A 72,089-nucleotide genomic window follows, 5' to 3' on the forward strand; every position below is an offset into this window, starting at 1 on the left:
CGGAACGAGTAAAGAGACTTGCCGGTAACGAGATTGAACAAGGTATCGGGATACCGACGATCGAATCTCGGGCAAGTAACATACCGATAGACAAAGGGAATTGAATACGGGATTGATTGAATCCCCGACATCGTGGTTCATCCGATGAGATCATCGTGGAACATGTGGGAGCCAACATGGGTATCCAGATCCCGCTGTTGGTTATTGGCCGGAGAACGTCTCGGTCATGTCTGCATGGTTCCCGAACCCGTAGGGTCTACACACTTAAGGTTCGATGATGCTAGGGTTATAGGGAATAGATATACGTGGTTACCGAATGTTGTTCGGAGTCCCGGATGAGATCCCGGACGTCACGAGGAGTTCCGGAATGGTCCAGAGGTAAAGATTTATATATGGGAAGTCCTGTTTTGGTCACCGGAAAAGTTTCGGGTGCTATCGGTAACGTACCGGGACCACCGGGAGGGTCTCGGGGGTCCACCAGGTGGGGCCACCGGCCCTAGAGGGCTGCATGGGCCAAGTGTGGGAGGGGACCAGCCCCAGGTGGGCTGGTGCACCCCCCCACAAGAGGCCTAGGGCGCAGGAAAGGGGGGAAGGGGGAAACCCTATGCTTAGATGGGCCTAAGGCCCATCTAGTGGGGCGCCCCCCTCTCTTCCCCCCTTGGCCGCCCCCAAGCCCCATCTAGGGCTGGCTGCACCCCTTTGGGGGGGGGGAACCCTAGATGGGGGCGCAGCCCCTCCCCCTCCCCTATATATACTTGAGGTTTTGGGCTGCCATACACGTGAGACAATCTCCCTCATAGCGCAGCCCTACCCCTCTCCCTCCTCGTCTCCCGCAGTGCTTGGCGAAGCCCTGCTGGAGTGCCACAATCCTCCATCACCATCACGTCGTCGTGCTGCTGCTGGACGGAGTCTTCCCAACCTCTCCCTCTCTCCTTGCTGGATCAAGGCGTGGGAGACGTCACCGGGCTGCACGTGTGTTGAACGCGGAGGCGCCGTGGTTCGGCGCTTAGATTGGAACCAACCGCGATCTGAATCGCTACGAGTACGACTCCCTCATCCACGTTCTTGCAACGCTTCCGCATCGCGATCTACAAGGGTATATAGATGCACTCCCCTTCCCCTCGTTGCTAGATTACTCCATAGATCGATCTTGGTGTTGCGTAGAAAATTTTGAATTTCCACTACGTTCCCCAACGATACCTTCCTATATGCGGTATCTACCTGCCGTTCCAAGTAAATTTGTATGTGCCAAACTCTAAACCTTCAAATGAAATTCTGTTTTATGCTCGAATAGCTCATGTATCAACTAGGGTTGTCCGTATCTTCCATGTTAGGCGGGTTATTCTCAAGAGGAGTGGACTCCGCTCCTCACTCACGAGAAAATGGCTGGTCACCGGGATGCCCAGTCCCATGCTTTATGCAAATCAAATTAAAATAATTGCAAACAAAACTCCCCCGGGACTGTTGTTAGTTGGAGGCACTCGTTGTTTCGAGCAAGCCATGGATTGATGCTTGTTGGTGGAGGGGGAGTATAAACTTTACCATTCTGTTTGGAAACCGCCTATAATGTGTGTAGCATGGAAGATATCGCCATCTCTCGCTTGTTATGTTGACAATGAAAGTATGCCGCTCAAAATATTATTTACCTCTATTTCAAAACCGAGCTCTGGCACCTCTACAAATCCCTGCTTCCCTCTGCGAAGGGCCTATCTATTTACTTTTATGTTGAGTCACCACCCTCTTATTAAAAAGCACCAGCTGGAGAGCACCGCTGTCATTTGCATCCATTACTATTAGTTTATATTGGGTATGACTATGACTGGATCTCTTTTACCATGAATTACAACGTTTAGTCAGTCCTTGATCTTTAAAGGTGCTCTGCATTTATGTTTTGCGGTCTCAGAAAGGGCTAGGGAGATACCATCTTGTTATATCATATCATGATTGTTTTGAGAAAATGTTGTCATCCGAGATTTATTATTATTGCTCGCTAGTTGATTATGCCATTGATATGAGTAAACATGAGACCTAAATGTTATTGTGAATATGGTTAGTTCATAATCTTTGCTGAAAACTTGAATGCTGGCTTTACATATTTACAACAACAAGAGCAAACAGAGTTTGTAAAAGTTTTTGTTTATCACTTTCAGTTTATCAACTGAATTGCTTGAGGACAAGCAAAGGTTTAAGCTTGGGGGAGTTGATACGTCTCCGTCGTATCTACTTTTCCAAACACTTTTGCCCTTGTTTTGGACTCTAACTTGCATGATTTGAATGGAACTAACCCGGACAGACGCTGTTTTCAGCAGAATTGCCATGGTGTTATTTTTTTGCAGAAACAAAAGTTCTCGGAATGACCTGAAACTTCACGGAGATTATTTTTGGAAAATATAAAAAATACTAGCGAAAGAATCAAGGCCAGGGGGCCACACCCTCTCCACGAGGGTGGGGGGCGCGCCTGCCCTCCTGGGCGCGTCCCCCTGCCTCATGGGCCCCCTGGAGCTCCACCGACCTCAACTCCAACTCCATATATTCACGTTCGGGGAGAAAAAAATCAGAGAGAAAGATTCATCACGTTTTACGATACGGAGCCGCCGCCAAGCCCTAAACTCTCTCGGGAGGGCTGATCTGGAGTTCGTTCGGGGCTCCGGAGAGGGGAATTCATCGCCAATTTCATGATGCTCACCGCCGTGCGTGAGTAATTCCATCGTAGGCTTGCTGGACAGTGATGGGTTGGATGAGATTTATCATGTAATCGAGTTAGTTTTGTTAGGGTTTGACCCCTAGTATCCACTATGTTCTGAGATTGATGTTGCTATGACTTTGCTATGCTTAATGCTTGTCACTAGGGCCCGAGTGCCATGATTTCAGATCTGAACCTATTATGTTTTCATGAATATATGTGAGTTCTTGATCCTATCTTGCAAGTATATAGTCACCTACTATCTGTTATGATCCGGCAACCCCGAAGTGACAATAATCGGGACCACTCCCGGTGATGACCGTAGTTTGAGGAGTTCATGTATTCACTATGTGTTAATGCTTTGGTCCGGTACTCTATTAAAAGGAGGCCTTAATATCCCTTAGTTTCCATTAGGACCCCGCTGCCACGGGAGGGTAGGACAAAAGATGTCATGCAAGTTCTTTTCCATAAGCACGTATGACTATATTCGGAATACATGCCTACATGACATTGATGAATTGGAGCTAGTTCTGTGTCACCCTATGTTATGATTGTTACATGATGAACCGCATCCGGCATAATTCTCCATCACCGATCCAATGCCTACGAGCTTTTCACATATTGTTCTCCGCTTATTTACTTTTCCGTTGCTACTGTTACAATCACTACAAAACTCAAAAATATTACTTGTGCTACTGTTACCGTTACTTCCATACTACTTTGCTACTAAATACTTTGCTGCAGATATTAAGTTATCCAGGTGTGGTTGAATTGACAACTCAACTGCTAATACTTGAGAATATTCTTTGGCTCCCCTTGTGTCGAATCAATAAATTTGGGTTGAATACTCTACCCTCGAAAACTGTTGCGATCCCCTATACTTGTGGGTTATCAGTCTTCTTTCTCATATATTTGCTTGCGATCTACTTTTCCTTTGCATTTTTATTCAGATCTATTAAACCAAAAATACAAAAATACTTTACTGCACTTTATTTTATTTGCGATCTATTATTTTAATCTATTACAAATTTCTGGCATCGTTACCCGAAAGGGATTGACAACTCCTTTAACACGTCGGGTTGCGAGGTGTTGTTATTTGTGTGCAGGTGCTGTTTACGTTGCGTTGCTTGGTTCTCCTACTGGTTCGATAACCTTGGTTTCATCACTGAGGGAAATACCTACCTTCGCTGTGCTTGGGGGCTACAGGTAATATGGAGATAAAAAATAGTGAGGGAGCAATCAGCCGCAAGCAAGACAACCCGACACCTGGGGGCAACACATTCAAGATATCATTTTTCTGCAAAGCACAAAGTCATCATGAACCGATAAACTCAGAGCTTGGGGGCTACAGGTAATATGGAGATAAAAAATAGAAGAACACCTTCAAGTTGTCAATTTTGAGCGAGACGGTTTTCATTTTCTTGGTGGAGGTTTGCAAAGTTCATCTCCTCCAAGTTATTCATATAAGGCCCAGAAGAATTGAAAGCCGACTCAACATCAGACGGATTTGTTTTTCCCAATAATTTTATCAAGCCGAAACACTGGAAGCCGACTCAAAATGCCAGATGAGTTATTTTTCCAATATTTTTCTGCGTGGAGCGTAAGCAATTTAATTCTGAAGCTGACATGTTGATATGACAAAGAGGCCTAGACTTTCCAGGAGTTGGTTCATTGAGTAAGCCGGTCATTTGAGCGAGTCGGTCCCTTAACATATTAATTTTTTTTATTTCAGGAGCTTAGCATGAATAAATTCAAGATAAACTGGGGGCTAATGTCGGGGGAGTTACCTGCAGCTAGATCCAACAACCCAAGGCATGACCCGCCAAATACCAGAAGGCCAAAACTGAGTTATCATGGAAACACCTTGTGCCGGCTCACTGCGAGCTGGGTGTCTGCACGGAACCCGACAAGGGAAGTAAAACCCGGCAAGGGAAGCAAGACCCGGCGGAGGAAGCATGACCCGACGGAGGACAAACCCGACCTGGGTTGATTTGTGCGAAAGAGAATACAGGTGCCCTCACGGAATTAGAACGTGGCCCAACATGGGGGTGGCCCAACAGTCTGGTTTTGGACCGTTCAAATAAGACCCGGACTAATATCCTGCTTGTAATAGAAAAGAGACTAGTTGTAGTCCTACTAGGACTCTACATGCAAGCCACCCCAAGAGGGACAAATCAAGATAAACAGACAAGTTTTAGACAAGATCAAAGTAGAAGCTCTCGAGATAGAGGTAGCGAAAGAGCACCCTTGTAATCGAGATCATCATCATCATCAAATAGCAATCAAGCAGGATGTAGGCTTTTACCTCCACTGTGAGGGGCCGGACCTGGGTAAAATTTGAGTCTCTCGATTCCGACCAACCCCATTCAAGCTACCACCTAGTTGCGATGACCTCACAACTTAGTCCTTTCATGAGGACATCTGGCGTGACAAAACCACGAGATAGAGTGTTTGAGTGTCGAGGAGACTATCTTTTGAAGCGCAAGAGCAGGGAGTTCATCATCAACAACAACATCTATTACCTTTTGAAGAGTGGTGTCTCCTAAATTGGTAAGGTGTCACTTGGGAGCCTCCAAGCTCGTGGAGTTGAACGGAAGAGTTTGTAAGGGCAAGTAGATCACCTACTTCATGAAGATCTACCCCGAGCGAGGCTAGTCCTTTGTGGGAGTAAGACCGTGATGACATAGACAAGGTTTCTTTTTCATGGACCCTTCATGGGTGGAGCCCTTTGTGGGTTCATGCAATATGTCAGATAATACTTGGCGTATAGGGTCTGCGATAACATACTTCAGGTGGAAGGATACCGATGATGTGGATGTTGTACCTATGATGGATGACGTTGGAAACCGTCCAACGGACGGCGAGGTGTGCCTACTGACTCCGACCACCGGTGAGTGCTTGCTTCCTGATGGTTTGTACATTCGACCAATTATGCAGTGCACATGCAATTTGTGCTTGTTCAGTAATGTTGCCTAGAAACATTTGAACTTTCAATTGTCCAGTCGTGTGTTGGAGCATTTGTCATCTTCCATATTTTAAGATGATTAAAAACTTAATGTTGACTTCTAAACCAAGAGGTTCATAATTTTGGAGCTTGAGTCATCTTCCATATTTTAACATGCTTAGAAACTTAATGTTGACTTCTAAACCAAAAGGCTTATATTTTGAGTATCTAAGTTATAGGTTTAATGAGAGCTTTTGGCATTGGTCATAGGCTTACTTAGTTAATCATTCTGCATGAATTGGATAAAGCGAACACATTCTCCTTCAGATTTCTTTTTTGTGTTCTTAGTTGCTTAAAGGGAGTGGGTGATGCTTAGCATTGGCCCCTGGTTGTCTTATCATTATCATTTTCAGTTTCAAACAAAGTAAAGATCTATATTTAGTTTGTTAAATGTAATGTACTTTTGACTAATTGCACGAACATTCCAAGTTTTCAACAGAGATAATGGTGTGTTACTAATTAGCTTTACATGCATGCTCACAACACAAAGTACCATTGAGATATTTCTTTATTCCTGTTGCAACGCACGATCATGTTTGCTAGTCACCCCTAACATGGAAATTCCGCTTTTTCCCCGCCTCACTCAAGTGAAACGGTTCCAAGAGCATTCCACCACCCACCACCGTCCCTTTCTTACCTGACCTCCAGAAGAAGTAAGCATCGGCGGTGAGGCGCCAACTGGGGGATGGGGATCTCTTGACGGCAGGATGTGGTTGAGGCATCGACATGTGGATCCGGGAGCAGATTGGCCCATCTATCAATGACCCAACTGCACCTTGCAACACGTTAGGGGAGTTGAGTCAATGATTCTGTTATTGGTGCATCAACTAACTTGCTGACCCTAGTGATGTCGCCGACTACTACAAATGGGAAAAAGTTGAGGAAGTATAGATTTGCAAGCCATATGAGACGTTTCAGTGGTCGAATATCACACCAACACAATGCTCGCCGCCACACCCATGGATGACGAGGTTCAGTATGTCGTGCACACACATTTTTCTTGTTACTATTATTGAAAAAATAGCTAGGGTTTCTCTAACTTATAAATCACGTGACTTTATGGTGTCTGACCCATGTGTCCCACAAACAAATTGGTCCACCCAAAATTATATTTATAGGCAACTTATAAGTAGAGAATCTCGGTCCCAATATATAGGAAGATTTCACAGTAAATTTCTGTTTTTATTATACGAAGAGTTGCTACATCCTAGTAATATTTTAACGATTATGTCTAATAAGGTAAAAGAATATTGCGCTAACGAATGTTGCCTTAAAAGCGAAACATGAGATTTTTCCCAAGACCCAAAGCCAAGGCAATAGAGAAGAAAAATAATAACCCTAGGCGCTGTACAGCTGGGCCGCCGCAAGCTACGCCCCCTTCCCCTCCGCCCGTCTGAACCCTTGCCGAAAATATCTCCCCGCTGCTCGCCTGTACCCTCCCTGCCCTCTTTACCTCTTTCTTTCTTGTGTCCCAAGCCAAAGACCTCTCCACCAAACGCGAACATCGGGCCGTCCACGTACGTGGTTCGGCACCGCCGCGCCGTCCGATCGCAAGCCCCGCGGCGTGCGAACGTGCCAACTGCGACCGAGCAGAAAGGAAAGCAAGCGCGGCGCGAGCTGTACCGCGGCCCTCTCGCAGATCCGCACCCGTGGTATCCAGTATTTCAAACCGTGCCCCTGAGGCCCCCCCGCAACATTCGCCGCTGACCGTGTGAGGCGCGACTCATTTCCTGCGCGGAGGGCCGGGGCGCAAAATCGCCGGCCACGAACCATCGGTTGGTTACTTGGCTCCGCTGCTATAATTAGGCAAGCGAGAGAGGAGGCACGTCCCGTCTCGTCTCCCTCGTCCGCCGCCGCGTGTTCGGAAGCGAGCGAACCCCGCTCCCCTCCTCGCCTTGGTATCCCGCCCCCCACCGCACCGCCGCCCCGCTCCCACGCAGATCGACGCCCACGACGCAGCGCCAATGTCGACGGGGGGAGCTTCGCTGGTGCGCCGCGCCCTCGAGGCCGTGCGCCGGACGCCGCGCTGGCAGGAGAGGCTCGTCGTCCTCACCGTAGGGTGCGTGCGCCGTCTCCTCTCCCTCTCCCACCGCCTCCTCATGTTTTAATACATTGCTCGTGTTCGCTTGTTCGATCGATCCGTACGCGCGGCGCGTCGTCGCCGTGCATTGTGCGCGCTAGCTGTGCGGCCCGCCCTTTTGCTGGTTCGGCGAAATTTGCCACCTTTTGGTGCTTGCTGAGATTTTCTTAATCTGTAGTTCCGCGGAAAGGCTCCGAACCGCAGATTTAAGCGGGCTGATTGATTTGTCTAATTGACGAATTGCTCCGGTGATGACCAGCAACTTCGTTACTGCACTATAGATGATGTTTCGCTTTTGCCCTCGTCAGTTGATAATATTACTTGTAGATCCATCTATACTTTGTAGAGCCAGTAAATAAATGGATCTAATTGTCTGTCGCGTGCGTTGTGTTCGTGACGGATTAATTATGTCGTCACTTGCAAGATCCTTCCATTTCCGTCTCCTGCCTGGAATTTCAAGCTGGGTTCGTTAAGTCGTTCTTGGCATTCGGAAATTCTGTGATTTTCAAGTAGAAACCTACTACATCATCACAATATTTATTTAGTGCTGAAGATACTGAGGCCAACACACACAATATGCCTTGCATGGTGTATAAGGCGATCATGTCTTTACATTTGTTCGTAACAAGTGGAGTTGGGTATTAGCTATAACTATACAATCCTAACTACTGTTGCCCATGTGGATACAGTGAGGTAGCAGAATACTAAGATTTACCTGAAAACGTGATTTCAGTAATGTTGGAGTACAGTATGGTTAGTCTATTAATACTGCAGTAAAAATAAAGTAAGGTTTTAAACCAATTTGATGTTGTAGTGCTGTGTTGCACAATCTAGTTCGTCCGTCCATTTTTACCTGCAAACCAGGGTCACCACTGGAACCTATTACTCAAATAAGGGATATCTTTACCATAGTAAATTACTTCTTTTATAGTTATATAAGTTACTAATTGGTAAATGAACTAAAACTTTAGCTTATAAGCCACATAAATGTTAAAAGTAGCTCTTATTTGTTTATGAACATTATTTATATCAGAACCCTTGACACTTTATTTCTTCAACCTCATTGCAGAGCTGGCACTTTAAGCTATGCTTGCCAGGATAACCGTGTTCTTCAAATCAGTGATGGAACGGGGGGCAAGAAAAAAGTGGTTATACTTGGAACTGGTTGGGCAGGTGCAAGTTTCTTGAGAAATATCGACACTTCTTTGTATGATGTCCATGTGGTATCACCTCGCAACTATTTTATGTTCACTCCTCTGTTGCCGAGTGTGACATGTGGCACGGTTGAAGCACGCAGTATTGTGGAGCCAATTCGCAATATTGTGAGAAAGGTACTGTTTTGATAGTATAGCACATATGTGGGTCTTACTTATCTATTCTGCATCATTTTGTATCTTCCTAGTATGTTCTACCCTATAGGCAAGTAAAATCGCACCATTTTGACCAATACCATTGATATATCTGAAGAGTTAGTTACGGTAAATTTGTGTATTATTTTGCAGAGGGGTGGTGCATTCAGATTCTGGGAAGCAGAGTGCTACAAGATTGATCCAACAAGCAAGAAGGTCCACTGCAAATCAGGTGATGGGACCAATGCTGACGCCAATGGCGAGTTTGTTGTGGATTATGATTACCTTATTGTAACTGTTGGAGCGAAACCAAATACTTTCAACACCCCAGGAGTTGCTGAAAATTGCCATTTCCTGAAGGTCAGTACCTACCTGTGTTATCCGTCATTAGATAGATACAAAATTGCACTTCTATTTTTTGATTTATCCCAAACTAAACCTTGATCAAATAACTGTGCGTGCTGCTCTGTTTAACATACCTTTATTCATCAACTGAATGCAATACACTCCAGTTGACAATTTTTTCCCAAATCGTACTGACAAACTATGCCCTTGTCCCCTTTAGTAGGATAGCAGCTTGCATCTATTTGCTGTGTCCTTTCATCATCTTAACTGTGTTTTGTGTGCTGCTGTGCATTACTTGTGAGTGCGTACCCTCGAGCGCAAGTGTTTTATAGGTTACATTCTATCGCAAAGCAGCTATATATACATTTTGTACAATTTGTTGTAATTTGGTATATCTGTTATTGTGTAGGAAGTAGAAGATGCTCAAAAGATTAGGAAGAGTGTCATGAAATGTTTTGAAAGAGCTGCACTTCCTAATCTTACTGATGAAGAGCGGAAGAAGAACGTTCATTTTGTTGTTATTGGTGGTGGCCCAACAGGGGTAGAATTTGCTGCAGAGTTGCATGACTTTGTCAATGAGGACTTGGCAAAATTGTATCCTGATGTAAAGAAGTATGTGAATATTTCAGTAATTGAAGCTGGAGAGCATATCCTTACAATGTAAGACCCTTGAGACATCTTCAGTATTTTTCTGTAGCATTTGTAAAATATTCACTTTTGATTTTGTCATTTCTTTTATATTGAACCGAGTAGAAATTTCCTGGCAGCACTAGCACATATATTACAGATACCTTAGATCTGGTGATAATTTCTTTATTCATGTTTCATGCAGGTTTGACAAAAGAATCACCCATTTTGCCGAGGATAAGTTCAAGAGGACAGGCATAGATTTGAAGACAAATTTTAAGGTCGTGAAGGTGTCTGATAAGACGATAACCATGAGTAATCCTACAACTGGAGAGATTGCTGTTCCTTACGGCCTCGCTGTTTGGTCCACTGGAATTGGAACCCGTCCCATAATTATGGATTTCATGAAGCAAGTTGGTCAGGTATATCTCGGTCTGCATCCATAACAAATCATATTTCACTATTCACATTTAAGATGTTCAATACATTTTTTGTAGGGAAACAGGCGTGTGCTAGCAACTGATGAGTGGCTTAGGGTTCTTGGATGTGACAATGTATATGCACTTGGTGACTGTGCAACTATAAGTCAAAGAAAAGTGATGGTACGTGCATTGATCAATTTCGAAGTATCATTTTAGTTTGCCATGTCAGATATTTCAACATTTAAGTTGGAACTTGGAAGTTTTATATAGGAGTAACACTTTTAAGTTTTAGGGAATACTTTCTGTTGGTATGATGCTTTAATCGACATGAGTATCCTTTCTTTCTCTCTTGAGGTGGAAAAGTTTAGCTTGTTAGCTGATAACCGTTCTTCTGTCCCCCTAAAGAAGAATGCTCTACATTTGTTTTAGCAAAAAAAATACCGTGCTATGCCAACTAGTATACATGTTTATACTTCATGATTTTCTGGCATCTCAGTGGTTTCTGACATCTGTGTTTGATTGTTATTCATTACAGGAAGATGTTGATTCAATCTTCCGGGTAGCAGACAAGGATAATTCTGGCACTTTGTCTGTAAAGAACATAAAAAATGTTCTTGGCGACATCTATCAAAGGTACCCGCAGGTGGAGTTGTATCTTAAAACCAACCAAATGAAGGGCTTCCATGACCTACTGAAAGACAAGGAGACAGAAGAACTGAACATTGAAGAATTCAAGAAAGCCCTTGCTCAAGTGGACTCGCAAGTCAAGATGCTCCCAGCAACAGCTCAGGTAATTCCTGTGTATGACTTAGGAACTCAATATTGCCTACCATGCAGAGTGGCAAATCAACTTCAGCGTTGATGATATGCTAAGCATGTAATAATGATTATTCCATGCATCAGGTTGCTGCACAAGAGGGAGCTTACCTGGCAGATTGCTTCAATAGGATGAATACTTGTGAAGAAAATCCTGAAGGCCCTCTGAGGATTAGGGGCGCAGGGCGTCATCGGTTCAAACCTTTCAGGTAATATATTGGACTGGTGAAAAGTAAACCTTGCATTTTTGCTGTGCAAGGTTAATAAAATGTAAATATGATTTATATTATCATCAAGTGCCAGTAAAGGTCTGTAGATATATGTTTGGCAGTTTAGCTATGTCACTGATCGTCCCAAATCAAAGAGTCATTGATTTGTTGTCATAGAAATAGAAGAGTTCCATTTTCATAGCTATAATTGATCATCCCAAATTGCGCATGTACAGGTACAGGCATCTCGGCCAATTTGCTCCGCTGGGTGGAGAGCAAACTGCTGCGCAGCTGCCTGGTGATTGGGTACATGTTGGCCACAGCACTCAATGGCTGTGGTATTCTGTCTATGCAAGGTAAGTCTCTGGCTCTCCAGTATGCTTTGTTCCTTCTCCGATTCAAGCACTGATTGGATGCTGGTTCTAATGGTCATTTGCTCTTTACCAAATACAGCAAACAATTCAGCTGGCGCACAAGGATGCTAGTTGTGACTGACTGGGGAAGGCGTTTCTTCTTTGGAAGGGACTCCAGCAGCCTATAAACTAAACTACGGATTGCGTAGTTCGTCTTGTTTTGCCATCTGAGGATCTGCTAGACTCTGATGCTACCTTCATCACACCGCACCATTCGTTTCGTTCCACAATTTTGAGAGCTCAGTTCGCTAATAGCTTAGCAAGGTTTTGTTCGCAAATTTTGTTCTACCAGATACGCTATTGGTTCGATATGCCGAACAACGGTTTATATCCTTTTTATGTCTTGTCTTAATACACCTGCATCGTTCAGGTGTCCCTAGTAGAGATGGTCAGAGGACGACTTATTTGCATCTCATTCATTACGAATATTTGCTCTTCTTTCATGAGAATACAGTCTGGATTCCTCTTTGTTAGAACGATACATTGTCATTGTGAAATGAAACTTAGGGCACGGCCGGTGAATAGGGAGCAATCGCCCTGGTTCTGCTTCGATTTGATGAAGTGATTCTCGCAGAGCATAATCAATCATCGGCTGATTCTTCTTGATCACAATACGACAACTAAATTAGCATTCTACTGATCAACTTCCTGTACGGATGAATGCATGCAGTTCTTTTTCGTGGAGTGTGCATGCTCGTGCTCAGTGCCGATGGAGGCAACTCTTCTCGCGTGGCCTCCTTGCTCGTCATGCCGCTGCAGTCGCGTACAGCCGCCGTTGCTGCGCAGCTGGCTGTGCCATCGCGTGTGCCCACGCCTCGCGCCACCGCGATCGACGCCGTCTCGGTGTGTCTGGATGCCAATTTGTTGATGGCATGTTCGCAGCATTCTTTGTGGTTGTGGAGGCCGCCGTCGAGAGGCATCTGCTCTTTCTTCCATGTCTTCGTTCCATGCCGGCGACGCCGTGCACGCTGAAAGTATCCTTGATCCCACTGATAACGAGTAGGCCCAAATAATGCTGTCGTTCTTGGGACGGCCTATCATTTTATCGTTTTGTGGCCTAATCTCTCGGTGGAGAAAAGTGCCGATAACGTGTTTAGATACAAAAGTAACGGACAGCGATCTCATTATTGAATGATACGTGCAACTATTTATACAACCCAAAAGGGCACGATCGAATAGGCAACATAGATTAGTATCTTATAAATGACCTTTAGTACAGTATTTATTGTGATATGATATTTCCCTTTTTCATTTAATTCTAGTCAAGGGTGCATACATGCGAAAGTACCTTTCTGCTCCCGAGCTCAAATGAGCTCGGTGAACAGTAATATCGAAAAAAATTCATTTTTTAAAAAAATATTCCAATTTTTTTTGGAGAAACATTGACAAAAGTTCTAAGTGCGTGCAAAAAATCATCATGATATCACATTCATGTAAGGTGTGGCAAAAAAAAATCAGTGCTCCAAGATGCTTTTGAAAATAGCATTTTCAGAGTACCGATTTTGTTTTTTTTTTGCCACGTTTTATAGGAATGTGATTTTATGACGAATTTTTGCAAGCACTTAAAACTTTTGTCAATGTTTCTTTAAAAAAATTGGAATTTTTTGAATTTTTTTCGATTTTGTTTTGATTTTACTGTTCACCCGAGCTTGTTTGAGCTCGAGTGCAGAAACTCTGCGTCCGCATACATGATACTACTAGGTACGATATGATACTCCCATTACGAGCACCAAAAGCAACGGGTGACGGCTGATGATTAGGTAGGGATTAAATTTTAATTAATTAATATAATTAATTCTCAACACTTCTGACCCTACACCACGTGACCTGCATGTTAATCATGATAACATACAAATAAGCGCTCAAATGATGATAACATACAACGAGCGCTCAAAGTGAAAAAAATTATTCAACAAATCATACACCAAAACGATTCTGGTAAAGGAGATACATTGCACAATAACTCGTAACCAAAGCCACCTAATTATTTCTACTCCGTATTTCTTTAAGGATGATGGAATATATAGAGTTCACCATCATTGATGTCTTATAATTTATACTTCTTCATGTATTCCCGGAATATGACTCGGTCAAAGATGGGCCTATTATCATCTGATAAAAGCTCCTTTATTGGTCCATATGGCCTATCAAGATCATCAGTGCTCAAAAAGCATGCGATTGAGATACGTGGTTGTACGGTTGGTCTGAGCAGAACTCGGTGCTCCACGCTCTTGAACTCCCCATTTGTAATAATCTACACAATTGTGAAAAGAACGAATAAGAAATTTGATTTCAAACAATCCATTAGAGTGATCAATGAACATCGATGATCAATTTATTAAAAAATGTTATGTCAAATTTGTCTTGAAATTATTTAAAATAAAACTATTCTTTATAAAAAAATCTTAAAATTTAAAATTCTTTCAAAACCGTCCATAAATCATTAATAACAAATAAAAATCAATTTTGAAAAAAGTAATATCAACAATAAGAATAAAAATATGCATGTGATTGGTCCAATATCAATTGGTAACATCATTTCATATAGTTTTTTCCCTATTTACTAATAGTTAAGAGTTTATGCACTATTTAAATATAATTTTAAAATTAAAGATTAGAACTTGAGATAATGAAAGATTTGGAAATATATTGTATTCAGTCTTATATCACTACTATTAGAAAGACAAAAACCCAAGTTTCACAAAAGAAGGTACTCAGAAAATATATAATTTATATATTAGCTTAAATTAGGATATAATTGTAGGCTAAGAATAAGAGTAAATTATTTTTAAATATAATTTATAGTAGAATATTGTAAGTAAAAATTATTCCGAACAGAGGGAGTAGAAGATAAGATAATTGACTTATGATCAGAAGTAAATAAACAATTAAATATGTTTTTCATATGAATTAATGTATGAATATAACTAATGCATAGCATAGCAATTTGGTTAGGTGAAAGTGTGACGGTACCTGCATCATGTCACCCATATTTGCCAGCAACGCACCCTTGACTGGAGGAACATCAATCCAAACATCTTGATGAAGAACTTGAAGGCCACCAACACTGTCTTGGAGGAGCAAGGTCAGAAACCCAAGGTCGGTATGCTTGGTCCCACCCATGGTCAAATGTGGCTCTGGACATATCGGGAAATAATGACATGCCATTGACCTTGCGTTAAAGCATCTTGTGGTCGCTAGATAATCACTTCCAAGACCTAAAGCTTCTGATAATAACTCAGACAACTTCCTCATAACTCCATCGATGCCTTTCATGTACCTCCTCACTTCTTCTCTGTACACTTTCACAATGTTATAAAAAAGATCGCTTTATCTTTATTATAAACAAAAGCACCTTTCACTTTAGTTTAAAATAATTTTATAGATTGATCTCTATTATATTAGAAAGAAATTACATTTTTTTCTCTAGAATGGAGTGATATATTAATACTAAAGTAACCAAATTTAAAGTCATTTACATCTTCATCAAAAATAGAAGTCAAAGAATCATCCCCAACAGGAAGACCAACTAGAATCATATCCGAAGATAAAAGTGACATGAGTCGAAGAGGTCCAAACTCTACTCATACGCGAATCATCATGACTGGTCTTATGCACAATCGTGTGAGCCCTCTTAAAATTTACTAAAAACAGATTAAAAACTCTTTAAATATAAATATTTTATTTATGAATAGAGCATAAAATCATAAATTAACCAAAAATATAGTTTTTGATAATGGCTGAACCAGAAAAATATTATTATTATATAGGCTAATGAGAAATAAAAAATCTGACCTCTTACACAAAGGATGATATGGTTAACCAAGTGCACTAATATTTCATATTTACTACTCCCTCCGTCCCATAATGTAAGACATTTTTTGACACTACGCTAGTGTCAAAAAATGTCTTACATTACGAGACGGAGGGAGTAACATTTAGTACAATTTTACTAGTTGTATGTGCACCTGCATATATCAAAGACTAGTTATTCTATATTTTTAAAGGACAAGTTATTCTAATAGAAAACGCTTTTTGAAAATGCTGAACTTAGAATGAAATAGCTAACCAAGTTGATTAATGACTTGTAATTATGTTCTACCAAAAATAAATGAGGTTCACTTTCACGAACTATTTTTTTTATTTTTCTAGCATGGGAAAACTAATTTAAAAGTTAAAAAAATAGTGTGTTAACTTAAACATAACAGATCACCTGCAGATTTGTGGTATTGCTTCAAAGCTTGCAGGGTCTTCAAGAACCTTGCAAGACAAGGTATCTCTCCAGTCGGCCGGGGTCGTCACCTTGAAATCTCCATGAAAGCTGAAGAAGTTAACCTTCTGAGCAAAGTCACGCGAGTACCACTTTGCCTTCTCCTCCTGAGGAAGCTCATGGAAAGCTCGGATACCTCTCTGGACTCCCTCGATGACGCCAAGAGGAATCCCATGATCCACCAGCTGAAAGAATCCCCATGACCCGGCCGATTTCTTTATCTCCTCCACGATCTCCTTCCGGCTCTCTGAGCAATCAAACCCGCTGAGATCAATCACGGGGAATCGAAGGCTGCGAACCTTGTGAAGACGCTCGTCGTCTTCGGGGAGTGAGGAGCCGAGGAGGTTCTCTGGAGGGTGTATGAACATGGTGGGAAGCTTGGTGACGCCGGCGTCGACGAGCCCTTTGACGCCGGCTTTGCTTTGGTCGAAGGCTTTGATCTCCATCTCACGCTGGCTGTAATCCACAACTGGCGCCATGGTTAAATGTTTGAGCAAGAGCAAGTTTGCAGGTGCTCGCTGTGTTCTGCCCGTTTATATGTAGGTGGAATCGGGAGCAGGTTTTGAAGATACGTTGGTCTCATCGACGGCCTGTGCTACTGATCAAGCTTTGGTTTGCACGCCTTTTGGCAGCGGAGCACGCTCACGCGCTCGTGCAGTGCGAGGTAGCTATGCTTAGTTTGGCGCGAACTTAAACTTGTGCGAGCCGAGCTGGAGCGTTTGCCGTTTGATGTGTAGAAGAGGCATCGTAGCTGGTGGGACTCATCTCCAGAGAAGAGGAACTTGAGTTTCCAAACGCTCCGTTCCACTACAACGAGCCGGCCTTTGGTGGCTAGAGATACAACTGTTGTACACTGAATAGCATGATTTTTTTTGAAACCGAGGCAAGAGATTTGCCCCATTCATTAATTAAGAGAGAAAGAGTTCATAGTACATGACACCGGCTCCACAACACAGACCATCAGAGAAGAAACAACACCAACAACAAAGAAGGATTACTCTCGCGGCAATGATGATGCTCAACTGGTGCCATGGTTTGTTTAAGCAAGAACAAGTTTGCGGGTGCTCTAGCTGTTCTGCCCATTTATAGGTGGAACTAGAATAGGAAGCAGGTCTCACCGCAACACCGCCGGATTCCGCTGCTAATCAAACTTTGGTTTGCACGCCTTTTGGCTTTTGACAGTAGAGCACGCTCACGCGTACGTGCAGTGCGAGGTAGCTTGCTTAATTTGGCGCCAAATTAACTTGTGCGAGCCAAGCTGGAAGGCTTGCCATTTCACGTGTAGAAGAGGGCATCATAGCATAAGTTAAGTTGTTTCTATGGAAGGAACCTTTGTCAAATTTCAAATCTCTTGTTTGGAAGAAATAAAAAAGAGAAATTTCTATATAAGGATATCACGAATCTTGATGTAAATTGAATGGTCTAAATAGAGGGTACACTGGCATGGGGATACAAAAACTCCATACTGGTTATAGACTTTGAATAATTTTTCTTCATTCTGTTTGCAGGTCCACCTAGCATATGAAGAGATATGCATTGATAAATCTTAGGTCATCCACCTGAGAGAAATTTCCTGCTGTCCTACAAAATTTTGCGCTCCAACAGAGTCTATAAGAATAAAGTTGCATAGTAGACATCAATATCTACCACTAAGCATCGCCTCTGTGGAATCCTTGATGTTCTTCGTTTATCTTTTCAGTTGGTGATTTGTTGTTGTTATGTGCTTGGGCAAGGGAAGGAGCTCTTATACTAGTGGTCAAAAGTTGCAAAACACTGACCGCATGTTTTTTGATGTATCTTATATTTCGAAACAGATATGCTTTTTCTAATGCATGTACACATTGTATATAGTTACATAATTGGAATATTCATATGTACTCTAGATCTATGAAATTTCTCAATTATGGTTGTATTTGTCGCTCTCTCATCTCCCTCACTTCTTTCCAAAATAAATTTTGACTCGATTTTTGTTCGTCGCTCTATTAGGCTCCTTCTACACAATTATTACTACGATAAACTCAACGACCATACATACTTGGGATATTCATAATTCTTTCTTGATTTGTGTGACCCAAAATATATTGTATACATGAATATATAAATTTTCCAATTCACAATATCAGCTACGGTTTTAATAGTAAAATGGCATAAATGAATAAATATATATATATTTTGCAATCAATACGATGTAGTTATTCTTACATTCCCAAACCATATAGTGTTGCTTATATTACTGGTCAAAGGTTTAAACTTGGACTGTATGTTTATTTATATGCCTTATGAAATGGATGGGTATTTTTCTTACACATACACCGTATATACTTTCATGTGACCCTTCTATGACTATTTTCTGGAATTGTTTGAAGAATAATAAAAATTTAAAATTGTTGGCACTAAGATATTCACATATGTATTTTGTGTCTCACATAGATGTTCACATATTTATTTTGGATCTTGGTTGTATGCACCTATTCCCCACTCTCTTTGCTATGTACGAACACATAGAGTAATCTAACATGATCCGGGTTCATCATATTGGTCCCTCGCATCGCCTTCCCCAGGGAGACCGGCGGAGAAACCCTAGCCGCCACCCGTCACCACCTCCTTCATCCTCTTTCTCCCCTCGTAGTCCCTAGAGAAGGCCGTCCGGAAATCCCGTGCGCCACCAGTGAAGGGGATGGCGGGGCCTTGGTGCGGTTGGGAGGGCCAGTGCATGGAGGCGGATCGGATCGGCTGCTCATCCTCGTTCCTCGGGTGCTTCTCCTGGCGGCGCGGCGTGGAGGGCGGCTTCGGTAGGGGGCGTCGTCCGATACCGGAGCGGCGGCTCCGAGGACATGGCCGTGATGGCGTCCCCTCCGTCGGGGATGATAGGTCTGGAGGCGGCTCCTTGTGGCGGTGCCTAGGAGCGGTGGATCACGAAGTCCCGAGCCCAGGTTCGTCGCAGGAGGTTCCCCCGTGTCGCACTCCAGGGCGTCACCGGGGGTGAAACCCTAGCGCCACCAAGTGTGGCGACCAGGGCGTCGCCTTGGGTGACGTCGGTGATTCCCCGTGGCGGCGAAGGTGCGTGGATTTGGGGGATCTTTGAAGGCATTATTTTTGAGAGCACGACTTTTCTCCAGGGCGAAAACCTAAGATCTAAGATTGGATGACGATTGTGCACTGTTTCCTTCCCGAAGGCGTTGTTTTTGGAGAATTTGGATTTCAGGTGTTGTTTTGGTGGTGGTTCGTGCTGCAGTTGCAAGGAATTGATCACTGTAGTGGGACCTTTTGTTTTTTTGTTCTTCTTTTTGTTTTTTGGCCGTGTGTATCTGTAATGTCTTTATGACATTTCGTTATAGCAGAGACTAGATGTAATGGTATCTTCGTGATATTAGTACATTTTCTTTGTCAAAGAGGTCCGAACACATCTATTTCTTTTAGTAGAGTGTTTGTTATATCAAAACATTGAAGCACTAAAGCCAGAAAGAGTCTCGAAACACACTTTCGTCCCGCTTTATATATAAAGCAACATCATAACAAAGTGCACGGCCAAGCGATATAAATGATGAGGAGCCTCTTTACAAAGCATATCCCTAATAATAAAGCAAATAGTGTTTCTGATCGTCCATCAGGAAAATTGTCCCCAAAGTTCGCACTAATTACCCACTATGCCACCGGTAAGTGAGAAAAACGTTTCGCTGCGGCTGCATCCGCATTCGCCTTGTGTTTGGTTCATATAAAGTAACACTCTCATATATTGCAAGCATATGTGCCTACCCAGTTGGTTGGAGCTTTTGTCCTGCATGATGTAGACCCAGGTTTGATCCCTGCTCCCTCTTCTTTTTGTTTCTTTTTTTGTGGCTGCATCACATGACCGCTGCTCGACCTAACATGCTTTTTCTCTTTGTTTAATTTCTTTTTTCATATTCAAATGTTTTAAAAATAATGATATCTGTCAAATCCTAACTTCAAATCTAACATGTTATATATGATTTGTTTCTTTTTTTGTGGCTGCACCACATGACCGCTGCTCGACCTAACATGCTTTTTCTCTTTGTTTAATTTCTTTTTTCATATTCAAATATTTTAAAAATAATGATATCTGTCAAATCCTAACTTCAAATCTAACATGTTATATATGAAATTTTTTCAGAAAAATGAGTAGATTTTAAATATGCTATAATTTTCCATGTTAATCATTTTTAAAATTATGTTTAGGATGCATCATAGTTTGATGATCTCACAAAAGCTATTACAAATGAAATATAATACTTCAAATGTTAGTCACCATAAAAATGATTCCATTTAAAAAATATTCTAACAAATTAGAAAAAAAATACCTTCTCAAATTAAATATATATTCATGTTTTTCTGAACAACAAAAATAAAAATGATTGAAAGACTCTTTCATCGAAAAGAAATACTTAATGTAACTTTATTTCTGACGTTTGCAAAAATTGAATTAAATAAGTGTTACATAATTACATTGAAGATTGTGATATGTTTTTTTCTTCCGTTGCAACGCACGAGCCCTTTTGCTAGTCAGAAGATAAACAAGAAACCAGAGCAAGCCTAACACCTAACACCTAGAGGAGGTTCAGCAAGCGAGAAATAGTCTGGACTGATTAATTTGATTAAATCATCAATGACATCAGCATGTGTATTATAGTCGGACTCTTCTTTTTATTCTGGGGTGATTGGACTTGTTTTTTTATTCGAGGGAAGCAAAGAGGGGTGTTCGGACTGTTCATAGGCTGCTGCAGTTTTTTTTTAGGGAAAGCCTTCATGACTAATTTTATTAACTTAAATCATATCATCTACTGTACTAACAAAGGAAAAAAACGGTAGGAGGTATTTTTTTTAGACATTGGGCGGCTGCAGTTAATAAGAATACAAAAAGTTGAACGGTTCTCTGATTGTTTTGGACTGACTTTTTTTAATGAAAAGGCATATGAGTTGGCCCAAACTATAAAAATATAAGATGTTGTACCTTCTCTCACTGTTTCGGACATGCTTTTTTCTAATATAAACAGGCATATGTGGTTTGTATGTAACGTGTTAAACATGTTTAGCAATATTTATACTCAAATGATAAGTGTCACGTGAGTGGCACGAAGCAATTCTGATCTGATATTTTTTAAACTAAAGTTATCATAAAAAAAACTGAAACTTGCCATCGAAAAAAAAATCATGCTTGGCAACTAAACTTGTCATTCTCGCGTCATTAAATTTGCCATAAAAAATGTTCAAAATTGCCATATATTCGTACCACACTTTTGGCACTTATCAAGATCTATTTATATGAAACGTATTTTTTTTAAGTTTCACCCATTAATACCTAAAACTAATGATCAAGATAATTTAATATATGTGAACAAACATAATGACATGTTTGTCTTCTACTCCCTCCGTTCCAAAATATAAGCACTACTAGGAAAAGGGCTATAAATGGAATGGCCACTAATGGCGCACCAGATATGTGGTGCGCCATTGCTATGTAGCAGTGGCGCACCATGTGCTGGTGCGCCATTAGTGTGAAATACACTAATGGCGCATCAGAACACGGTGCGCCATTAGTAACAATTTTTTTTATTTTGCCAGACATACTAATGGCGCACCAGGACATAGTGCGCCATTACTAGTTGTAACTAGTAATGGCGCACCAGGAACATAGTGCGCCACTACAATATTTTTTTTATTCTTTTACTTTTTTGCAAAACTACTAATGGCGCACCTGGGGCAGTTGGTTGATACGTGGGACGCCGCAGAGAAAGACTATTTCCCTATGAGAGCCGCACTGCTCACGACGGTGCACGACTATCTCGGTTTCGGATATCTCGCGGGGCAGGTGGTTTCGGAGAGAAAGAATATTTCCCTCCCCCGCTCCACCGGCTGCCGCCGCCGACCCCCGGGGAGCCTGGAATCGAACCCAAGACCTCCTAGTGTATGTGCTGCGTGCTAACCAATCGGGCTAGTGGGCGTGTTCTGATGGAGATAGGGTTAGGTGGAATATAACCTGACCAGTCGGGCTAGTAAGTAAAACAAAATTCTAATGGCGCACCAGGGGGAGGTGCGCCATTAGAATCGACGTACTTATGGCGCACCAGGGGGAGGTGCGCCATTAGAATCGACGTACTTGTTCCCCTCGCACTGTGGCCTCCCTCCCTCCCTCGCCAGATCCCCCACTCGACCCCAACCGTACGCCGCCGCCCCCTTGCTCCGCCCCCTCCGTCCGCCGCGCCTGCACGTCGTCCGCCGCTGTGGTCTTGCGCTGCCTCGACGCCGCCGCCCCGACCCCCGCCGGACTCCACCCCCGCCGCCCCCACCACTGCAGCTCCCTCGCGCCGCCGCCCCGCGCCCGCCGCTCCTTCGCCGCCCCGCCCCAGCACGTACGTCCCCTCCCTCCCTTCCCCCATCCCCCTAGCTTCTCCTCCTCCTCCTCTCACCACCCGTGCCTTCTTCTGCTCGGAAGGTCAAGAAGGCGGCCAAGGACGCCGACGACATCACGGGCTCCTTCCTCCGGATCGCCGCCCGCAGCCTCCTCGACGCCGGCGTCCTCTAGGTGATTCCTCCTCTCTCCTCCCCTCCTTCCCCCTAGGTTTCTCTCCCCGCCGGCGTCCTCTAGGTGATTCGAGGTGATGCCCCTCACCCCCAACATGTTGTACTGAATTTCTAGGAAAATATGTGATGATGCAGTGTGTGTCAGGTTCAAAACGGAAAGAGAAAAGAACAGGGTTTCTTCAAGTACATGATAGTATTAGTTTTTATCTCAGTCCTTGTGGTGATGTTTTTGTGTTTGGGGTTAAACATATGGGGTACAAGTACAATGTGGCATCAACAATTTGCAAGGGGCACCAGAGACTCATCATTTGCCAAGAACAGATGTCAGTCATTAGCTTGGCATCATGTAAGAAAATGGCCATAATGTGCCCTGATAATGATGTATTTTGTCATAAAAATATATAGTGGACTGCCATGATAATGACATGGTCCTCGTTAGTTACATGTATAGGCTTAATTGAGCTGTGGAGTTCTTGTTACCTTGTCTGTCTGTCCTCGTTAGTTACATGTATCTCTCTGTTTGTGTTTCTGCGTAACAGGTTCGATCGCGGTTGGAGAAAAATTGAGGCGTTTGTTGGCTCCAAGACAGTGATACAGGTATCATCAAGTCTACTTCCATGTTGCTGCTAGTAGTAACCTGACAGCACAGCCATACTTAGACCTTCAGAAGGTCAATCTTCAGTTTACTTGACTTTTGAGCCTGCTAGTAGTAACTTGGCAGCCATTCAAGGATGTCTTGGTTGTTCACGAGGCCATCCAATTGTTGTTATGTGATGACCTGATTTCTTGTCTTCCAATGGCATTTGACATTGTGATGACCAACTCATTGATTTGTCATACCCATACTAAACAAAGGTTAGGTTCAGAGATAGTGCTGCATTGTTGAGTTTTACTCCTTTTGAAGTAGTAAATTTATTGACTGGTGTTTATCTTACCCTGTTCCATTGAGTAGTAAATCATTATTGGCTTGTATAGATGTCAGCATGCTCCCTTTCTACTCATTTTGGAGAACCTGTAGATGCCAACTCTTGATATGCATGCATGCATTCTTTGCTTGTTTATATTCATTCTTGTAAACTGAACATGCTCATCTATCTATATATGCATTGTATTTTTTTTCCTTTGGAAAGTAAAGTTTATTTCCTGGCTGGCTGGCATGATGGCTCATGGATACCTCAGCTGCAGCTGCAGCTGGAGCTCAATGGATGCAACCTTTGTATCTTCCTGTAGTATGGAGTATTAAATTGCCCCCTAGGGTATAAGGTTTCATTTGGATGTTCTCCCAGAACAAAATCATGACTTGTGACAATCTAAGGAAAAGGGGGATGGCAAAACCCCTAGAGTGTGTTCATTGCAAAGAGATACAAACTGTATATCATTTATTTTTTGAATGTATTGTAGCTAGTAAAATCTGTGAAGATGTTGAAATGCTTTTCTAGGTGCCAATCGTTAACTTTGAATCTATTGCTAAGTTGTGGCTTTGCAATAAAAGATACATTCATTTGAATGCAGTGTGCTTTTTTCTTTTCCAAAGGAAAAGAAAATGTGGTGTATAACAAATGTATTATTTGGTGGAAATTGAGATATCATATTAATCATTGACAAATTGGCTTTGAACAAATAATCTTAAATCCATGCATACCTACACAATTCATCTATTTGCAATGTGATGTTGTAAGGGTACCAATTGGTCTCTTCTGCTGCTTATCAGAGATGGGGGAAGCAGCCACCGCCGCTCTGCCTCACCGGAGTACGAGTTGGATGCTTTCGAGTTCTTCAGTGTCATACTTGGGACTTCAGTATCAGCCACGAGGCAGGTATATAAAACGAGAGATCTCCCCTTCACCCATCTCATTATGATAACTCTGTTGTTTGCTACATCACTCCTTGTCCCAAATTGCAGAGGCTGCCTGACACTTTTATGAACATGCTGGGTGAAGATCCGCCACATAATGTGAAGCTCCGACAGGCCGGCGGCGGGGTTCGCAGGCTGTGGGACGTGGAGTTGGTGATCGAGGAGGGCCACATGTACCTGTGCCGTGGCTGGGACAAGTTCTACAGTGCCTACGACCTGCGGACCGGGTACTTTCTTCTCTTCAGGTACGACGATGACGCCACAATGCTCATCGTGAAGGTTTTCAACACGACTATGTGTCGCATGCGCTACGCTGACGACGAAGATGCCAGTGCGTTCTGCCTCTTCTTATTCCTCTACATTTGGCTTTGTCTCACATCGATTGTTAACGGCCATTGTTGCATTTGGACAGGCAATGGGAGCAGCAGCAGCGACACTGGCTACAGCCAAAGCAGCAGCGATTCTGGCTTTAGCGAAAGCAGCAGCGATTCTGGCAGCAGCAAAGACAGCAAGAAGGATGATCCGGACTGGAGTGGGGGAGAAGAGGAGCAGAGTGGGGATGAGGAGCTGCAGGATGACGATGGGCATCAGGCTGAGGATGACCTAGCGCTGGTGGTGGCTGACCAAGGGCAAGAGATGGTGGTGGCTGACCATGGGCAAGAGATGGTGGTGGCTGAGGATGACCTAGCGATGGTCGTGCCCGTCCTGCCTGAAGGTGGCCTCGCGATGGTGGCGGTGCCTGACAATGACCACGCACCGGTGGTGGCGCCGGCGATCCCACAGCTGGGCGACATGACCACGCTAATTGTGGTAGAAGACTACATCCCACAGCTGCCTCCACCGCCTCGCCGCTCTTGGCGCATCAGGCTGAGGAAGGAGAATGAGAAGAACAATGAGAACTGAACTATGTGAAACTTTTGTAATATGGTGTTGGATGGATAACGGTGTGGGATGAACAATGTGAAACTTTTGTAATATGTAACGATGGAACTATGTGTTGGCTATGTATGTATATATGATGAAACTTGTGTGTTGGATATGATTGTTATATGGATGCTTGTTGTATATATATGTGTTGGATATCTCATATGTGAAATAGTGACCTGAGATTAAGAAAAAACGATTTAAAAAAAATGTTACTAATGGCGCACTTCCATCTGGTGCGCCATTAGTATACCAGTTACTAATGGCGCACCCGTGGTGCGCCATTACTAAAATATTCTAGTGGCATGGTGCTAGTGGCGCACCAGTAGTGCGCCATTAGTAGGCAAAACTGGTGCGCCACTAGTAAGCCTTTTTTCTAGTAGTGAAGTCTTTTAAGAGATTCCAATAAGGGACTACATACGGAGCAAAATGGGTGAATCTACATACTAAAATATGTCTATATACATCCGTATGTAGTCTCTTAGTGAAATCCCTAGAAAGATTTATATTTAGGAACGGAGGGAGTATTTTATTAATATGACAATAGAAGATATATGGATGGCAACAACTCATATTAATGCTCAATTAAAGTTTATTCATTTAAAAAGGTTTAGTTTAATAATAATACTAGTAGTTTAGGAGTAATATTAATGCTTAACTACTGTTTAATTTAATTCATTTAATTATTGTTTTAACCAGATTAGCGTTAGGGGTTATCTAACAATAGGGATTTACTAATAGGAAAACACTAGGCATCAGACTACTGATGCCCATCGCTGCATCAGACAAGTACATCACCGTTGGATTAGGAAGCCTTGGCCGGTTGGATATGCCTTCAGAACGTGGTCTTATCTTTGGATAGCTTGCACGTAACAAGCGGATGTGATTCCATTTGTTTCCTAAAACGGCCCAGCGAAAATTACGTATCCCCCAAACTCATGCGTGCATAAATTTTGATTCTATTTATTCCTCCTTTTTATTTTAGTTTATTTTTGAGAAATCACTTTCAACTAAATTCTGATTTCCATGCATGCTAAAATCCAACGCATATTAAATTTGCTTCAATGTAGCATCTGTTTCCAAGGTAATGAAAATGTGCTTCTATCAGTTAAACAATTTGCATCAAACTAGAATATGTTCAGGTTTAACCAAAAGTTGTGTGTTGTCGAATAAAATTGTTTATCTTTCCATCACAGCTCGAACGGGGAATTTTCATGCTTCGGATGCATTTGAATTTTCAAAACGATGAAGTCGTGTTTTCATCAATATGAGGTTTTGCTTCTGGTGCAACTAAAATATGCTTTTGCTTTTGTGTAAAACTAAAATATGCATCGACTTAACAGAAAATGGTATCCAAAATAATTTTTTTATCTATCATATTTCGATTAAAGATTTGTTTCGATGAGAGAGATATATTTGTCCAATGTAACAAAATATTTATTTCCAATCACAGTAAAAATTGTGCCCGTCAATTGTACAGAGTGCTTCCATTATGGCTGGATTTTTTTTCATATATATAGATATTTCTTTCATCCACGTGGCAAAGGCCCACTGTTTCCATCAAATGCTTCTCTCAGGCTACAAATTTGCTTCACTCTACTTGCCAATATGCTTCCTACATGCTTGATATACTGAAAAACAAATACTATACTACATGAAATCAATCCCTTTGTGTTCCAACTTCCAAGCAGGCACAAAGCTAATGACGCAGAACTATGAATCTCGTGGAGTGTATGCAAGCGCAAGATGGGTTGGGCATGCATCAGACCGTGGCTACTAACATCCATGATTCCCTGGACATATGTGAGAAGCAAAGAAGCCTTGCTGGCCATGTATAGATCAGACCTCTGTACATAATAAGCATAAACAAGAGTCAAGGGAAGTATGCATGTTAGTATATGGATCAGATCTAAACAATGTAAACGAAACTAGCACCTTGACATGATGACTCACACCATGCAATGAAGTGGCACCTCCATCTGGTCAGCACCCGCCGCCAACCAGCGGCAGGGCACCCGTAGGTCAAAGCGAGTCCGCATCAAATGTGACTTGTATTACCGACGTCTACTAACTTGATGCGCTACTGATTATTTGTATGCCGGTGGCGTTGGCCACCAGCGCCACCAGCACCACCGATGATGCAACTATGAGTGACGTTTTGGCTTGACCCGGTAGTACGAGCTTATCACACGCGCCGTACTATTTTTTTTTGCAGGCAATGTAGAGAGCTTTATTCAAACGAAGGCATTCTCCCGACAATCAGCCAATAAGCTGGTCAGGAGGAAGCCGGGGTTGTCTTCGAGCCAGCTTTCTGTCACATTCAATGTGCAAGCACGCTTGGCACATAGATGCGCTGGAAAGTTTGCTGACTTATTACATGTTCGATTAAAAAAGAGAAAAATCACTAATAAGCTCTTCAATTTCAACTAAGATAGGAGCCATAATCAAACCAGAGTTGTGGCGAGTATTCGAGAGAATAACCATCTCCAGGCGCCGGTAACTACATTTTTGAAAGGCCTCTACTGGGTTTTTCTACACTGGTGTCGAGGCGGGCCAGCTCATCTGCGAACACCTTGCTGAACGCAGGCATGCTCTCGGGCTCCAGCGACAGCACGAGCGCAAGGGCGCCGTCCTTGCCCGGCGCGTTCATCACGTACACGAAGCCGCTGTAGTACATGAGCGCCGGTCCCATGAACGCCGGCGCGCCCCACCCGAAGTCGGCGTCCGAGAGCGACATGCCCATCCAGCTGATGGCGCGGAGGTGCGCGCGCGAGATGCCCCTGCGGGGCAGGTTCATCGTGTCCACCCCTTCCAGGTAGTCCACCAGTGACCTCGCGTGGTCGTCGCTCTGGCTCGTCGCCGCGCGTACCAGCCTCGCGGCATGGACCAACGGGCTCGACACCACCTCCTCCACCGTGGCCGACACCGACGTGCGGATCACGGCGTTGCCGAAGTACCCCGCCGGGAGCGGCGGGTCCAGGCGCGCCCGCATGTCCACCATGGAGTAGAGCCACGTCTCGGCCGCCGGCGGGAGCGCGCGGGCGCGGCACGCGCACTGCCACACCAGGGCCACCACGGCGCGGAACGTGGAGGAGCCGAGGCACCGCGCCTTGAGCGCGCCCACCTGTCCCTTGGTCATCGTGATGATGGCGCTCGCGTACGTGGAGGCCGACACGGGGTCCACCGGCTCCGGCTCTGGCTTGTACTCTGGGTGGTCGTACAGCACCGCGCGCGACTGCGCCGGGCGCGCGGCGAGCAGCGTGTGGTCGAAGCACGGCGGCATGGTCGGCGCGCCTCCGCCGCGGGAGATGCTCGCCCAGGTCTCGAAGAAATGCGCGGCGCCGCGCGCGTCTACGATCGAGTGGTGCATCGCCTGGCCGAGCACCACACCTCCGCACCGTAGGCGCGTGATTTGCACGAACAGCAGGGCGCACGGCGGGTTCGGCGCCGGCGTCGGCGGCACGAGCAGGTCACGCATCTCGCCGCACGGCACGAACTCGTTCATCAGCTCCTCGAGCGCGTAGTGCTCAGAGCGGGCCGTCAGGAACGCCACGCCCTCGCCGGTGCAGTCCACCTGGATCCGGCCGCTGCCGTCGAGACCCAGGCGGCCGGCGAGCGGGTAGAACGCGACCAGCGCCCTTGCGAGACTGTCCTTCATGGCGTCGGCCGCGAAGAAGCTCGGGTCGCCGTTGGGGCGGAAGAAGTAGACCGTGGGGCTGTAGCCTCTCCTCCCGGCGAGGTCGAGGTTGGACAGCCAGATGCTGCCCCCCGGCGTCTTCCCGGCCGGGACGACCAGCTCAGACGAGAGCACCTCCACCATTGTCATTGCCAAGTGAGCTGAGCTAGCTTGCTAGTGTGTGTGCTAGTGCAAGTGACGTACTTTGGCAGTTGGCAGTCGGCGTGGTTGTTTGTACGAGCGTTCGGCCGGGTTTAAATAGTACTCCCATTAATTCCGAACGGACGTAGTAAGCAGGAAGGAGCCATGGAGGCCACGGCGTGCGTGGTTGGTGACATTTGTGATGAGTGGTAAAATCGACGGTCGCTCGATCGCGGCCGTGAAATCGATGACTGGTAAAGACGGCCGGTAAGGGAATGCAGATAGCTGGGTGCCCGAATGGATTCGATCAGTGGGTGGATCCGTGGATGGACATGATTGGGCGTGTGTCTCAGTCTCCATGGGTAAATTAAGAAGGAAGACGACGACTGGAGAGTACTACTAGTCCATACCGAATCCAAAAAATATCGGTTTTGCTAGTTATGTCTCAGTCGACGAGATTAGCTGTACGATTTCTTTTCCTCTAAAAAAAGTTGTATTCATCTTCAATCATAGTAGTACAGCGAACACAAAAAAGTAATGAAAATTACATCTAGATTTATAGACCACCTAGCGACGACTACAAGCACTGAAACGAGCCAAAGGCGCGCTGCCGTCATCGCCCGTTCCTCGTCGGAGCCGGACACAAATTGTTGTAGTAGACAGTCGGAAAGTCGTCGTGCTAAGGCGCCATAGGACCAACGCACCAGAACAGCATCCGTCGTCGATGAAGAGAAGTTTAGATCGAAAGAATCCAAACTGAAGACACATGAACAAAGACGAGCAAAGACCGGATCCGAGCGGATCCACCAATGGCAACCACCGACCGAATCCCGCGAGATCCGTCGGAGACACACCTCCACACGCCCTCCGACAATGCTAGACACACCATCGGGACGGGAAGAACCTTATTACATCTTCAAGAAGCCGCCGCCGTCTTGTCTTCTTGAACAGGACACAAACCCTACCAAAATTTGAAGAAGCACGTGAAAATGAAGCCCTCCCGCCCGCAAGGGCCGGGATCCGCGCACACATGGCCCTAAGGCCACAGGAGACATGGGAGATCGGCGGTGCCGCTGACGGGACGTAGAAATCCTAGCCGCCTTTCCTTGGAGGAAAGACAAAGGGAGGAGAGACAAGTACTTGGGCGTGTTCCGCTAGTTCAAAAACGTAGTGGGCTTTTTCCCGGCAGTTTTTTTGGGCAATCCCAAACTTTATTAAAATTGAACAATGCACAGCGGGATGCAAACGGAATATAAGCCACATATAGCGACCCCGAGGAAGCGACATAGCAAATTTTGCAAGATTGTGCGCCTCCTGATTCAAAGCTCGACCTTTGAACATAAAGTCACAGCTAGAAAAACAGACTCCTCCTATTGATATTTTTCACAATAGCTATTTGTGGGGCCTTGAGGGAGTCCTGGACTAAGGGGTCTTCGGGCGTCCGGCCTGTTGGACATGGGCCGGACTGATGGGCTGTGAAGATACGAAGACCGAAAACTCTCACCCGTGTCTGGATGGGACTCTCCTTGGCATGGAAGGCAAGCTTGGCGATCAAATATGAAAATTCCTTTTATCTCCAACCGACTTTGTATAACCATAGCCCCCTCCGGTGTCTATATAAACCGGAGGGCTTAGTCCGGATCGGCAGATAGACAATTATAGTCATACAGGCTAGACTTCCAGGGTTTTAGCCATTACGATCTCGTGGTAGATCAACTCTTGTAATACTCATATTCATCAAGATCAATCAAGCAGGAAGTAGGGTATTACCTCCATAGAGAGGGCCCAAACCTGGGTAAACATTGTGTCCCCTGCTCCTGTTACCATCGACCTTAGACGCACAGTTCGGGACCCCCTACTCGAGATCCGCCGGTTTTGACACCGACATTGGTGCTTTCATTGAGAGTTCCACTGTGCCGTCCTTAAAAGGTTTGATGGCTCCTTCAATCGTCAACAACGATGCCGTCCAAGGGGAAACCTTCCTCCCCGGACAGATCTTCGTGTTCGGCGGCTTCGCACTGCGGGCCAACTCGCTTGGCCATTTGGAGCAGATCGACAGCTACGCCCCTGGCCATCAGGTCAGATTTAGGAGCCTGAACTACGTCGCGGATATCCGCGGAGACTTGATCTTCGACAGCTTTGAGACCACGGCAGCCGCTCCCTGTCCCTATGATGAACATGACTTAAATCTGTCATCGGACCATGCTCAGGAAATCGCACCTGTAACTACTCCGGCCGTAAACCCGGAGCAGATTGCGCCATCCGAGGACGGGAAGCTCAACCCCGCCACGGAAGTCGCAGGTTCCGCGGCGTTGGAGCCGCACACAGACATAACCTCGGGTGATATCCGTCTTTCCGGAACCTCGGACTCGTTTTCGGCTAGAAGTTCCGAACCATGTGTGTCAGCGCACGACGAGCTGGATCAGTAATCGATCATCGAATTCAGCGCCGGGGACATCTTCCGGCACTCGCCTTTAGGCGACGCGCTGAACTCATTAAAAAATCTATCCTTAGCGGGGGACTCACAGCCGAACTATATCCGGTTCGAACTGGAGGCGGATGACGGGGAATTTCGCTTCCCACCCGCCACCCACTACATAGCCACTGTCAAGGACCTAACCGACATGCTCGATTACGGCTCCGAAGACATCGACGGTATGGACGACGATGCAGATGAGGAGCATGGCCAAAACCCGCCGTTTACCGGACGCTGGACGACCACTTCTCCGTACGACGTGTACATGGTGGATACACCTAAAAACCTAACAACGTCGACAAAGAAGATCCAGTCGAGGATAAACCCCCTGAGACACAGCCCAGACGCCGGCGTCAGCAGCGCCGCTCTAAGTCATGTCGTGCAAAAGAAAGCAATACCGGCACCGGAGAAAACAATACTCCGGACGATGCCGAAGACAATGAAGACCCTATCGGGGCAACCTCCGAACATGATGAATGGGAAGACAAGCACGTTAGCCCTGATGAACAGGCCATACACGAAGACTCAGAGAACAGTAATTATCTTCCGCTCTCCGAGGACGAGGAGAGCCTCGGCAACGAGGATTTCATCGTGCCTGAGGAACCTCTCGAGCAGGAGCGCTTTAAACGCCGGCTAATAGCCACTGAAAGAAGCCTGAAAAAGAAACAACAGCAGCTTCAAGCTGAACAAGACCTGCTCAACGATAGATGGACAGATATCCTAGCAGCCGAAGAATACGGCCTCAAGCGCCCAACCAAGGGTTACCCGAAGCGCAGATTGCTACCTCAGTTCGATGAGGACGCGGCTGAGCGACCACAACACGGCCGGGATAAAGCGGCAGCTCTAGCCGAACAGCAGCCTGCCTCACCCCAACGAAAAAACAGAGATAAAACAACTCGGGGTCATACATACGACTCTTGGCAGGACCAGGACAGTAGAGCAGGACACACCAGATCGATCTACGGATCGCGAGGACGTGCCTCGACACGCAACGTCGGCTACCTATTCGGACGTGACAAGTCTAGTCACGCCCGGGCCGAAGACCGCAGACGGACTCCATCTGAGCTACGTCGCGACGTGGCCCAATATAGAGGCGCCGCACACCCACTCTGCTTCACCGATGATGTAATGGAGTATGAATTCCCAGAAGGGTTTAAACCCGTGAATATCGAATCATACGATGGAACAACTGATCCCGCGGTGTGGATCGAGGATTTTCTTCTCCATATACATATGGCCCGCGGGGATGACCTCCACGCCATTAAATACCTCCCGTTAAAACTCAAAGGACCAGCTCGGTACTGGTTAAACAGTCTGCCGGAAAAATCTATTGGCAGCTGGGAGGACTTGGAAGACGCCTTCCGCGACAACTTCCAAGGTACATATGTCCGACCACCAGATGCCGATGACTTAAGTCACATTGTCCAGCAGCCCAGAGAGTCAGCCAGGAAGCTCTGGACTAGGTTCTTAGTTAAAAAGAACCAAAATCGTCGACTGTCCGGACACAGAAGCCCTAGCGGCCTTCAGTCACAGTGTCCGGGACGAGTGGCTCACTCGCCACCTCAGTCAGGAAAAACCAAAATTCATGCCAGCCCTTACCGCCCTGATGACCCGCTTTTGCGCGGGAGAAGACAGCTGGCTCGCTCGTAGAAGCAACAGCGCCAGCGATCCGGGCACTTCCGAAGTTCGAGACGGCAATGAAAAACCACGACGCAATAAACACGAACGTGGTAATACTAATGAGGGAACGCACGACACATCGGTAAATGCCGGATTCAACGGCCCCAAGCCGGGTCAACGGAAAAAGCCATTTACGGCAAATAGAGACGGACCATCCAAATTAGACAAGATATTGGATAGGCCATGCCAGATTCACGGCCACCCCAATAAACCAGCTAATCACACCAACAGAAGCTGTTGGGTCTTCAAACAGGCCGGCAGGTTAAATGCCGAACACAAGGGGAAGAGGACGCCCGGTGACAACGATGACGAAGAGACTCGCCAACCAAACACCGGGGGTCAGAAGAAATTTCCCCCCGAAGTAAAAACATCGAACATGGTATACGCGACACACAACTCTAAAGGGGACCAGGAGAAGCACTCCCTCCGGACTGAGGTCATACTACGGCAACCTCAGCCGAAGTACAAAGCGGTCTTATTAAACCGCATACCTTGTCGGCCATTAAGACACCGGTCTCCATTCAACAGGATCGACCAATTTCGGAGCTGGACTAGCAGTTCGACTTCCGCCGTCCTCCTCATATATCTGCGAAATCGGTACCGTGCATACATAACTATGCACTTAAGATACCCTGGGCATCAGCGGAAGCAATATACGGACGAGCCTGCAAGTACTCCCATAAACCTCCTTTTTTTTCTAACTACTCTTTTCTTTTCATTATCCTTTACCACAGGTGGCTCAAAGGCGGGTCATCCCACGGACTCTATTGAAGTTCGGGTTCATATACTCACCCAAAGGCTATTCCCGTCAAGGAACCCCTTCACCGAGGACGGGCGGCGCAGACCTGCGACAGGAGGTCCAAAATAACTTTTTGTAGACCGCTCTCTCTATCTTGAGCCTGTAAGGTGCCTTTTTCCTCAGCCTTCGACCCTCGGCATGTCAAATAGCCGGGGTTGCGGCTTTGTCATCTATAAAATAACAATTGGCATATCACTCAGGTCCTAGTGAACATAAACCATATTCGGTATTCGTTTTTTCTAAAGAACCGAATTTCGCTCCTTTGATTGTTTCACACACACCTCGGCATAACCTGCCAGGGGCTCGGTATGGGAACAAATGAGTTGCCGACAAGTCCGAACAGCTTTATAGTGTACTTCGGCGTCGCGAGTTTGGCCTTATATGCATCAGCTCCGAACCATGTCTTGGGTCAATAGTTGGGTTGCCTGGCTCCTGTGCTTGCTACCTTACATTCCGCTCTATCGGCTAGGGTAGTAAAGGAAGAACTACTGCGATTGTGCTTCCGGTTCATCTGGTCAAGCACCTCAGTAGAGAAAGCCGAAAACTGACTGTCATGATGCGGCGAGTGCTGGTCAACCACTCGATGACTTATTGGAATCTTTCGCGATTCCCTCCGTATTATACGAAGGACCTTTTTCTTCAGGTCATATATGTAACACACAATATTGGAATAAGCGGTGTACATACCAGGGGCTATATCGTAGTCCCCCCATAAAACTCCTATGGCTAAGTGAAAGTGTTAACGCCCTATAGTCTGGTTGCCTAGTTCGCCACATTGACACCTCCTTCATGGACCAAGACGATGGATTATACAAAAATGCTTTTCCGAACACCCCTGTACTTCCTACGAGGGGGCTGAAGCCGACGACTGGAAAACTTTCAGATTATACAAAAATGGTCGCACAGGAGGAACCAAAGCTTTTAGGCAACACTAAAACGAAAATAGATTTATTATATTATAATATTTTCTTTTACAAATTTCCATACACTTCACTCGAATATCATGTTTTTCGAGCATTGACCCTCTATCAAGCGGGCACCCTCCAGGACATCCTCGAAATACTGCTCTGGTGCGTGATGGTCCTTGCCCTTGGGTGGACCCTTCGCTACAACATCAGTGGCCTTCATCTTCGCCCAGTATGTCTTGACACGGGCAAAGGCCATCCGTGCACCTTCAATGCATGCTGACCGCTTAACGACGTCGATACGCGGCACCGCATCTGCAAGTCGCCGTACCAAACCAAAATAACTATCCGGAATTGGCTCGTTTGGCCACAACCCAATCACGGCGTCCTTCATGGCAGAACCAGATAGTCTATGGAGCTCGGCCCATTGGGTCATCTGTTGTTCAGCAACAGTGGGTGTTTTGACGCACCGAACTGCGACCAGAAAAGCTTCTCCGTTGCACACCCTTCTTGCGCTTGGTAAAACTGCGCCGCATCAGAAGCACTCTTCGGCAGGTCCAATAACACGTCTGGAGAACTCCACACTTGATTAAGTGGAGCATAATTTGGATCGCCGAACTTAGTTTGCAATAAAAAGGGCTTACCAGCCGCGATTTCCCTAGCTTGTCGGATCTCCTCCCGGGCCGCTCTAGATTCGGACCGCGCTTCTTTCGCCTCTCGTAAGGCCTTGTTAAGATCAGCCATTTTGGCTTTATTATCCTTCTCGAGGATTGCACAGCGGCTAGCGGCATCCTTTAGCTCACGCGTCATCGTGGATATTTTCTCCTCGCATTGGCGCCGAGCAGCCTGTTCGGCCTTTAACTCGGCAGATGCCTTCTCGGCAGCCGCATTGTTAATCCGGGCCTGCTCTTTGGCCCGGGCCAGCTCAGCCCGAAGGAACTCGACCGCGGCAGCACCATCTGTGTTAATGCATATCTCAGTATACAATATTTTGCGTGATGCTTACATTACAAAGCACGCGCTTGTAAGGACTACCCCAAAAACATACCTTGCGACTCGTGAAGACGCTTGTTGATAAGCATAAGGTCATCTCCCGCCATATCAAGCTTCCGCTCCAGATTGGCAACTTCTGTAGTCCGGGCGGACGCCAGGGAAGTGACAACCTGCGTTTCAATTAATCATATTATTTCCTGGACATATCTTTTTTGATCCTCTGATCGCCTCCCTCGGGAAGCCAATCCGAGTCTCAAGGGCTACTACCTATACACAGGTGCAGTTTGTGAGTAAAGCACAATAAAAAAGATTACATTACAAACCTCGAAGCCTCTTAGGAGGCTTTTCACGGATAGAACCCTTTCAACCACCGTACCCATCAAGGTACGATGTTCCTCTGAGATGAACGCCTTTTGTAGCATGTTCGTCAACACATTCGGCGCTTCGGGATCTCCGGAAGCTGCCGTAGGAGTACGGCCTCCCGTCGAAAGGATCCGTTTATTTGTCCCTGTGATTGTCTCCAGCCGTAGGTCGGACAGCTCGGGGCCTTTGTTGTCGGCCCCCGGACGCTGGGCTACCGAAGTATTACCTTTGGGTCGTGTCTTCGCCATCCCTTGCACCACTTGTTGATCAGGAGAGACCCTCTGTGACGACACCTCAAAGTCGTCCGCCCTACTGGGCGAGGAGACTGGTGGAGGCGTCTCGCTTTCCATCATCTCTGGGAGAAGGTCCCCCGAGGAAGAGGATTGTTGAAGACTGTTCACCGAGCTACAAAAAACATATATTCTAGATGTTACCTCGGTCACAAGAAAGGGACGGGATATGTTTAAAACACCCTTGTTCACTTACGACCTGCCTGAAGGCTTGTCCTCTCTGTGGGACTGCGGGATGACATCGCCCTCCAAGCCCGAGCCACCCGACTGGGGCACTTTGCCTCGCTTAGGAGCCCTTTCCTCCCACTCTTCAGAGGCAGCCCTTTTCTTACCATGGGGCGATGAGACGTTAACTTCTTTTCACTTTTGTCTTCGGACGATGGAATTTTGAATCCCCCGGACACAATGTTCGATATACCTTTGGGATGGAAGCTGCCTTTGGTCCTCCCGCTTTCCGCCTTGTCCTCCTCCACAGGCATCTGGTATGGTGCCGGGGCCAGCATCCTTGTTAGTACGGGATCCGCTGAGTTTTCGGGGAGGGGGGCCGAACACCTAATTCGCTCTGCTTTCTTTATCCAGCCCCAGAGGAAGATAGTTTGCTCAGTTACGTATTACGGCGTACTTAAACTACAAAGTGTTCGGAAGTTGAGCGCTTACCGAGGTATCCGGATGGTTGCAGTCGAGGCCGAGGTCCTCGGTGGTGTCCGGCCACTGTTTTCGTTTCCCAAAAAACAACTTCCACATTCCTTTGTGCGTAGTGCCGAGGAAGTGTTGGAGGGTTCGTGGTCCTTCCGGATTAAACTACCACATGGGAGAGGCCTACGCTGACATGGCAGGGTTCGGTGCATTAGCATTACTTGAATCACGTTGACAAGATCGATGTTCTTCTCAAGGAGGGTTCGAATGCGGCTCTATAGAGTCTGCACTTCATCATCTGATCCCCAGTCCAGCCCTTTATTAATCCATGATGCAAGCTATAATGGAGGGCCAGAACGGAACGCAGGTATAGCTGCCCACTTGGTGCCGCGGGGTTCTGTGATGTAAAACCACTCCCGCTGCCATTGGTTGGAAGTTTCGGTGAAAGAGCCTTTTGGCCAGTGAGTATTGGTAAGCTTGCTCACTACAACACCGCCACACTCCGTTTGTTTCCCATTAATCACCTTCGGCGTCACACTAAAGGTCTTGAGCCATAAGCCGAAGTGTGGGGGAATTCGGAGGAAGGCCTCGCATGTAATGATAAACGCCGAGACGTGGAGAAAAGAATCTGGGGCTAGATCGTGAAAATATAGTCCATAATAAAACATGAGCCCCTGGACGAAGGGGTGAATAGCGAACCCTAGCCCTCGGAGGAAGTGAGAGATGAATACGACCCTCTCGCCGGATTTGGGAGTCAGAATAACCTGTCCTTGAGCAGGAAGCCTGTGGGGGATCTCCGCGGTCAGGTATCTGGCCGCCCGAAGCTTCGCAATATCCTCCTCTGTCACAGAGGAAGCCACCCATCGGCCCTGTGGGCTGGGTCCGGACATGATTGGGAAGCTCGGGGCAATGAAGTCAAACCTTGGGTGCTAGAACTCGAGGTTGGAAGGGCTGAGGAGAGGTTTGGCATAAAAAGATACGGCCCTTGGCTCCTTTATAAAGGCAACGGGTATCGAACGCCTCCTCCTAAGCCTGAAAGCCTGCCTATTCCTAAGAAATCTTTCCAATGGAACGGTTGGGTTACCCACGCTCGTATTGATGAGAATCCCGCAATAAGGGGACACGATCTCTGCCTTGACAAGACATGCCAATAAAAACCGCGCCTCGAAACGTGGAACAGCAGGACAGGAAACGGTTCGAAATAATGACCAGACAAGCGTGATGTCACGTTACAAAAGTTGTCAGCAGATTGGACTCGTGAAATATTATACTCTCTATGGCTGTGTGTGTGGTACTTGTGTTGCAGATCCAGACACGTTTGTTGCGTCCGAAGACTATCTTGGAGTATTCGGAAAGGGGAACCCGCCTTGCAATGCTGAAGACAATCTGCGCACCAGACACCTCGTCATTGAAGCCTGGTTCAGTGGCTACTGAGGGAGTCCTGGACTAAGGGGTCCTCGGGCGTCCGACCTGTTGGACATAGGCCAGACTGATGGGCTGTGAAGATACGAAGACCGAAGACTCTCACCCGTGTCCGGATGGGACTCTCCTTGGCATGGAAGGCAAGCTTGGCGATCAAATATGAAGATTCCTTTTCTGTGTAACCGACTTTGTACAACCCTAGCCCCCTCCGGTGTCAATATAAACTGGAGGGCTTAGTCTGGATTGACAGATAGACAATTATAGTGATACAGGCTAGACTTCTAGGGTTTTAGCCATTAGGATCTCGTGGTAGATCAACTCTTTTAATACTCATATTCATCAAGATCAATCAAGCAGGAAGTAGGGTATTACCTCCATAGAGAGGGCCCGAACCTAGGTAAACATCGTGTCCCCTGTCTCCTGTTACCATCGACCTTAGACGCATAGTTCGGGACCCCCTACCCGAGATCCGCCGGTTTTGACACCGACAGGCCTCCCAACCCCTTTTGGTGTAGTCCACGATTGGTTTGCAATTGCAGACAATTACCAAATGATTCAAAGATAGATCAGCCGCAAATGCCAAGGCCTCGCAACATGCTATGGCCTCCAGAACCATTGGATTATTAACACCAGGTAGAACAACAGCTGAAGACCCGAGGTATTGACCATGTTCATCTCTGCAAACTGCAGCAGCAACTCTAGTAGTCCCATCAGGAGACAACCCACCGTCTACATGGATTTTAACATGGCTGATCGGAGGCGGCTCCCAAGCTCATTGCACATTGACCGCATGGGAGTGTCTCGCCGTATTGGTCAAACTTGCCATTGTGTTCAAGCCATCCAACTTAGAGATGTATTTTCTGATGAATATGTGAATTGACAACGGGCTTTGAAAAATTGACTCATGGATAGCTTTTCTACATGCACTCTAGGTTGCACGAAGAGTTACAACCATCTTCATAAAGTCCACATGCGATAATGAATCCATCATGTTTAAAAGCCAGTTTTTGGCATAGGGTTCATGACTCTCAATGATGTGGTTAGTTAACTCTTCATCACCTAGAGCGCAAACACACCTCGAAACCGTACAGTCAAGTAGTGAGTGCCTCCATGAATCAGTGGCTTTGCACAGCTAGCAAGAATCTGCATCACACATATTACGATGATGTCTCACATCCTCTGATGGCAACGAATGCCTTGCCAATCTCCAAAGAGAAGTCCTGATCTTGCCAGTTGTCCCAACAGGTAGAGTTTGCCTTCTGCCGCTAGGGTGAGGTGTCCATGCTTGGGCTGTGCCTTTCGGTCCTTTTCAGTTTTTTTCAGCATTTTATTTTCAGACAATGCTACAAGTACGAAAAGTAACGTGAGAGTTTTCCATAAAAGCTGATGTTGAGAATATTAATTGGGGCAGAATTAGCAGCTGGAGCTGCTACCTCTTGAGCTTATGTTTTTTCCCTTGAAGAGGAAAGGGTGATGCAGCAAAGTAGAGTAAGTATTTCCCTCAGCTTTTGAGAACCAAGGTATCAATCCAGTAGGAGACAACGCGCAAGCCACCGAATACCTGCACAAACAAACACCAGCTTGCACCCAACACGATAAAGGGGTTGTCAATCCCTTCATTGTTATTTGCGAAGTGGGATATGATAGAGATGGATAAACGGTAAAGTAATATTTTTGGTATTTTTGGTTTATGGAACGGAAAGTAAAAGATTGCAAAGAAAGTAAATAGGAAACTAAAATTGTTGATCGGAAACTTATATGATGGAAAGTAGACCCGGGGGCCATAGGTTTCACCACTAGTAGAAAAAGGGCCTAATGTGAAGCACATTAGTCCCCGTTTGTAACTGAACCGACACTAATGTGACCATTAGTGCCGGTTCCAACGGCTAGGCGGGCGGAGCTCATTAGTACCAGTTCGTGGCAAACCTTTAGTACCGGTTCATGCCACGAACCGGTACTAAAGAGGCTGTGGTAGGTTGTGGTCAGGCTGGGGCCCCACCAGCCCCTTTAGTACCGGTGTTTTTACTTGATTCTTTCTGCAGCGGTTTTTTAGTCCCACCTCGCTCCGCTAACAGGGTTTTTACGACCTTAAATATGTTACTTCTCAAACTGTCACAACCACTTGGTCTTCATTGAACTCTATGTGTAGAATTTGTGGCCACAATATGAGTCTTCTCCGGTTTCTAAACCGGTGAGGACTCATATTGACAATTCAGATTGTACACAAAAAGATAATTGATGGTCAACGTATTTTTGATGTATTTCTCTATAAAGAAATATAAGAGCATTTAGATCACTATTTTAGTAATCTAAATGCTCTTATATTTCTTTACAGAGGGGGTATATTTTTACATGTTTACACATAGCAGTAGCGCGTTTTGGCTGAATGGCGGTACTGATCAATGTATTTTTTATGTATATTTTTACATGTTTACACAATCTGTTTCAAAGTATCAGGGTTTCAGACGAAAACTCATCTGTTACAAAGGCATTTCATTTAGTACCGGTTCTAAGGCTGGGGACCCACGAGCACCTTTAGTACCAGTTCGTGGCATATGAACCGGTACTAGAGTTTTTTAGTTGATTCTTTCTGCAGCTGTTTTTTAGTCCCACCACGCCAAGTGAGAGGCACTCGCAGCGGTTTATAAGCCTTGAGTGCAGAGACGATGAAGGAGAGGCGCAATGCTCACCTGCACGTTGCTTAGCTTCAGGCCTTGAAATGGTGTAGACTGCACGGAGGTATGTGTAGTTTCTCAAGGTCTGAAGCTAAGCAACGTGCAGGTGAGCATTGCGACTCTCTTTTATTTTTAATAATTTATTACAACTCCAGACTTTTTTTTGCATTCAGTATGCACCATTCAAAGCCACGTCATCAACTTTCAACCCTTTCTAACATCATTTGCTATTTTTCATTCATTTACTGATTTGTTTTGAGAGCTAAATGACCGTAAAATTGAAAAGCACTACAAAATGAACTCTGAAAAGGTTGAAACTTGGCATGGTATCATCATTTCACTCACATAGCATGTGCAAAAAAGTAGAGAGGGTTACATCAAAAACTGGATGCACTTCGTGTATAAACTGGACAATCTCTTTCGAAGTATCAGGGTTTCGGACGAAAACTCATCTGTTACACCGGCACTTCATTTTTTTAAACTTATTACAACTCCAGACTTTTTTGCGTTCAGTATGCACCATTCAAAGCCACGTCATCAACTTTCAACCTTTTTGACATCATTTGCTATTTTTCATTCATTTACTGATTTGTTTTGAGAGCTAAATGACCGTGAAATTGAAAAGCACTACAAAATGAACTCTGAAAAGGTTGAAACTTGGCATGGTATCATCATTTCACCCACATAGCATGTGCAAAAAAGTAGAGAGGGTTACGGCAAAAACTGGATGCACTTCGTGTACAAACTGGACAATCACTTTCGAAGTATGAGGGTTTCGGACGAAAACTCATCCGTTACACTCGCACTTCATTTTTTCAAACTTATTACAACTCCAGACGTATTACCATTTTGAATATAATGATAAAACACACTAATATTAAACATAAAAAAAAGAATCACTGAAAAATCTATTTTTAAAGTTAAGTTATTCACAAACTAGTGATTCACACAAATTTCAAATAATTCAAATTTAAACTATTCAAATTTGAAAACTACTGGCACTAAAAGAAATTTTGTAATTTTTTGTACCTAAAGCAAAAATATTCACAAAGAAACTCTAAATACAACAAAAAACTACTCAGAAATAAATAAAAGAAAAAACTATATAAAAAAAATATTTGCGCGCTGCCCAGTGGGCTTGCTCGGCCTTGGGCGTGGATATGCAGGCCCATAAGGCCCAGCAAGCTCGCAGGGCAGCGCAGCAAAGTTAGGCCCGGAAGCCTGCTTTATAGAGGAGCTCGAAGAAGCAGTCGCGACTGGGTTTATAAACCAGTGCGGCTGCCCTTCGCTCGGTGAGGTGGGACTAAACTTTGTGCACTGCAGGATGGGAGCGCGCCCCCTTTAGTACCGGGTCGTGGCTCCAACCGGTACTAAAGGGGGGGGTCTTTAGTACCGGTTGGAGCCACCACCCGGTACTAAAGGCCTGCCCTTCCCGCCGCTCCGCCTGGCCAAAATTGACCTTTAGTACCAGTTGGTGGCTCCAACCGGTACTAAAGGCCACTGACGGTGTCCTGGACTAGGGGGTACTCACCACGTCGTCTCCCGACCAGCTGGATCGGGCCGAGGACCCCCATGGCGGTTCACTGATGGGCCACTTCGGGCAGCCCACGCCGCATACAAGGGAGATCCCACAAGACTTGGCGCCCAAGACGAGGACTCTCCTAAACCCTAGGCCTCTGGTGTGTTATGTAAACCAAGGCCAGGCTAGTCAATAGACAATCTCATATTCATGAGAACTATCTCGTGGCAGACACATGTACTCTGTACTACACCCCATATGAATACAATTAAAAGCAGCACGTAGGGTATTATCTCTTCGAGAGAGCCCGAAGCTGGGTAAAACCCTGTGTCCATTTTACCATCGCTCCAAGACGCCTATCTTAGGACCCCTACTACGAGATACGCCGGATATAGAACTGACAGCCACTCCTATATATACAACACTTACGAAAATTTCTTAGTTTCTTCTTCATCTTCGTTGCGCCCGTCCCCGTCGCCGCCCCTGTCGCGCGCGCCCGTCCCCGCCCTCGTCGCCGCGCGCGCCCGTCCCCGTCGTATGTCGATCGCGCGCGCGCAGGCGGCCCCCTGCGCCCGTAGGTCGCTACCCCCGGCCCGTCCCCGTCGCCGCCCCCCGTCGCCTCGCATCGCCGGCCGTCGCCCCAATGTAAGATCGACCGCCCGCCGGTCCTGCCGCGCCATGGCCGGCGGCCTCACACACACAGTACACACACACACACACACAAACAGAGACATATTTTCTTAATGATTTTTTTTTGTTTTCTATTTTTTAGTTTTTTATACTTTTAGTTTATATAAATGTTAGATTAATGTCAATTGTTAGATGATTATATATAGTTAGATGAATTAATTAGATAGAAATATATGTTAGATATTAATGTCAAGTGTTAGATGAATTAGCTAGATATTAATGTTAGATGAGTTAGTTTTTTATACTTTTAGTTATAGATGAATTACATATATTAATGTTAGATGAATTAGATATATTAAATTTAGGTATATGAGATTTGATCATCTAATTAAAATTTTACTATATAGAACTAGCTACTTTATTTTTAGTAAGAAAATTAATAGAACTAGTTTATTTTTATTAAGTGCTTAGTTGAATTAGTTGAATTAATAGAACTAGTTGAATTAATAGAACTAGTTGAATTAATAGAACTAGTTGAATTAGTTGAATTAATAGAACTAATAAGTGTTTATCAATTAATGTTTCACCTATGAACATAGGAAATGTCGCCTGACAACGAAAACGATTTTATTATGTGCGAATACCGCGGAGACGAGCGCGGCGTGTGCGACAGAAATTTCCTAGTTGATGATAGGCGCTTCAGCATCAAGCTGGATGAGACCTTCGAAGTGGATACAACAAGTCACAATGACAAGTCTTTTTTCGTAATTAAGCATGATCTATGCTTCATTTGCTTCAACTTATAATTTTAAATTTTTACTATTCTACTAGCGTATCCCCTGCCATGCAAGAATTTTTATCTTGGATAAGATAGGTTTCAGTCCTAACAAAACTATGGAGGTAAAGAGAGTTTACTTGAAGACCGAGCATGGTTATACCTTCGACGTCAAATTATACAATGCAGACACCTACACCTAGTTTGAATGCAAAACTTGGCAAGCACTATGCAAGGCTTATGCATTTGAGCCGTGATATGGTTATCACCTTTGATATTCGTCCGGAAGATGATATTGAAGGTAATAGAGAAATTTAGGTCGATTTGCAGACGCCTCCAGTTCTACCATTATGTGAGTTTCTCAACCATATTTATGTCTTCGATATTATTTATTCAAAAATAGTTGACAACTAATTTCTATTGACAGCTTATTTCCATTCAAGCAAACATGTCCAGTGCTTGGTAGACAGGACCGTCCACTGTCCCGGGGCTGAACTAAACTGCGAGGAGATAAGTCATTATGTTTCAAGGCTTGAGGATCTTGATGCTGTCAAGAGAAATTATTTTCCTGAATTTGAAAATCTTAGTACGCAAAACGTGCGACCAATAGTGATCGTATTGAACTACGGTGACATCTATTTAGGAAAGATGGTAAGATTTTTACTATTTGTCCTTAGTGCATCTTTTGCCTACATTATTTTTCAAGCTAAACTTCATTGCTAAGTATGTTACTATATGATGTTCTTCAACAGGGACTCCCGATGACAGTTGTGCCTCAGTGGATCGGTACTAAAGGTCGCATGTCAATGGTTAGCTTACGGCCAAGACATCCTACATTGCACATGAGTGCATTCAGGATTTCTACAACCGAGGAATGCTTAATAGTGAAAGGCTGGAGCAAAATTGTGAACGATCGCAAAGAAGTACTAGGGGGCAGCAATCAGAAACACAACCCATGATTAGGAGACAGGTTCATCTGCATGCTCCAATATGATGAATCAGGAGAGTATACATGTTCTATGCTATTTTACCTGAGAGAGAGCAGCATGAGTGATTAGCTAGTTCATGCTCTTAGTACTTGTCCTCTCATGTCCGTGTTCTTCGTCCTGAACTTAATCTCAAAGTGATTTGCTTTTGTGGTCTTATGAACGCTTATAATCTCATGACCATGTTGAACTCGATGATATCTTTGCTTCTGGTACAAGTGAATGTTTCTTCTTTAAGCTAGTGTTGGTGGTGATTAGATAGCGGTAATGACTATGATGATTAAATAGTGGTAATGACGACTATGATGATTATTAGCTAGCTAGTACTATTGTTGGTGATGATATGATGCAAGAGTTTTTATATTAATATGATGATGATGATGATGATGATGAGTTATTATAATTTATGAAAGAAACCGCAGATTCGTTTCAACTAGATGGATCCTAGCTTAGTGATCAATTATATTCCATATCCATATTACTTGATCACTTAGGACGATCCATATCCACTTCAAACTAATCCGCGGTACTTTCACCTAGTGATTTAACAACTCATTATAATGTAAAAACAATCTCTAAATTAAATTGAAAACACAAAATTAAAGGAAAAATAAAAAATAAAACCAAAACCCCCCAAACCTTTAGTACCGGTTGGTGTTACCAACGGGTACTACAGGTCTCCCCACCCCTGGCCCTGGCTCGTGCCACGTGGTGGCACTTTCGTGGCGGTTCATGCTGAACCGGTACTAAAGGGGGAGGGGACCTTTAGTCCCAACCCTTTAGTGCCGGTTACAGAACCGGCACTAAAGGCCCTTACGAACCGGTGCTAAAGCCCGGTTCTGCACTAGTGCACTAGAGGCTTCTCTCAAGATAGAATTATTACGGTGGGTGAACAAATTACTGCCGAGCAATTGATAGAAAAGCGCAAAGTTATGACGATATCTAAGGCAATGATCATGAATATAGGCATCACGTCCGTGTCAAGTAGACCGAAACGATTCTGCATCTAGTACTATTACTCCACACATCGACCGACTCCTGCCTGCATCTAGAGTATTAAGTTCATAAGAACAGAGTAACACATTAAGTAAGATGACATGATGTAGCGGGAGTAACTCAGGCAATATGATGAAAACCCCATCTTGTTATCCTCGATGGCAACAATACAATACGTGTCGGTTCCCCTTCTTTCACTAGGATCGAGCACCGCAAGATTGAACGCAAAGCTAAGCACTTCTCCCATTGCAAGAAAAACCAATCTAGTTGGCCAAACCAAATCGATAGTTCGAAGAGGCTTGCAAAGATATCAAATCATGCATATAAGAATTCAAAGAAGATTCAAATAATATTCATAGATAGGCTGATCATAAATCCATAATTCATCGGATCTCGGCAAACACACCGCAAAAGAGTATTACATCGAATAGATCTCCAAGAACATTGAGGAGAACATGGTATTGAGAATCAAAGAGAGAGAAGAAGCCATCTAGCTACTAGCTATGGACCCGTAGGTTTGTGGTAACCTACTCACGCTTCATCAGAGAGGCATTGGTGTTGATGTAGAAGCCCTCCATGATCGAATCCCCCTCCGACAGGACGCCGGAAAAGGCCCCTAGATGGGATCTCACGGGTACAGAAGATTGCGGCAGTGGAAAAGTGGTTTCGTGGCTCCCCTGGAAGGTTTTGGGATATTTGAGAATATATAGGCGGAAGAAATAGGTCGGCGGAATCACGAGGGGAACACAAGGGTGGGGGGCGTGCCCTACCCCCTAGGCGCGCCTCCCGACCTTGTGGCCGCCTCATGGCTTTCCTGACGCGCACTCCAAGCCCTCTGGATGTCTTCTGGTCCAAGAAAAATCACCGTGAAAGTTTCATTCTGTTTGGACTCCGTTTGGTATTCCTTTTCCGCGAAACTCTAATAGGTTAGTAGGTTAATATACGACGGAGATCTATGAGAAAAGAAACAAGGAAAAAACAGGAACTCGCACTGGGCTCTAGGTTAATAGGTTAGTCCCAAATATAAAATAACATATTAATGCATATAAAACATCCAAAACAGATAATATAATAGCATGGAACAATAAAAAATTATAGATACGTTGGAGAGGTATCAGGGGCCCACCCCCGGTGAAAATCAGGGGGGCCAAGAGGATTTGTTTGGAAGGTTACGTAGTTCTTCGTAGTTTATACATAGATGTAGCATTATTGTTTCTTTTCTCATAGATCTCCATCGTATATATTTTGTATTTTTCTTTTCTTTTGTTGGACTTGTGTGCAAAAGGAAGCTCACTAGGGGCAGTGTGTCCACATGTACTTTTCCCTTCTATTTTTACTTCTTTCCCCTTTTTCTATTTTAGTGTATTTATTTATATTTTTTATTAAGCTATTTTACTTGCATTTTTTATTTTTTATTTCTTATTTTGGAAATATGGAACATCTTAAATTTTGAAGAACAGACATTTTTACATGCATGAAAGATTTTTACTCTCACTTGTTGATGTCTTTTCTACATTGCTTTTTGTTTTATTTCTAGCCAATTCATTTTCATCATTTTTACTTTGTTTCATTCATGTATTACCGAAAAATATATTTTCACCATCTTTACATTCCCTGTTTTTCCTGCATCAGGTTGATAGAGAAGCAGTTAATTTTTTCATTTCTTTTCCACTAAAATAAATCTCATGTCTCTTACGCACAACTGCAATTTTTTGAGCCCACATGCAACTATACAAGGAGGTACAACGCGTGCATAGTTGTATGCATCCAAACCCACAGTGCAACTGCAAGGGGTACAACACGTCCGCAATTGTGATGAGGTGTGTGCGATGATGAAATCGGGAACACACATGATATGGGCATTTTATGATTTAACTTTTCTTTTTGCATTTTTTTTCTTTCCCATCCACGTGGAATTCCAGATCCAATAATCTAGATTACACATTAATGATTCTAACAGCCATGGAGTCTTGGTGTTGATCATGTTTTGCTCGTGAGAGAGGCTTAGTCAACGGGTCTGCAACATTCAGATCCGTATGTATCTTGCAAATCTCTATGTCTCCCTCCTTGACTTGATCGCGGATGGAATTGAAGCGTCTCTTGATGTGCTTGGTTCTCTTGTGAAATCTGGATTCCTTTGCCAAGGAAATTGCTCCAGTATTGTCACAAAAGACTTTCATTGGACCCTATGCACTAGGTATGACACCTAGATCGGATATGAACTCCTTCATCCAGACTCCTTCATTTGCTGCTTCTGAAGCAGCTATGTACTCCGCTTCACACGTAGATCCCGCCACGACGCTTTGCTTAGAACTGCACCAACTGACAGCTCCACCATTCAATATAAACACGTATCCGGTTTGTGACTTAGAGTCATCCAGATCAGTGTCAAAGCTTGCATCGGCGTAACCATTTACGACGAGCTCTTTGTCACCTCCATAAAGGAGAAACATATCCTTAATCCTTTTCAGGTATTTCAGGATGTTCTTGACCGCTGTCCAGTGATCCACTCCTGGATTACTTTGGTACCTCCCTGCTAAACTAATAGCAAGGCACACATCAGGTCTGGTACATAGCATTGCATACATGATAGAACCTATGGCTGAAGCATAGGGAATGACTTTCATTTTCTCTCTATCTTCTGTATTGGTCGGGCATTGAGTCTGACTCAACTTCACACCTTGTAACACAGGCAAGAACCCTTTCTTTGCTTGATCCATTTTGAACTTCTTCAAAACTTTATCAAGGTATGTGCTTTGCGAAAGTCCAATTAAGCGTCTTGATGTATCTCTATAGATCTTGATGCCCAATATATAAGCAGCTTCACCGAGGTCTTTCATTGAAAAAATCTTGTTCAAGTATCCTTTTATGCTATCCAGAAATTATATATCATTTCCAATCAACAATATGTCATCCACATATAATATTAGAAATGCTACAGAGCTCCCACTCACTTTCTTGTAAATACAGGCTTCTCCGAAAGTCTGTATAAAACCATATGCTTTGATCACACTATCAAAATGTTTATTCCAACTCCGAGATGCTTGCACCAGTCCATAAATGGATCGCTGGAGCTTGCACACTTTGTTAGCATCCTTTGGATTGATAAAACCTTCAGGTTGCATCGTATACAACTCTTCTTCCAGAAATCCATTTAGGAATGCAGTCTTTACATCCATTTGCCAAATTTCATAATCATAAAATGCAGCAATTGCTAACATGATTCAGACGGACTTAAGCATCGCTACGGGTGAGAAAGTCTCATCGTAGTCAACTCCTTGAACTTGTCGAAAACCTTTCGCAACAAGTCGAGCTTTGTAGGCAGTAACATTACCGTCAGCGTCAGTCTTCTTCTTGAAGATCCATTTATTCTCGATGGCTTGCCGATCATCGGGCAAGTCAACCAAAGTCCATACTTTGTTCTCATACATGGATCCCATCTCAGATTTCATGGCCTCAAGCCATTTTGCGGAATCTGGGATCATCGTCGCTTCCTCATAGTTCGTAGGTTCGTCATGGTCAAGTAACATGACCTCCAGAACTGGATTACCGTACCACTCTGGTGCGGATCTTACTCTGGTTGACCTACGAGGTTCAGTAGTAACTTGATCTGAAGTTATATGATCATCATCATTAGCTTCCTCACTAATTGGTGTAGGAGTCACAGGAACTGATTTCTGTGATGAACTACTTTCCAATAAGGGAGCAGATACAGTTACCTCATCAAGTTCTACTTTCCTCCCACTCACTTCTTTCGAGAGAAACTCCTTCTCTAGAAAGGATCCATTCATAGCAACGAATGTCTTGCCTTCAGATCTGTGATAGAAGGTGTACCCAACAGTCTCCTTTGGGTATCCTATGAATACACATTTCTCCGATTTGGGTTCGAGCTTATCAGGTTGAAGTTTTTCACATAAGCATCGCAGCCCCAATCTTTAAGAAACGACAACTTGGGTTTCTTGCCAAACCACAGTTCATAAGGTGTCGTCTCAACGGATTTAGATGGTGCCCTGTTTAACGTGAATGCAGCCGTTTCTAAAGCATAACCCCAAAACGATAGCGGTAAATCAGTAAGAGACATCATAGATTGCACCAAATCTAATAAAGTGCGGTTACGACGTTCGGACACACCATTACGTTGTGGTGTTCCTGGTGGCGTGAGTTGCGAAACTATTCCGCATTGTTTCAAATGAAGACCAAAACTCGTAACTCAAATATTCTCCTCCACGATCAGATTGTAGAATCTTTATTTTCTTGTTACGATGATTTTCCACTTCACTCTGAAATTCTTTGAACTTTTCAAATGTTCCAGACTTATGTTTCATCAAGTAGATATACCCATATCTGCTCAAATCATCTGTGAAGGTGAGAAAATAACGATACCCGCCGCGAGCCTCAATATTCATCGGACCACATACATCAGTATGTATGATTTCCAACAAATCTGTTGCTCACTCCATTGTTCCTGAGAACGGTGTTTTAGTCATTTTGCCCATGAGGCATGGTTCGCAAGTACCAAGTGATTCATAATCAAGTGATTCCAAAAGTCCATCAGAATGGAGTTTCTTCATGCGCTTTACACCAATATGACCCAAACGGCAGTGCCACAAATAAGTTGCACTATCATTATCAACTATGCATCTCTTGGCTTCAATATTATGAATATATATGTCACTACTATCGAGATTCGACAAAAATAGACCACTCTTGAAGGGTGCATGACCATAAAAGATATTACTCATATAAATAGAACAACCATTATTCTCAGATTTAAATGAATAACCGTCTCGCATCAAACAAGATCCAGATATAATGTTCATGCTCAACGCTGGCACCAAATAACAATTATTCAGGTCTAAAACTAATCCCGAAGGTAGATGTAGAGGTAGCGTGCCGACGGCGATCACATCGACTTTGGAACCATTTCCCACGCGCATCGTCACCTCGTCCTTAGCCAATCTTCGCTTAATCTGTGGTCCCAGTTTTGAGTTGCAAATATTAGCAACAGAACCAGTATCAAATACCCAGGCACTACTGCGAGCATCAGTAAGGTACACATCAATAACATGTATATCACATATACCTTTGTTCACCTTGCCATCCTTCTTATCCGCCAAATACTTGGGGCAATTCTGCTTCCAGTGACCAGTCCCTTTGCAGTAGGAGCACTCAGTCTCAGGCTTAGGTCCAGACTTGGGCTTCTTCACTTGAGTAGCAACTTGCTTGCCGTTCTTCTTGAAGTTCCCCTTCTTCCCTTTACCCTTTTTCTTGAAACTGGTGGTCTTGTTGACCATCAACACTTGATGCTCTTTCTTGATTTCTACCTCCGCAGCCTTTAGCATTGCGAAGAGCTCGGGAATTGTCTTATCCATCCCTTGCATATTATAGTTCATCACGAAGCTCTTGTAGCTTGGTGGCAGTGATTGAAGAATTCTGTCAATGACACTATCATCAGGAAGATTAACTCCCAGTTGAATCAAGTGATTGTTATACCCAGACATTTTGAGCATATGCTCACTGACAGAACTATTCTCCTCCATTTTGCAGCTGTAGAACTTATTGGAGACTTCATATCTCTCAATCCGGGCATTTGCCTGAAATATTAACTTCAACTCCTGGAACATCTCATATGCTCCATGACGTTCAAAACGTCGTTGAAGTCCCGATTCTAAGCATGGCACACTGAACTATCGAGTAGTCATCAGCTTTGCTCTGCCAGACGTTCATAACATCTGCGTTGCTCCTGCAGCGGGTTTGGCACCTAGCGGTGCTTCCAGGACGTAATTCTTCTGTGCAGCAATGGGGATAATCCTCAAGTTACGGACCCAGTCTGTGTAGTTGCTACCATCATCTTTCAACTTAGCTTTCTCTAGGAACGCATTAAAATTCAACGGAACAACAGCACGGGCCATCTATCTACAACAACATAGACATGCAAAATACTATCAGGTACTAAGTTCATGATAAATTAAAGTTCAATTAATCATATTACTAAAGAACTCCCACTTAGATAGACATCCCTCTAATCATCTAAGTGATCACGTGATCCATATCAACTAAACCATCTCCGATCATCACATGAGATGGAGTAGTTTTCAATGGTGAACATCACTATGTTGATCATATCTACTATATGATTCACGCTCGACCTTTCGGTCTCAGTGTTCCAAGGCCATATCTGCATATGCTAGGCTCGTCAAGTTTAACCCGAGTATTCTGCGTGTGCAAAACTGGCTTGCACCCGTTGTATGTGAACATAGAGCTTATCACACCCGATCATCACGTGGTGTCTCGGCACGACGAACTTTCGCAATGGTGCATACTCAGGGAGAACACTTGTACCTTGAAATTTAGTGAGAGATCATCTTATAATGCTACCGCCGTACTAAGCAAAACAAGATGCATAAAGGATAAACATCACATGCAATCAATATAAGTGATATGATATGGCCATCATCATCTTGTGCCTTTGATCTCCATCTCCAAAGCACCGTCATGATCACCATCGTCACCGGCGCGACACCTTGATCTCCATCGTAGCATCGTTGTCGTCTCGCCAACTATTGCTTCTACGACTATCGCTACCGCTTAGTGATAAAGTAAAGCAATTACATGGCGATTGCATTTCATACAATAAAGCGACAACCATATGGCTCCTGCCAGTTGCCGATAACTTTGTTACAAAACATGATCATCTCATACAATAAAATTTAGCATCATGTCTTGACCATATCACATCACAACATGCCCTGCAAAAACAAGTTAGACGTCCTCTACTTTGTTGTTGCAAGTTTTACGTGGCTGCTACGGGCTGAGCAAGAACCGTTCTTACCTGCGCATCAAAACCACAACGATTTTTCGTCAAGTGTGCTGTTTTACCTTCAACAAGGACCGGGCGTAGCCACACTCGATTCAACTAAAGTTGGAGAAACTGACACCCGCCAGCCACCTGTGTGCGAAGCACGTCGGTAGAACCAGTCTCGCGTAAGAGTACGCGTAATGTCGGTCCGGGCCGCTTCATCCAACAATACTGCCGAATCAAAGTATGACATGCTGGTAAGTAGTATGACTATTATCGCCCACAACTCATTTGTGTTCTACTCGTGCATATAACATCTACGCATAGACCTGGCACGGATGCCACTGTTGGGGAACGCAGTAATTTCAAAAAAAATTCCTACGCACATGCAAGATCTATCATGGTGATGCATAGCAACGAGAGGGGAGAGTGTAGTCCATGTACCCTCGTAGACCGTAAGCGGAAGCGTTATGACAACGCGGTTGATGTAGTCGTACGTCTTCACGATCCGACCGATCCTAGTACCCAAAGTACGGCACCTCTGCGATCTGCACACGTTCAGCTCGGTGATGTCCTACGAACTCTCGATCCAGCTGAGTGTTGAGGGAGAGCTTCGTCAGCACGACGGTGTGATGACGGTGATGATGAAGCTACCGGCGTAGGGCTTCGCCTAAGCACTACGACGATATGACCGAGGTGGATTATGGTGGAGGGGGGCACCGCACACGGCTAAGACAATGATCAACTTGTGTGTCTATGGGGTGCCCCCTCCCCCGTATATAAAGGAGTGGAGGAGGGGGAGGGTCGGCCCTCTCTATGGCGCGCCCTAGGGGAGTCCTACTCCCACCGGGAGTAGGATTCCCCCCTTCCAAGTAGGAGTAGGAGAGGAAGGAAGGAGGAGAGAGGGAGGAAGGAAAGGGGGGACGACCCCCCTCCCAATTCAGATTGGGCTTGGGAGGGGGGGCTCCCCTCCTATGCCGCCTCCTCCTCTCTCCCACTAAGGCCCAATAAGGCCCATACACTCCCCGGGGGGTTCCGGTAACCTCCCGGTACTCCGGTAAATTCCCAAACTCACTCGGAACCATTTTGATGTCCAAACATAGCCATCCAATATATCTATCTTTATGTCTCGACCATTTCGAGACTCCTCGTCATGTTCGTGATCACATCCGGGACTCCGAACAACCTTCGGTACATCAAAACACATAAACTCATAATACCGATCGTCATAGAACGTTAAGCGTGCGGACCCTACGGGTTCGACAACTATGTAGACATGACCGAGACTCATCTCCGGTCAATAACCAATAGCGGAACCTGGATGCTCATATTGGTTCCTACATATTCTACGAAGATCTTTATCGGTCAAACCGCATAACAACATACGTTGTTCCCTTTGTCATCGGTATGTTACTTGCCCGAGATTCGATCGTCGGTATCTCAATACCTAGTTCAATCTCGTTACCAGCAAGTCTCTTTACTCATTCCGTAATGCATCACCCCGCAACTAACTCATTAGTCACATTGCTTGCAAGGCCTATAGTGATGTGCATTACCGAGAGGGCCCAGAGATACCTCTCCGACAATTGGAGTGACAAATCCTAATCTCGATCTATGCCAACTCAACAAACACCATCGGAGACACCTGTAGAGCACCTTTATAATCACCCAGTTACGTTGTGACGTTTGGTAGCACACTAAGTGTTCCTCCGGTATTCGGGAGTTGCATAATCTCATAGTCATAGGAACATGTATAAGTCATGAAGAAAGCAATAGCAAATAAACTAAACGATCAAGTGCTAGGCTAACGGAATGGGTCAAATCAATCACATCATTCTCCAATGATGTGATCCCGTTAATCAAATGACAACTCATGTCTATGGCTAGGAAACTTAACCATCTTTGATTCAACGAGCTAGTCAAGTAGAGGCATACTAGTACACTCTGTTTGACTATGTATTCACACATGTATTAAGTTTCCGGTTAATACAATTCTAGCATGAATAATAAACATTTATCATGATATAAGGAAATATAAATAACAACTTTATTATTGCCTCTAGGGCATATTTCCTTCATGTAAGACATATCACATGTAGGTAAAGGGAAGGGTTTGGATAAGGCAAACACAATGGGGACGCAAAGATTTTTAGCGTGGGTCCGATAGATGGTGCTATCGTACATCCACGTTGATGGAGACTTCAACCCACGAAGGGTAATGGCTGCGCATGAAGGGTCCACGAAGAAGCAACCTTGTCTATCCCACCATGACCATCGCCCATGAAGGACTTGCCTCACTCGGGTAGATCTTCACGAAGTAGGCGATGTCCCTGCTCTTACAAGCTTCTTGGTTCAACTCCACATCATGTCAGAGGCTCCCAAGCGACACCTAACCAATCTAGGAGACACCACTCTCCAAAAGGTAATAGACGGTGTGTTGATGATGAACTCCTTGCTCTTGTGCTTCAAATGATAGTCTCCCCGACACTCAACTTTCTGTCACAGATTTGGCTATGGTGGAAGAACGATTTGAGTGGAAATCAACTTGGGGAAGGCTAGAAATCAAGGTTATAATGGTAGGAATGTAAACTCTTGATCTCAACACATGAGTAGGTGGTTCTCTCTCAGAAAATGAATGGTGGAAGTGTAGGCACGTTCTAATGTCTCTCCTCAATGAGGAAGAAGGGTTGGAGGGGTATATATAGCCTCCACACAAAATCCAACCGTTACACACTTTTGACCCAACTCGGTGGCACTAATCAGAAATCTCGGTGGCACAGATCTGTGTAAAAATATGAACATTAGGAATCTTGGTGAGACCGACGGAAACAACTCAGAGGGACCGATGTGCAAGGGAAAACCTCGTCTTGGTGGCACCGATTGCATCATCTTGTTGGGACCAAAGTGAAGCAACAAGGCAACAGAGAGTTGGTCAGGCCACCTCGGTGGGACCGGTATCAATTCTCGGTGGGACCGAAATAATTGCAACTAGCAACAGAGAGCTGGCAAGGCCATCTCGATGGGACCAAGATCCATATCGGTGGATCCAATTTGTTAGAGTTTTGGCAGTGGCTAAGTCCAGATGAACTCGGCGGCTCCGGATAGGAAATTTTGGTGGGGTCGAGTTGGAATGTAGGGTTTGGACATATTTGGATGGAGAAAGTGGTTGAGGATTTTGGAGCAATATCACTAAGCCCTTTGAGCAAAAAGATCATTAAGCAATACCTCATCCCCTTTTAATAGTATTGGATTTCCAACACTACAAAAAAAAGACACATCCGTGACATTTTGGGCCGAACGAATTTTTTTCTGTCATGCTTATGACACTTCTATGACGATAATTGTGACAAAACTCGGTATCATCATAGATGTGGTGGGCTCCTACTTGTATGACAAAAAATCATGACAGAAAATGGGCTTTTCATCCTAGGTGGGCTGGAGACGCAACTGCATGACATTCTTTGGGTCATCCATGACGAAAAATAGTGGTAGAAGCGAGGGAGAGGAAATATCGCGGAGTTCCCAGTTATGGTGGGTGATCGGGGCCGAGCGAAGCACTATGGTTTGCTCGTTTCTCGCATGTACGCGCGTGTGTGTGAGGCGTTGGTTAACTAAACCTGGAGCGATCGCACATTACTGAACCCGAGTGATCGATCCCTTGGCTGTTAACTGAACCCGAGCGATTCACTCGCTGCTGACTGAACCCGAGCAATTCCTTCGCTGCTGCTGCTAACTGAACCTGAGCAATCAATCACTGCTGCTGCTTACTGAAGCCGATCGAGCCCCCATGCGAGACGTAGCTAGCCAGTGTTGGGTTGCCTCTCGATGAACAGTGACCGTTGCTACCGTGCGCGCGGTACGTAGAACGAGTCGAGACGTGGTGAGTCGAGCCGGTTGGTTGGCTGTGGATGAACAGTTCCCGGTGGGGGTTGGATGAACAGGACCCTGTGGTAGTAGGCCGTTGCTGCTGGATGAACAGGACCCCCGAGGAGGCCGCCGCACCCCAGCCGGTTGGGGGTGGATGAACAGGACCCCGTGGAGGCTCTATGAATAGCAGCCGGTGGAGGCCAGATGAACAGTAGTTGTGGGTGAACAGTAGCCCGTGGAGGGTGGAGGAGGTCGACGGTGGATGAACAGTAGCCCATGGAGGCTGAAGTGAGGCAGTAGATGGTGGATGAACATGACCCCGTTTCGACCGTAGGCGCTCCAACACAAGTCCGTTTCCTCCGTTTTGTGGTACGCCACACCCCTCCCGATCAACAGGACCTCGTTTCGACCGTAGGCACTCGAACACAAGTCCGTTTCCTCCGTTTTGCGATACGCCAGACCCCTCCCGATGAACAGGATCCCGTTTTGACCGTGGCTGGTCGAACACAAGGTCGTTTCCTTCGTACTGTGGTACGCCAGGCCCCGTTTTGGCTGTTCCGTCCAAGCCGGTTGGCTCCCGTTGAACAGGACGCATTCTGACCCAGTCGGTTGCCTCCCGATGAATAGGACGCTGTTTCTCCATTCCGACCCAGCTGGTTCGCTGCCGATGAACAGGACACGTTGCTGCCGTCCGTTGCCTCTCCATGTACACAAGCCCTGGCTCGTCATATATGCGCGAGTATGCGCTCGAGACCCCGCCGTATGACGTACGTGGCCGTATTTTTGCCCTGTGGCTGTACGTACGTGTACAGGACTTAGACGGACTGCGTGAACTGCTATGTCTGGGTGCTCTACAACTGACACGTGCGCTACTTACTCGGCCACGGTTCATACTTGGAAGAGACCGATCGACCAGTATGTACGTACACGTTCGCGACCAGACAGACAACGCTACTACGCTTTTGACCGGGTGGGTCCCAGCGTCAGGGAGGATAAGGACGCACTTCCTTGTGTGCGAAGATATAGCTTGCTCGGTCCCACTTGTCAGGGGAGGAATCATTGTTTATTTTGCGAGTAATAAGGAGGCACTTCCTTGTGTTCGAAGATGTAGCTGGTGGGGTCCAGCTGTCAGCCTCACCGCCTAAAGTCCTCTTCCGATGGCTGTCTTTTGACCAAGTTGACCACGCGCGCCGAGAGCACCAAGGCGTGGACGACGGCGAGGCCTAGGAAGGGAACGACGCGGAGCCGGGGAAGACGCGGCAGTGGATGCCCACGCGGAGGGGAGTACGTGGGTTGACTGCTTCGGCTGCGGTGTGAGGCTGCCGTCGCCGAGAATAACAGGAGGTGTGGGTGAGTATAGAGGGATGGCATGGCCAGCGGTGGCAGCACAGCGGACACGGGAGGCAGGAGCAGGCGGCACGGCCGGCGCTGGTTTGGGCGGCTGGAGCAAGAAGACTAGAGGTTGAAGAAGCACGACGGCCGTTGGATGGACATCGTACGGTCACTGCAGCTAGAATCATTTATATTGACTAAGTTGACAAAGCCCTTGGTACGCGTCAACTTAGTAGGCCCACAGGTCAGCCTCCGAAACGGTGCGCCCCAGATGTCAGGGGGAGGAATCATTTTTTGGGCGGCTGAAGCAAGAATATCTGAGATTGAAGAAGAAGCACGACATCCATTGGATTGACATCCAACGGCCACAGCTGCTAGAACCGTGTGTTGACTATAAGTTGACAAAACCTTGCATACGCGTCAACTTAGTTTTTTTAGGGGACGCGTCAACTTAGTAGGCCCACAAGTGTGTGGCAGAGAACATATAGCCCATTTGCGATTTGTAAGAATGTACAACCCATTTTTTAATTCTAATGGAATTTACTACAGCCCATTTACAGTTTGTTAAAAGTACAGCCCATTTTCTAGCTAGACAACGATTAATAATTTCAACCAACCGCTCAAAACAGAATTCAATAAAATTTCCCACATTTTGATGGGATCCGAAATATTTTTATCCCGAAATTTCTAGTCAGATTAAATATAATTTCAAAATAAATTTGTATTACGTAAAAATCCAACGAAATATTGCCCGCGCAACAAGTAATGAAATTAAAATTTCAAAATCCAAAAATAATATTTTTTAAACTAATTACGTGTTTGGTGCATTTTTTATAGTTACTGCCCAGTTTTTATAATTACATCCCATTTATTATTTCTTAAAGCCCATTTTCTTGTTAAGCCTAATGCATCCCTCCTAGGAAAGATTTGCAGCCCAGCGGGGCGGAGAATAACAAGTTGACCCAGATATTGTGTACAACTGTCGGCCCAGTTGCATTGCTGATGTTCAAAAAAAGGCATGTGTAGTACAGTACAACTTTACATGGCTACTCAGCCCACATTCAGCGACGCCGGAAAGGCCCAAACAAGGCTTCTATACAACTTTTTGAAGTCACTGAGCTCAATAAATAACTTAAGAAAAAAGTTAGAGTATAGTGGAACCTAATTAAAAGCTGTCACGAGCAAAGAAATAATTCAACGGGTCCCACTTGTGTGTGTTGTGTTTGTGTGTGTGTGAGAGAGAGAGACCCATCGGTCGATGCTCGTAAATACATCTTTCAGCCATATGCATTGCTGATGCTCAGTAAAAACTTATATAGTTGACACAATCATATAGAACATCATAGCACACTGAACTTGCATACAAAAATTTCTCGCAGGCGGCACAATCAGGGTGGAAGCAGTGGATCGCTACGGGTAGGGCTATGTTGAAACCAACGAACTCGTACATAACGGTTCATCGTCTTTATCAATGACGGGGAAATATCTTGAATGTTGTGCAAAGAAAACAGACAGACAACACAATAAGTTCTGCTAGCACATTAAGTTGACGTACAACCCTTTCTAAAAAAGTTCAAGTACAAAAACAGAACAGATCACAATCAAATGTACTGGCACATCAGTGCTTCACACCCATAGCTCGGATTTAACTAGTATCTGACAAGATTCAGATGTTACCTCAAATTAGAGCACATCCAGGCAGCCAGCCCTGCCTCTTCTCCCAAAGAAGCAGTGGCCTCCGCCGCGCGATGGAGTAGGCCCTGTGCCATCCATCGTTCCGAGCAACACGGGGAAAGTCTGACGTTGACTCCTGCAATGGACGTCATCGACGGACCCTGGCACCAGCGGCGGCGGCAGGACTTCGATTGATGGATTGACCACTTCTTCGACATGCACGAACACTCGATACAGGTACATCCCTAACGTGGTCCGCGGCGGCCTTGGTGGCGACGAATAGTACAACCCCGGTTCCTGCACCGGTATCTCAACACCAATCACCTTCGGTATGGTGGACGGCTTCTTCATCCATGCCATAACCGTCAGAGCCCAGCTGTCTGGAGGAACAAACATACTTACGAGCTCACCTCCAAGGTCGTTGATAAGCTCATTCATGGACTCGCTGTTCCAAGCACGTCGAGGCATGCCGTGGAAGGTAAGCTTTGTTAAAAACTCAAGCTCAGAGGGCACCGAGCCCCATCCTGGGTGCCACCGATCAAAGCTCACCAGCGCGCCATCGCAGAACAAACGCCGGGAAGATTCGAACACACGACTGCAGTCGAAAGTTGTCCGGAACCTGACGAAGAAATCAGCCGGTGGCGGACAGACTTCGACGAGCAAGTCACTTATTTGGATGCCGTGCGCAATGCCAAGAGCTTTGACAAGGTCGTCCGGCGAGACGGGAGGCCGGTCGCCGTTGATGGTTACCATCAGCACTTTGCCGGCAAACTGGTCGTCAAGCGCCGCCATGCCACTGTTGAGTGACAGCACGCAGCGCCCGAAGGTAGGACGGACCTCGGGATCTCCGGCTCGGAGATCCGCGTTGGTCGGTGACATGATAGTGCGCTTGAGTACAGGGAGTACGGGAGGGGGATTTGGGGGAACTGGAGTAGGAATCGAGATTCCAGAGGTGGGGAGGGGCGGGAGATTGGGGATGAAAAGGTAGCATGAATTTCGAACACGCGCCAATATGCTCTCGGCGCGCAAGCGCACGAAAACACCGGTGGCGCCCACATGTCGGCCTAAGAGTCCCTATTCTTTCTTTTTTGAGAGCCCGACCTTTTTTTGAGGATCTTTTGAGTGCCCGGCCTGAGAGTCATATGACATGCTTGGCGTTGCGTTACTACTCGGCCCATATTCAACGACACCTCACTGGCCCAAACAAGTGTACATCATCGAAAAGACACTGAGCTCAAATTATAACTTGAAAAAAGGAGATATACTCTGAACACTGGAGAATGGTGATGCCCTCATTTAGCCCACCAGCAGTTCGAGACAATAAACAGTTCGAAACAACGATATATACAACATTCAAACACTGACTAGTGACTACTACTGACATAAACAGCAAGACATGATAGTTCATAAGAAGTCTTGCTACACCACCAAAACGCACCCATCTGCAGCGCTCAGACTCTCGTGATCCAGACGAGAATGACATTCTAAATAGAGGCAACTATTACATAGTAAGAGTGACATAGACGAGGATGACCAAATGACAAGGAATATGCATAACAAAAGAGAGAACTACCCATCCAGAACAAGCAGCAAAGACAACAAGTCATTCGAAGAGGGATGATCCAACACCATCATAATTTGCAGCCCCGCTTCAGCGACCAGTGATCCGGAGACACCAGTACTCCACCCTTTCGACGCAACAGCCCAATTACCTATCAACCTGAAGGCTTGAACCACATCACTGCCTGTCGGACTTGAGACATCCAAGGATCAAAGTTAATCCAGATGCCTTTGTCATTCTCACCTTCTTTTGGCTGCAGGCTGTATCGTTGACAATCAGGGGAGTTTGCTCCCGAAGTCCTAGGGCTCGCCGTGTAGACACAGTTTTCCATAGCAAACAGAGCCTCTCTGCCATCAAGGTCCTTGCCAACGGTGATCTCCTGGTTAATCGGATAATTGAGTCCGAGAAACAGAGAGTGTGAACCAAGGCTGTTTACCCGCCTCCAACTCAAAAATCCTGAAGGCCCCAACAAGCTGGTATCCTGCTCATAGACGTAACAGCCACTGTCCGGATACTCACGTATTTCACGGTGCTTGTATACAGTGGGGTTTTTGCAATATAACTTTTCCGGCTCATGTGTCCGAATGATCATCAGTCTTTTGCCGTCGTCTGATCGAGCGAGGAACCAGTTGTGCTTCCCTGTTTTTGGCAAAGGTGGTGTGATTACAAAGGGCAGTAACTGTAGGGACACTGCATCATATCAAAAAGGACAGGCATTGTTAATGTAAGATCAGCATTGTTCAGAGTATGAGTAGGATAATGCAAGAAACAACATTGATATGTCCCTGTTGGAACTGGGAGGAAAATACAGGGAAATGTATACTGGGTTCGAAAATATAGAAGTGCCATGCATGGTTATACTCATGTTATCTCGCAATCGATTCTTCACAGGAAACTACCATGTCATGCATGTTATGTAATCATGTTCTGTCCTCACAAACAAATTCTTCAAGGAAACTAACAGACCATGCATTGTTATATACTCATGTTCTGTGGGCAAAATTTTTGTGAGGATATTATTCTAGCCATTGATTGCTGAAGGGCGAATATAGGTATGTACACATGGTAAGCATTACAGGATTTCACTACTTCCAAATATAGAGTTCTCCATATGCACATTTACTTCCCTAATGTATGGTTAGATGAAACCAACAGTGTGATGCATGTTTCTACATCATGAAAATGAGGAAACTAACATGGCCATTGATACACACTCATATTTAGTAGTATATAGATTACTATAAAATAAGGAGAATATCCATATCTTCCTAACCGTTTGATTATTCAGGGGTACAAATTGGCTGTAATGACATGGTCACAATCGCATGAATTAACTCATTCCAAATATAGCTGATTTACGGCGTCTCTAATACATTGCCATAGTTCTACTCAAATTCTGCTCAAACTAGGATATGCCAATCATCACAAAAAGTTCAAACAGTGTCATGGCGTCATCATTAACATCAGACGGAAACAACTTACACGCGCCGTCCCAGCAATACGTGGTGCCATCTGCTTTGTCGATCGCGTAGATGATGCCATTGTGTTCAATAGCATCACAGAAGTGTGTATCAGCTTTGACGATCCACTGCAAGGTGAGCTGTCTCCAGCTAAAGAAGGCACCGTCGGAAAGATAGGCGAGTTCGCGGTCGAACAAGGCAATTAGCTTGAAGTCTGCGTAATTCGCATCTCGTGTGGGCACTTGGCAGATTACAATCTTCTGCAAAACAAGGTGCGTCCAACTGACTTCGTAATCTAGATGACTTGGACCACGACGGTAAAACCCTATATAATCCAACATAGGAAGGATAATCTCATGGGAGGTGTGGAAGTTCACGAGCACCAACTTTTTCCGGTCTTGTCTGACGGCAGCCATCCAGTGGGAGCTCATGCCGACCTAGTACATACCTGCCAAGAAGTTTCAGGTGATGGTGATTGGATCGAAGTCGAGGGAAATGATGTATGGCGACCCACTACATACCTGCAAAGAAGTTTTGGCTAATGGAGGTCGGATTGAAGTCGAGGGGCATGCTGGATGCCTCTGTATCATGGTGAGCAAATCTTGCAAGACCAGATAGCAGCAAGCAAGGTGTCTTAAAAATCTTAGGCCTCGCTTCGACGATGGCCGTGTGCATGTCCCTCATGCAGCCAGCCGCATGGCACTCAACATATCCATACACGAACAACAGTGGTCGAGGATGTCACTGGGGAGATTGCTCCAATCGCGGCTCATATGGATGCTGCACGGTTCGCGTTCGGCCATGGTGGAGTTTAGAAGGTGGGGTCTTTGGGGGCTTGATTTACGGGGGAGAAGGCTCTCGGTGCTGGAGCGGCTAGCGAGGGAATAGTGGTACTAGGGGAGGCGAGCGAGGCGAAGGTACGCGGGGGCACAGTGAGATGATGAAGAGTGACCTCAGGATATCCGGTGAGATGGAGATGGAGATGGAGTGATGCTAGGGGAGAGGAAGATGAGGCGAGGCATGCTATACAACGGCGGTGACAGTGACTGCACAGTGCACATGGTGAGGCTGACTTTGGTAACCCGGACACGTCGCCTGGACTGGTGTCACCTCGGGTGCAGGGTCTTGTTACTTCACTGTGAGGATCAGATGAATAATATTTTGACCATCAAGTGTACCACGGTTGTACTACTGGTAGTAGTAGGAGTAGTAGGAACATGAGTAGTACTCCCATGCTAGCATGCCTCTGGGTTCACTTCATCCTCCAGGTATTATCCATATTGCGAGCAAAACCAAATTCTCGTGCATGCGGAAGCGCGAAGAAGGCTTTTTCTTTTTTGAGGATAACCGCATACTTATTCCTTAACTAGAGAATGTTGTGTCTCCCACGCACGCGCCAATATCCATTCGAACCAGCTACGACACATTTTTTATCCGTTTGCATAGGTCCCACCTGTCAGGAGGGGTGCAGAAATAAAAAGGAATCATAAAATGTCTCGCCACGGTGATTCGAAAGAGTGACCTCAACTAGCCATTGGCACATGTAGCGCTAGAAGGATGGGCACGTACACGGACAGGTACCACTCCTCAGTCTACCCGCATAGCCTTTTCGTTTAGTCTACCTAGTCGTCTAATGAACTGCTTGTAGGCCACTTCTCCCATTTACTTCTCTATCGGGAACCGATTTTCCTCGGCTTCTTCACCTCTCCTTCATCTTCATTTGCATCCAAACCACACTGCATTCACATTGTTTTAACATCTTCACATCCTCCTGGAGTAATTCCGAAGCCCCTTTAATTAAGCATCTTCTTCAGTTAGACTAGCCATCTAATCCTAATTCTCCAAACCATAGCCCTCCGGCCCAGCGGCAAATGGTGAAAGAGATCCAGATGCAGGTTTTTAGCGTCCAACATGTCCTCGTCGAAGGCTCATTGAGCGTAGTTTCCACAGTCACCGACCACCGAAGGGTTGTTCAGAAGTGGATCAACAATGTACCCAACTCCCTCCAAAAGGTGGAGATGAAGGTCATCGGTCTCGACGCAGAGTACATGGAGCGTGCTACTGGGAAGATCCAACGCGCCGCCGGCCTTCAGTTGTGCCTCGAAGATGATGTTTTGGTGTACCACATCATACACGCGCCCTCCATACTAGGTGAGCTTCACGATTTCTTGTGTTGGGAGTACATATACTTCTGTGGGACAACCATCACAGGGGACAAACAGAAGTTGGAGCTGTACAACCTTGATTTGAAAAGCATCGCTGACGTACAAACCAAAATAAAAATTCCTGTAGAAGATTGTGATAAACCGACACCATCCCTATTCGACGTAGCAAATTTTGTGCTCGGAACAAATCTTCAGAAGGGTGACGAGACGCTGGCATTAAGGTCGTCTGGATGGGAGAATTATCCCTTGACGTACGAGCGGATAAAATATGCTGCCCTCGATGCCCGTGTGAGTTTCGAGATAGCTGCAAGGTCCAGAGAGCTTGTTGCGAAGCCGTCTCCCACAGAAAATGAGAAAGAAGAAGAAGAAGAAGAAGAAGAAGAAGCTGCACCAGCAGCAGGGCATTATGGATGGATGAACTATTTCCTCTCTTGTAAAAAAATATTCCTCTCTGTGTATATAGATGGACTATTTCGATGGTGTGCATGTCTTTGGAACAAGTAGTAGCGTGGGTCCGCTTGACTATAAGGAACTATTTATCCGCCTAGCTTTCTCTACTACTCCTTCCAGTGATCGGTATGCAATGCATGTGTCCGTAGACATGACAGCTTGTCCATGGAAGTTCAACTACAACGACCATCGCATTTCATCCACTGCCACTCGCGATTCCCACGACGCCGCTCCAACCCATGGCACCACGTCCCCCGACGTGCGCCTCACCCCTCTCGGTCGCACCGCCGCTCTGCCTTTGTGTGCATGACATCTGGGCCACCTAAAATGCGGCGAGCATCAAGTTTCTACCACAGCCACATGCGATTCCCACGAGGCCGCTCGAACCCATGACACCACATGTCCCCCGACCTGCGGCTCACCCCTCTCGGCCCCACTGCCCCTCTGCCTTCGGGAGCATTACATGTGGACCAGCCACCTATCGGGTCCACATGTTATTGAGTCAAAGGCAGGTGTAGTAAGGCGTTGAAGCTCAGTACCGAGGGCCCCGAGAGGGAAATGTAACTCCTGCGCCAGGCCTTGTGGTGCTACCGCTGCACGAAGTCGTGCCAAACTCAAGAGTTGTTCTTACTATACATGCACACAATGATTTAATGGACATTGTAATCTCAACATGTGATGGGGAGCTCTAAATTTGAATTTGAAACTTATAAAACAAAAAAATTTCAAAACAAATAAACTGGAAGAGAGGGAGTATACCGTAGGATGTGTCCCGTATGAAACAAGTCCCCTGGTTTGTCACCGCGAAGATGCGGTTAGAAAGGAGCACAACATCTTTGTACTCGTACGGCAACAAATCGGCCGCAGATAGCATGGTCCACCTTTGACCGCCATGTGCAAGGTTTGTGAAAGAAATCGCGATGTCGAACACCTTGATGGAGTGTAATTTTGATCCACGGACGACCTTATGGGGGCTTCCATGATTGCTATCTTCTTCAATCTCACCGTGGTTCCATCGTACCAATTCAGGCGGTGGTCCGTTGCATGGCTGATCCCAATGTTGGACAAAGGTTCTACGGGAATGGTGTCACCATTGTAAATGTTGTGAAAATTGATGTTGGTACCCTCCCGTACATATGCAAGCCAATCTCCACTCGCACCGAGCCTAACCTGTGAAACAGTGGGCAGGGGGAGAATTAGGAAATGGACACGGAAGTAGTCTTTAGAATGCATTTACTACGTGATCAAACTCATCTTACCCGCTCATCGGACAAAATCTGAGTGCCCCTCAACGTCGGCATCTCAAGGGGCATCAACTTGCAACTATGGCCACTCCGCGCTGGAGAGACCCCCAAGGAAATCCACGTGCGTTGCACGGAACATCAAGATGCATTTGTATGAGTAGTTTATCTTGTGAGAGAAAAGGATGAACGAGGGAAGACCTTATTTGCAAATGTGGAAAGGGGTGTAGGTATCTTTCTGCAAAATTGCCATAGTTTTCTTCCTATCCGTCAGATATAAATCGGACGGCCTATATTGCAGGATGGCAGGCACACCATCATCACCAACTCTTTTTTTATAAGAGTTGTAGACTAGCAAGATGCTCATGCGTTGCACGGAACATCAAGATGCATTTGTATGAGTAGTTTATCTTGTGGGAGAAAAGGATGAACAAGGGAAGGCCTTATTTGCAAATGTGGTGAGGGGTGTGTGTATCTTTTTGCAAAATTGCCATAGTTTCCTTCCTATCCGTCAGATATAAATCGGACGGCCTATACTCCAGGATGGCAGGCACACCAACATCAACAACTTTGTTTTTATAAGAGTAGAGTAGAGATAGAGATAGAGACTACTACTACCAATGTGCTGGCCCGTGCGTCGCAATGGATCCAAAGTAGTAGAATAATACTTGTTCACGGGCTTGAAATATAAACACTCTAGTTTTGATATACATAGATCAGTAAAAATAAATCATGCTTCGCTGAAAATATATTCCTTGGGCTGTTTTCATGAGGTGAGGGACGGTTGTGGCTGGTTTGAAGATAACAGGTTTAAAAAAAATTTGGAGATGTTTTTTTACATTTTTTAGCATGGCACGACATCCGGTGCACCTAAGCGTCTGAAAAAAATTGAGTTTGGGTTGGTCGGACACCCTGCGGCAAGATGCCCGTGTGGGCTTCTTCTATAACTAGCAAGATGCCCGTGCATTGCAGGGAACATCAAGATGCATTTTTTTTACAAAACACCTGTTGTGATTGACCCTTGCAGGAGTAATCCCATGTGTAAAAACTAATGATATCTCGAGAATTTTATCAAAAAAATGGTATCTTTGGAACAAGTTTTCTCTACTATTGCTCCTTGCAGTGAGCGGTATGCAATGCATGTGTCAGCAGACATGACAACTTGTCCATGGAAGTTGAACCACGGCGACCATCATGTTTCTTGTTTCTACCACTGCCACACCCGCATGTGATTCCCACGACGCCGCTCCAACCCACGACACGACGTTCCCCATGTGCGCCTCATCCCTCTCGGCCCCACCGCTCCTCTGCCTTTGTGTGCATGACATGCGGGCCAGCTGAACTGCGACGACCATCAACTTTCTACCATAGCCACACCCGATTGGAAGCGGTTTGCCTGCTCTACTCCTGTGCTCCGATCCGTACTCCCGCACCATCGAATTTTCATCCAGCGGCTGTGACGCATTTTGTCTCGGGCATCAAACCGCAACTGGAGTACTTCTTTACTACAGGTAGTACCTGCCGGTGTGGCCATCTACGCCTCATAAGGCCCCGACGCCCAGCTGTGGCACCCTCGTCACGGCCACGCCACCACCGGCCGGTTCATCTCGAACGAGTGAGTTGTGAACCACGCCACCACCATGAGAATGACATGTGGGCTAGCCGCATTTAAGGTCCACATGCCATTGACTCATAGGCCGGTGCACTAAGCCACTGAACCTCGGTCCCGTGGGCCCCGAGAGGGAAATCTAACTCCTGCGGCAGGCCTTGTGGTGCTCCCGCAGTACGAGCTCGTGCCAAACCTGGAATTTGTTTCTTACTACTACCAATGTGCCGGCCCGTGCATTGCAATGGATCCAAAGTACATCTATTTAGTGGAGTGCACTCTAAACACATTATCTATTTATTTTTCTCTAACCTTTCATAGCCATGCAACCAAGCCACATAAGCTTCATGGGTGCCCCCCACATCATATTATTCATACTACGTTGACTGAAAAAAAGATAAATCACCCAAAACAAGATCTTCCCGTTTTTTGTTCCTACGATGTTGTGCCGTGCACGTACCTAGTTGTATAGTGGTAGTAGTAGTTGTAGTACAAACTTAGTACTAGTAGGAGTAGTAGTACGGAATGCTCCTACTCTATCAACGAGCCCCATCTGACACCAAATTTCTTGGCTTCCATGCTACAGCTAGATCTTCCCCTCGTTTCTGTTCCAACCCGGCGGGCGGGGTGCGGTTTGCCAATAGTCGGTTTGCTCAACGGCGGTCCCACATGAAAGTTAAAATGCTAGGCAACACGCCTTCCCTAGCTATGTGGCGTGCCGGACGGGCCGTGGAGTACTCCCGATTCCCGGGCGTGTGGGGGTGCGACACGAACGCGGCAGGCCTTTTCCTTTTACTAGCAATGTGCCCGTGCATTGCGACGGATCCAAAGTAGTAGAATAGTAGTACTTGTTCACAAACTTGAAAGAAATCACTATTGTTTTTATATACATATATACCACTAAAATATATTACTTTTCACTCAAAATATATTTCTCAGGCTGTTTTGATGAGGTGAGGGAGGGATGTGGTTGCTTTCAAGATAATAAGGGGTTTTCTGCAAATTGGAGCAGAGAAGTGGGCTATTGTTGCAAAAATGCCACAACTTACCTCACAGCCGTTAGATGCAGATCTAATGGTCAGAAACGACGGATGGCAGACACACCACCATCACCAACTGAGTCTTTTATAGGAGTAGGAGTAGAGAAACATGTATAAATTGTAACATTTGGTTCTGCTCCTTGGCACGATCGATAGATAGAAATAACGATTGGAAACGCTAGGGCGGGGCTATTTCCGCCAGATAAGCAGGGTACATAGTAGCTAGGTTGGCGCATCGTCGGTTTGGTCACATGCGGTCCGACATGTTCTAGTGTTTCTAGCAAGATGCCCGTGCGTTGCACGAAGTTGATGGAAAAGGTAAGCATAACTTATAAATTGACGGATGGAGTACTAGTTACAGTGATGCATATAATTAAGCAAAGGGATCGCACATGTCGGTATTGACTGGAACGAGAATGCAATAGCACAATAAGAATTAAGGCCACGATGATGCGATCGCAGTGGTGGTTACAGGAGGCAAGAAGAAAGATGCATCCATCAACGTACGACCTCCTCCTCCTCAACTTAATGCGCCGGGCCACCAACCGGCGGCTAAGGAGCGGCGGCTTTTGTGGCGAGGTCAAGGTGCTTCTCAACAAAGGCATCCAAGGCTTCCAGCAGGTTGAGGAAGGCCAACGTCGTAGCGTCCTCACTGGCCTTGCAGATACCTATGTACATGATTTTTTCGTACACGTGGATGTGTGGGTCGACAAATTCATGCAGGGCGAGCCGCCTCGCGGCGAGCGCGACCTCCAGGTGGACATTCTTCGTGGCATCGGCGGGCAGTCACAGGGGCACCAGTGCTTGAAAGAGGTTCCGACCATGGACGACGATTAGGGTGGCAGGCAATGAGAAGCCCGGCCGCGCGAGCTGGAGGAGTACGGCGATGTCGTCTGCGAGCTTCTTGAGGATGGTGAACTTGTTGGTGGTGGCAACAATCATCTGGTCCAACTGAGAGTCTTAGTTGGTGTCGACGGCGGCCATCCACCAGCCGGTCACCAACACCGTCTGGAGACGATCCTCGGTGCCATGCCGTAGGCCGGCGTCATGGACCATCTGGCATAGCCACTGGCCGCTCGCACGCATCACCGCCATGGGTCTGGAGTGAGCACTTTTGCGCTTAGTGTAGGTGCTTAGGCAAATGCTTAGGTGCGTACGATGTGGTAGATGCATTGGAATGGAGGGGTGCCTTTATATGAGTGCAAACTGCATTGCATTCACATCGTGCAGCCTCTTTTCCCGGTCCTCCTCCCATTACTTCCCTCATGCATTCACCATGCTAATTGAAGGAGGATGCATCATTGGCCGTTCAATATTTCGGGAACTGCTACCCCCTCCCTCGTCTGCATTAAATCCATATCGGGAACTGCGCCGCCTGCTGTCAAATCGAATAGTACTGCACCGCCCGCTGCATGCCCGGCTGAACACGCCTCCTCGCCTCCATCAAACGCCTCTGTTAAACCCACATGCAAACCGAGAAACCTACTCCGGCCACACGTCCGTTCATGAGCGGGCCGGAATTAAACGCAACGCCGGCCGAGCTCCTCCCGTCCGCTCTCAGTTTAAACGAGGCCAGACGCCGGCCAATCTCCTACCGTCTGCCCTCTATTTAAACGAGGCCAGACAGACAGCAGGCAAAAATTGCACCCCTCCGCCGCTCCCCATCTCCTCCTTCACCATTTTCTCCTCTCTTCCGATGGCTTCTGAGGAGCCATCTCCGGCATACTACCCGGCTGGGTGGCCCGGCGAGCCCTCCGGACACGGGTGAGGCCGCTCGGTGCTTCACCAACCTCGCTTGGCCCGACGGAGCTAGTTGCCGCCCCAAGCCTATGCGTGGTTCAGCAACTCGCTGCTCCAGTTCAGCTCGATGAGGAGTGGCGAGTTGCTCCATGCCAGCACGGCGGCGAGCACGCCGGTATGGGCGTCGTCGCTGCCGCGTCGTACCGCGCCACCAGTGTCTGTGGTGGCCGCGCCTCCCATGTCTGTGGGCGCGCCTCCTGTGCCTACGGCAGCGCCATGCAGGTAGAGACACAAGCCGGGTGCATGGAGAGCGACGAGTCGGTGGCCAGCTTCTCCGTGTCCGCCGCCATCATCGAGGAGAAGTAGAACACGGGAGGCCGCCGCCACTTGGGTCCCATGAAGGCCACCGCCGAGGCGACGACTGCGCATTCAGGTGGTTTCTTTGCTGCTTCGTCTCTTCCGAGGACCTTCGTCGACCCCTCAAGTGTCTACCGAATATGAGGAAGACAAAGGGATCCGCAGGCGGCCATTTAGATTAGGTACTCCCTCTCTGGCTGGCGGGAAATATTTGTTCTAAGAATGGATAAATTGGATGTATCTATAACTAAAATAAGTCTAGGACAAGTATTTCCGGACGGAGGGAGTATTAATTATA

General features: G+C 45.8%; 3 protein-coding genes across 3 annotated transcripts; 1 reads left to right on the top strand and 2 right to left on the bottom strand.

Annotated features, from left to right (window-relative positions):
• The first annotated feature begins 7,505 nt into the window (after window positions 1-7,505).
• LOC123079384 (external alternative NAD(P)H-ubiquinone oxidoreductase B3, mitochondrial) lies at window positions 7,506-12,276 on the top strand. The gene is made up of 10 exons (XM_044502153.1): window positions 7,506-7,746; window positions 8,837-9,098; window positions 9,270-9,476; window positions 9,871-10,121; window positions 10,294-10,510; window positions 10,586-10,690; window positions 11,046-11,300; window positions 11,414-11,535; window positions 11,772-11,891; window positions 11,989-12,276. Exons 1-10 carry the CDS (start codon window positions 7,652-7,654, stop codon window positions 12,074-12,076), a joined length of 1,722 nt encoding a protein of 573 aa, XP_044358088.1. The 5' UTR covers window positions 7,506-7,651; the 3' UTR covers window positions 12,077-12,276.
• A 1,673-nt stretch (window positions 12,277-13,949) lies between these two features.
• LOC123074846 (1-aminocyclopropane-1-carboxylate oxidase homolog 1-like) lies at window positions 13,950-16,697 on the bottom strand. Its single transcript, XM_044497581.1, has 3 exons — window positions 16,162-16,697; window positions 14,922-15,243; window positions 13,950-14,202 (listed from the first exon to the last, which is right to left on the bottom strand). The coding sequence occupies exons 1-3, from the start codon at window positions 16,695-16,697 to the stop codon at window positions 13,996-13,998; spliced, it is 1,065 nt and encodes a 354-aa protein (XP_044353516.1). The 3' UTR covers window positions 13,950-13,995.
• An 11,048-nt stretch (window positions 16,698-27,745) lies between these two features.
• On the bottom strand, window positions 27,746-29,446 carry LOC123074848 (hydroxycinnamoyltransferase 4). Its single transcript, XM_044497582.1, has one exon. It carries the CDS (start codon window positions 29,361-29,363, stop codon window positions 28,038-28,040), a length of 1,326 nt encoding a protein of 441 aa, XP_044353517.1. The 5' UTR covers window positions 29,364-29,446; the 3' UTR covers window positions 27,746-28,037.
• Between the last annotated feature and the right edge of the window lie 42,643 nt (window positions 29,447-72,089).

The sequence above is a fragment of the Triticum aestivum genome, chromosome 3D (assembly GCF_018294505.1).
Source record: "Triticum aestivum cultivar Chinese Spring chromosome 3D, IWGSC CS RefSeq v2.1, whole genome shotgun sequence".
NCBI classification, from domain to species: domain Eukaryota; kingdom Viridiplantae; phylum Streptophyta; class Magnoliopsida; order Poales; family Poaceae; genus Triticum; species Triticum aestivum.

Coding starts and splice junctions, on each gene's coding strand:
- LOC123079384 (XM_044502153.1), top strand. CDS start 7,652: ATGTCGACGGGGGGAGCTTCGCTGGTGCGCCGCGCCCTCGAGGCCGTG. Junction 10,122..10,293: donor GGAGAGCATATCCTTACAAT/GTAAGACCCTTG, acceptor TGTTTCATGCAG/GTTTGACAAAAGAATCACCC. Junction 11,892..11,988: donor TGGTATTCTGTCTATGCAAG/GTAAGTCTCTGG, acceptor TACCAAATACAG/CAAACAATTCAGCTGGCGCA.
- LOC123074846 (XM_044497581.1), bottom strand. CDS start 16,697: ATGGCGCCAGTTGTGGATTACAGCCAGCGTGAGATGGAGATCAAAGCC. Junction 15,244..16,161: donor GCAATACCACAAATCTGCAG/GTGATCTGTTAT, acceptor GAAAGTGTACAG/AGAAGAAGTGAGGAGGTACA. Junction 14,203..14,921: donor ATATGGGTGACATGATGCAG/GTACCGTCACAC, acceptor ACAATTGTGTAG/ATTATTACAAATGGGGAGTT.
- LOC123074848 (XM_044497582.1), bottom strand. CDS start 29,363: ATGACAATGGTGGAGGTGCTCTCGTCTGAGCTGGTCGTCCCGGCCGGG.